General features: G+C 39.9%; 3 protein-coding genes and 1 long non-coding RNA gene across 17 annotated transcripts; 3 read left to right on the forward strand and 1 right to left on the reverse strand.

The window, feature by feature from the left end:
* The first annotated feature begins 4,242 nt into the window (after positions 1-4,242).
* On the forward strand, positions 4,243-46,355 carry ZMYM6 (zinc finger MYM-type containing 6). 9 transcript variants are annotated; one of them, XM_060622167.3, is made up of 16 exons: positions 4,243-4,385; positions 5,504-5,670; positions 14,202-14,286; positions 15,134-15,383; positions 18,331-18,499; positions 20,280-20,471; positions 23,339-23,489; positions 23,912-24,027; positions 25,096-25,371; positions 25,544-25,694; positions 26,279-26,451; positions 27,756-27,903; positions 29,343-29,483; positions 29,929-29,969; positions 42,019-42,163; positions 43,900-46,355. In XM_060622167.3, the coding sequence occupies exons 2-16, from the start codon at positions 5,578-5,580 to the stop codon at positions 45,729-45,731; spliced, it is 3,963 nt and encodes a 1,320-aa protein (XP_060478150.1). In that variant the 5' UTR covers positions 4,243-4,385; positions 5,504-5,577; the 3' UTR covers positions 45,732-46,355. The 9 variants fall into 9 exon arrangements, with proteins under 9 accessions (XP_060478150.1, XP_081652564.1, XP_060478152.1 ...); XM_081796438.1 differs by lacking the exon at positions 4,243-4,385 and adding an exon at positions 4,472-4,684; XM_060622169.3 differs by lacking the exon at positions 4,243-4,385 and adding an exon at positions 4,472-4,672.
* Positions 46,356-46,677: 322 nt separating this feature from the next.
* On the reverse strand, positions 46,678-47,357 carry LOC144617275 (uncharacterized). Its single transcript, XR_013557657.2, has 2 exons — positions 47,268-47,357; positions 46,678-46,953 (listed from the first exon to the last, which is right to left on the reverse strand). It is a non-coding gene; the product is annotated as an uncharacterized LOC144617275 (long non-coding RNA).
* Positions 47,278-50,443, forward strand: TMEM35B (transmembrane protein 35B). 6 transcript variants are annotated; one of them, XR_014138115.1, is made up of 5 exons: positions 47,278-47,385; positions 48,795-48,975; positions 49,078-49,132; positions 49,430-49,611; positions 49,889-49,997. XR_014138115.1 is itself a non-coding variant. In XM_081796442.1 (4 exons), exons 1-3 carry the CDS (start codon positions 47,278-47,280, stop codon positions 49,125-49,127), a joined length of 339 nt encoding a protein of 112 aa, XP_081652568.1. In that variant the 3' UTR covers positions 49,128-49,132; positions 49,889-50,001. The 6 variants fall into 6 exon arrangements, 3 of the variants coding, with proteins under 3 accessions (XP_081652568.1, XP_081652567.1, XP_060477223.3); XM_081796442.1 differs by lacking the exon at positions 49,430-49,611 and having other exon boundaries at positions 49,889-50,001; XM_081796441.1 differs by lacking the exon at positions 48,795-48,975.
* A 4,060-nt stretch (positions 50,444-54,503) lies between these two features.
* Positions 54,504-55,511, forward strand: LOC132670825 (platelet-activating factor receptor-like). Its single transcript, XM_060621239.3, has one exon. It carries the CDS (start codon positions 54,504-54,506, stop codon positions 55,509-55,511), a length of 1,008 nt encoding a protein of 335 aa, XP_060477222.2.
* The last annotated feature ends 847 nt before the right edge of the window (positions 55,512-56,358 follow it).

Below are 56,358 nucleotides of genomic sequence, written 5' to 3' on the forward strand. Positions count from 1 at the left end.
TTTTTTTTTTTTTTTTTTTTTTTTTTTTTTGAGACAGAGAGAGAGAGCATGAGAGAGTGTTCATTTGCTCACTTAACCGACTGAGCCACCCAGGCACCCCTAAGCATCCAACTCTGGATTTTAGTTCAGGTCACGATCTCACAGTTCATGGGATCAAGCCTGGTGTCAGGCTCTGCACTAACAGTGCGGAGCCTGCTTGGGATTCTCTCTCACCCTCTGTCTCTGCTCCTCCCCTGCTCATGCTCTTTCTCCCTCTTAAAATAAATAAACATTTTTTTTAAAAGATAAAATTTAACTCATCCATTTCTATGTCTCTAGTGCTTAGCACCAGCTCTGGCTCAATAATAATTGATAGCTTTAGTCATGGTGATTGAGAAAAGGAAAGGAAGTACCCAGGAGCTGAATTATGTAAGTGGGAATGAGGACAGAAGAGGGAGAAGGAGAATGCCTTCCTAGGGCCTAGCCAGGGTTTATGATCAGAACTTTCCTGAAGGCAGGGCTGTCCACTGTGAAAGGAGTTGCTAGGGGGGAGTTAACTCCCTGTCTTGAAAGGTGTGCAAACAGAGACTGAAGATCGCCGTTGCAGTGCTGCAGCAAGGATTCAAACACTGCACAAGCTCAGACCATATAACCACTAAAGGGCCTTCCATCTCTGAACTTTGAGATCGTGGTAGGACATAGGGCTGGTCCCAGAGAGGTACAGCACTCCAAAAGCTGCCTGTCTGTCTAGGCATGGTCAAGGTTGCCTGGAGGCCACTTGGAATAATGTCACAGCCTAATGAACCCCAACTCCTATTGCTTTCTTATACATGCACACCCATATTTACAGTAATTTAAATCACATACAACTTACATAAACTCCTGCCTGTATATAGATGTTGCTATGAATGTTTATCTTCATATATTCTTTTTTTTTAACTCTTTTTTTTTTAAGTTTATTTATTTCAAGAGAGGGATCAAGAGTCAGCAGTTTAACCAATTGAGCCACCCAGGCACCCTATCTTCATATGTTCTTCACCGATAAGCATGTTAAAACCTAACTTCACCAAATAAACACTCATCGACCCATGTTTATACACATTTCCTCCACTACCCCCAGGCCCAGGTAAGCTATGGGGCTTCCTCCTCTTGGGACTGGCCAGCCAGTCCTGAGAAGGGGAGAGGTGGAGAAGGCTTGGTCTGCCTATGATGGATAGAACTGATCATAAAGAAAAGGGTTCACTCTGTGCCCCCCAAATCACATCCATTTTTCTGAGACAAAACTCTATTCTGGTTGTGTCAGATTGTTATTGGACAATGCCCTGTGTTTCTTAGAAGCACTTCTGTCTAGATGAGAGGGTCTGTGAGGCATTGTCTTACAGCAGCACTCTTGAGTTGATCTTGACTTTGAGGCCACATTTACCTGCAATATCCTATATGTGATTTTTCTTCTGTGAGGTTATTTCTTGTTTTGATGATATTTTGTTAGCTGGAGAGACTGTCCTGGGCCCTTCATATTTTGTCTAATTTCTGCTTGAAAACAAAAGTTCATTTTTTAGCTTATCTTTTGCAAAATCTTATCACAGGTAACTAAAATAAATCAATAGGCACTTTTAATATTCTGCCTGGAAATCTCCTAACCAGATCCACAAGTTCACTAACTACATTTTCTATCTTCCATGTTCTTACAGGTGGCAGTGCTGCAAAACATTTTGCTGCTGCATTACACTGGTTACTGTTTCTCTAGCCTCCAATAACAATTTCCTCACTGCTCTTCCAGCCTCCACTAACAGACTCCTTGTTGTCTTTCCAGACTTCTGCTGGCTGCCTGGTCCCAAAGTCAATGTCATGTTTTAGATTTTAATTATAGCAGTACTCCGTTTCTAGATATCAATTCTGTAACAGTTACCTGTTGCTAAATAACAAAGCACCCCAAACTAACTGGCTTATAATAAGAACCATTTATTCATTCATGATAAATAAATACATTATCATCATCATCATCAAAAATCTGGGCTTAGCTGGGTAATTCTTCTGCTTATTTTGCCTGGGCTCACTCATGCGGCTGTAGTCATCTATCAACCTGGAGGATCTAAAGTGGTTCCACTCACATTATGTGGCATTAGTGTCGGCTATGGGGCTACTCTCTGCACATGATTTTTCAGCATTCAGTAGTTTAACCCATCTAACCTTGACATGTGGTGAGAATGTTGCAAGAAAGTGAAAGCAGAAGCTGCAAAGATTATTGAGACCTACACTTGGGAATTCACATGATATCACTTCTGTCACATTCTGTCAGTCAAAATAATTCACAAAGCCAACTACAAAACAAGGGGCAGGGCCACAGACTCCCTCTCTTGATGAAAGAAGTTGCAAAGAATTTGCCATATTTAATGCCCCACAGGTAAATGCAAAAATTCTAAAGCAAAATTAATATTTAATGACTTTATATTGAAAACAACACAGCAGGAAAAAGATACAGATGTCCAATATTACCATTTCCATAAGGCAAGAAAGTGAGATAAAAATTATATGCTTAGAATGGAGGAAATACATTTGTCATTATTTTCTATATAGTTAGAAACAGAAAAAAAAATTGAAATATGGATAAACTATAGAATTAATAAATGAACTCAGCAAAGGTGCTGGCTTCAAAACCAACATACAAAAAACAATTGTATTTCTATACTTACACTGGAAATAAAAACAATTAAAAAATGAAATTTTACCATTTAAAATACCATAAAATATCAAAGGTCTAGAATAAATCTAAAAAAGATGTGTGATCTCTATACTTAAAAACTATAAAATATTATTAGGAGAAATTACAGAAATAAATGGGGAGATATAATATTTTCATGGGTTGGAAGAGTCAACCATATCTTAGTTTCCAGGCCTGCTGTAAGAAAGTGCTACAAACATAAATTTATTGTCTTACAGTTTGGAGACTTGAAGTCCAAAATCAAGGTATCAGCAGAGCCTTGTTCCTTCTGAAATCTGTATGGGAGAATCCTTCCTTGTCTCTTCTAGCTTCTGGTGTTTACCTTTAATCCTTGACATTCCTCAGCTTGCAGCTGCAGTACTTCAGTCTCTGCCTCAATTGTCACCTGTTGTTCTTTCCTCAAATGTCTGTCTCTATGTCTCCTCTTCTTATAAGGACACAAATTATGTTGGATTAAGGGTCCACCCTATGCCAATATGACCTCCTCTTAACTAATTATATCTGGGAGAAGATAATTTGTAATACATATTTTCAAGAAAGGACTCATTGAGAATATATACCCATGATAAAATGGCATACAATCCAATACAAAAATGGGTAAGAGTCTTGAACAGGCACTTCATAAAAGAGGATATCCAGATATCCAAAAGAGGGCTCAACCTCATTAGAAAGCTGAGAAATCCAAATTAAAATTACAATGAGGGGCTCCTGGCTGGTTCAGTTGGTGGAGACAGTGACTCTTGATCTCGGGTTTGTGAGTTTGAGCCCTATATTGGGTGTAAAGATGATTTAAAAATAAAATATAATAATAAAAATAAAATATCACAAAGAGATACCACTATACCCCCACAAAAATGGTTAAAATTAAAAAGATGTACAATAGTAGCTATTGGCAAGGATGTGGGGCAACTGTAACTCTCCATTTAAGTTTTACGTGTATGTAACAAGCAAGTTCACTGCTAGGCATAAACCTAGCAAACTTGCAACAAAAGACAGGAATGTTCACAGCAGCAACATTCCTAATAACCAAGAACTGGAAACATCTCAAATGTACATAAATAGTAGATAAATTGTAGCATGTTCATAAAATGGAATACTATACAGCAGTCACAAATCAAAAAACAATTTTGAATGGAAAATACCACTTGGCTTCGAGCAAGTTAATTAATCTATTCATTTACATCTCCCAGATAAAAATTTGTACCTCTTGCAGGTGTGGTGAGGATTAAGTGGAATGATGCCGGACAAGTGTTTAGCAAGCACTTGACTTAATAAATGTCAGCCATTATTTATTTTTATATTCTCTTAACAGGCCATCTTTCTGGAAACCGGCATTAAAGAATAGTGCAGGATTTCTAATGCCCCCAACTTCCTGCCCCAAACTCTTACTTCTACCTTCTCACGCTTGGGTCTTGGTCTCTTTAAGAAGTCAACCATAATTGAGCAAAGGGGAATCCTGGGAAGACCCACTCGGCTCAGGTCCGGGGCATGACGGGAAACGGGGGGGGGGGGGGGGCGGAGACCAGGGCTGCGCACGCACGGTTGGCTGGGTGTTGCGTTGTGATGGATCAAGCGGAAGAATTTCAGTAAGAGGAAATCATCCTGGTCTTTGGGCGCAAGCCATTGGGTCCTAGGCGGCCTTACCCACCCCGGTACTCCCCGGGAGCCGGGAGGTGGCCAGAAGGTGAGCGCGGCGGGTGGCGGCGGCCAGGGCTGCGCGGGGCGGGGCGGCGGGCGCGCCACGTGATGAGGCGGGCACCGGGTGGGGGCGGCGCCGGACGGGTTGCGCGGCTGACGCCGTGCGGATTTCGCTGCAGGGACGCGGTGACAGAGATTTGCGGGTCGCGTTCTCTCTCCCTCCGATACAACGTTGCCGCGTTTGTATTCGGTGACGGGCGTGGAGATTATTGGTGGGGACGAGACTTTCGGAGCGAATACCCTACTCCAAAGAGGGATGAGCACCCTTAGATGGTTGTAACTGTGGCAAGTGGTCGAAAGTTCTCATGTGTTCTTCCCCGCAGGCTTTCCCACCAGTTGCCCATTTCCATGCCTGGCTTGACTCTGGATAAAGACAACTTTGGGGGGCTTCCTTTTTGGTTCGGGTTTAGAACGTTTACCCTTAGGGGAACGGAAATCTGCTGAATGGCTAATAGAATTTCTTGTTTACAGGAAAGCATTTAAGAAGCAAAGCTTAGGGGGGCTTATTCGTGGGAATGGTTCCCAGGGAGATCCTGGAAGGTGCAGGTGGTCCACTTTAAACAAGGGTGTACTGTTGTTCACTTGTGATGGCATTTGGAGCTCTGGTCTATCTTTAGGCCAAGAAATGGGGCCCTTATGGAGGCCTCCAGCAGCGGCTGAGTTAGAAGTGGGGGTGGGGAGCTTGGTGTGTCTCCACTTTGAGAAATAAAAGCAGAGGTGGGCCTCCAAGTACTAATTCTCTTGGAGTCAGAAACTGTTTTCCGAGTCCTTTCCTCTGAGCGGTTGGTAATTTCTTCCCATATTTTGGGTTGCTGCTCTGGTTCCCTTTGTAACTTTCAGCATTTGAGAGACCAGAGCGTTTGGCTTTAAAGTTATTAGGGAGGTTGGGAGCTGTGGCCGGGAAACTTTCCTTATGTGGTGAGAACTACTAAAGGAGCAGAAGGAAGGAGAAGGGGAGACTAGAGTTAGTTATGGCCCCAGAAGAATTGTTTTTCAAAGGCTCAACTCTAAAGCCTTGAGCGCAACACAAAGCTTTTAATATAAACATGAAGGAAAAAATGAGAAGAATAAACCTGAATACCAATCCTTTATGTTGTATTTTAGGAGTCCAGCTATCCTTTCCCAAGAAGAAATCTACTAGCTTTAGACTGGGGAATTCCTTTACGTAAACAATTAGAATGAAAGAACCTTTGGATGGTGAATGTGGCAAGGCAATGGCACCACAGCAGGGGCTTCTGGACAAAATTAAAGAAGAACCTGACAATGCTCAAGTAAGCATTTCATTTTATTAAATAAAAAAATTTTTAAAATTCTTTTCTATCTGGTGAATTCAGATTTTTAGTTAGTCAGTTTCTGGCTTGTATGTTAAAACAACCCAAGCTGATTTTTCTCCCCATTAGATGGGTAAATCGGTTTTTCTGCTCTGTAAATGAGACCTTAGTAACTGTTTATTTCTTTTTGTAAAAGGAAAGTAATATGTATTACTGTTTTTCTATACTTGGTACCTTTTTTTTTTTTTTTTTTTTTTTTAATTCTCTTGTATCTGACAGTAGTTTCCTTTTATTCTGTAAGTATTTGTGGTCTGTTCTGTATCAGGGGATCGAGGAGTCCGTTTAGTCCTTTCCCTCATTGAGCTTATACATTAGTGGGGGAGATAGACATTGCACAAGTAATTAATCAAATAATATATATAATTACACACTATGACAAGTGCTTTTCAAGAAAAGCCTAAAATGGGGAGTCTGACCTACGTGTGGTTGGGGGCAGAGGCTGGCTAGGGAAGGCTTCCTTGCGGGAAGGATGTGTAAGCTGAATTATGAAGAATGAATGGACTAGGCAAATGCATGGAGAGTGTTCCAGACAGAGGGATCTGCATATAGGAAAGCCCTGAGTTGGAAAGATGCATGGTTCTTTTGAAAAACTGCAAGACCAGTGGGCCTGGAACAGAAAAGGTATGAAAATGGTGATGATGATAATGTTGATCATAACACCAACACTGATAATAGATGGTATGCATATATCAATGTGTAGTGTATATTATGTGTGACTTCATAAATATTAACTTATTATTATTGATATATGTGCTTAGACTGTGGCAGACATCGTTCTCACAACCATGTTATTACTCCCATTTTACAGATGAGGAAACCGAAGTACAAAGAGGTCAAGCAATTTACCAGGGATCACACCTCATAAATGGCAGACTAGATTCAAATTCAGGTAGTCAGTCTTCAAAGCCTGTGTTATTCTGCCTCTAGGATGAGGCTCATGCTGAGAGCAGTGGGAAGACATTGCAGGATTTTAAGTGGGAGAATGAGATAAACATGTTCAGAAAAATCATCTAGCTATCCTTAGGAACCTGGATTGGAAACCCGGATTGGGGATCAATATGGAGACATTGGTTAGTTGTTTTGGCAAAAAATGATTTTTTTTCTTCTTGGACAGTTCTTTTGCTTGAGACTCTAGTTATTACATAAGCAAATTAATAATATTAAAAATATAAATAATATAATAAAATAATAAATGATGGTAATATTTTATTTCTCATACCATCTTAAAGGCAGTATTATTTCAGGACAGGGACGCCAAAAAGCTTTGTTTCATTCGTCAACTCTATGTCTTCCTGTGCTGTGCTGAGAAGGCTTATGAGGTGTGTCTGTGGGGTGTGGGGTGGGGGATGGTGGCATCCATGACATTTATTTTCCTCCCAGATGGTAAATTCTTACTCTTCTTCTTCCAAAGCCGTTGCTTTGTTTGCCAAGTTTTGTGGATTCTACCTTTGAAGAATTTTTTTATTGTCTCTTCCTTTTCTTCCCTATTTCTTATTTCTCATTTGAACTGCATTTCCTACTCATCCTTTTTCCTGTAGTCACAGCCTCCCTCAAAACACTGTATAATGATGCTGTTGTGTCTCTACAGATCTGATGACACCATTCCCTTTAAAGACCCTGTCTCGTGTGATACAGTGTGAACTTTTTAGTGTCACATCCAAACTATCCACGTTTCAGCCTTTGTTTCTGTCTTCAGTATCATTGGTTATCCTTCCCACCTTTTCGAATCTACTCAGTCTGCAAATTATCTGCATTTTACTCAAAAGCATATCCTGTTGAGTTTTGTTTTCTCCCTTTGCACATGCCATTTCTTCTGCCCGTGGTATTCTAAACTAGGCAGCTTTGCCTAGATTTTCTCCTCTTTTAAGACATAGTTTAATAGTCACTGGGGTAGAATTAGTAATTCTCTTTTTTTCTATTGTATATTGCTTTCACTTTTGCTGTAGCATCTATACATCAATGAATTTTGTTTACATACACTCTGGTCTTATTTGACCTGAATCCTCAATTCCTGGGCAAATGACTGGCACAAAGTACATGCTCAAAAATTGGAATAAAAGAGCCTCTGTTTCACAGATGAGGAAACTGAGCCTGAAGGAATAAGTGACTTCACCAAGGTCTTGTAGCAAGTTGGGATACAAAACCAGTTTTTTAAAATTCCAGATCCAATTTTTCTTTCATTATGCCTTGTCTGTGGTACATAAATTTAACAAATATTGTGCTATGAATTGAGTGTTCTTTCTGAATATCAAAATTATGATAATGAAAATTCCCCTAACAGTTTACATTTTAAGTGTAAGTGGATACGAACCAACTCAGTTCTCTTTGGTTTATATTAAGGCTACTCAAGGTGAATAGGCTGTAATTTTTTTTCATAATTGATAGTGTGGGCTATGATAGAAAAGCCAATTAAACAAATCATGTGTAGTGTTTTCCATCATGCATTCGAATTTCGGAAAATAGGAGGCAAGAAATAGAAAATGTTTAATATTTTCTGATATTAAAATATTCTGATAATATTTCTGATAATATAGCCTCCCCCCTCCCCCATCTGAAAGTAGTGTTCCTATGAAAACTTTTGTAAGCTGAAATGGTGTAAAATGAATTGATTACCATTGGTTTATATGGAAAAATTTTTGAGTATTCCTAGACCCCACAAACTAACCACTCTTAGGCTTTTCTGATACCTTAGGACACATCTTACTCCCAGGTGCACAAAATAAATGAAGAGAAAGCACCAATGCTTACATAGTTCAGAGCTACAGCAGCATCAAGTTGATGCTGAGATGCTGAGTGTGGTTCTTGGGAAAGGAGCTCGGTCGTGCCACTCTCGCTTCTCACGCTGCACACTGCTCTGTAACTGTTCTCTGCAAAACAAAGCTGAAGGCTGTTTTTCGCTTTTTGCCTTTTCTCTTAAAAGTGAAAATCTTCAGATTTCTTTTGGTTGGCAAATGCAGGAACTGACCTAGGTCTTTTGTGAAAGCAAAGTGGAGTTACATGAACTTTTGAAAGGTGGGGAATACCTCTACTAAGAGTCTGTTCTGGATGTTAAAGTCACAGTCGAGCTGTCATTCATTCACAGAGTTTTTATTCTTGCTAACTGTGATTCATAGTACTTGTTTAACATTGTTATAAGTGGTGTACATATATTACTCCATTTGATGAGCAGGACCCAGGAATTAAATACTATTACTATCCCTGCTTTACACATAAAGAAGCTGAGACAGGTAGTCACTTGTTAAATGTCACACAACTAGTAAATGGTTGAGCTAGAATGTAAACCCAAGCAGTCTGGTTCAAGATTCCCAACCCCTTAACCATGATACTGTAGGCTAAGTTGTGTTAGTTATTTAGTTTTCAGAAGATGAAAAGACAGGGCCTCTGCTCTCAAGGAAATTAATAGTGTAAGGAGGAATAAAGATACAGGAAAAAGGGGTAATTATTTATTGAGCGTGCCTCATCAGAAGCTGTGTTAAGCATGCTGTATGCATTCTCACTTAAATTCTACAACCATATGAGGGGCAGATCTTTACTCCATTTTACACATGAGGAAACTGAGAAAAGGAGAAGTTAAGTAATTTGCCAAATTCAAAGGCAGCATCAGAAGTGGAATAGGAACTGGCTTCAAACTTGTATTCTTTCTTTTTTTTTTTTTTTTTCCAAACTTGTATTCTTTCTGTTGCTTTGTGCCACCTCTGTACAGATACAGAATCACAGTCTTATGTAATTACTCTAAAAAAATTGTGTAAGGTACATTGGGAGAATAGAGGAAGGAGCCCTGAAGTCTGTCTGGAGAGGAAAGAACAGCTTCATGGGGTAGGTAGCACTTGAGTTGTAACAATTAAGGTTTTCAGGCATAGAAAATAGCATGTGTCAAGTCATGGAGAGGAGAGCGAATGTGGTATGTTTAGTGGTTGAGTGTTCAACAATAAAGAAGAGAAGAAAAGAGAATGAATTTGAGATATTTAGGTAGGGTTGATCAGACCTAGAGATAGCATATGAGGTATGTGGGTCAAGGAGGAGTCCCAGAGTACTTAGAAGTGTCTGTCCTCGGTAAGTTGAGTTTTTGATGATACAGTTTACTGAGGGGCTAGGAACAGGATTGGGGGGAAGTAATAAGTACCGTTTGGGATCTGTTGTGTTTATTTTTAATGGTTTTTTTCTTTTTCTTTCTTTCTTTCTTTCTTTCTTTCTTTTTTTTTTTTTTTTTTTTTAGAGAGAGAGAGATGCGAGCATGAGCAGGGGAGGGATGGGGCAGAGAGAGAGGGAGACACAGAATCCAAAGCAGGCTCCAGGCTCTGAGCTGTCAGCGCAGAGCCCGATATGGGGCTAGAACTCATGAACTGCAAGATCATGACCTAAGCTGAAGTGGACGTTTAACCGACTGAGCCACCCAGGTGCCCTGGGATCTGTTGTGTTTAAAGGGCTGGTGGGACATTCAACTGGTAATTTGCACTGGGAGGCATTTGCATATATGGGTATGGTATTTAGAGAGTTGCACTTTATCTTAGCCAAAAGGCCAAGAAGTGATGGTATTTAGAAATTTGGTGTAGTGTTTCCAGAGAAAATATAGAATGCCCAGTTAAATTTGACTCTCAAGTTAACAGTAATTATTTTTTACTGTAAGTATGTTGCATGCAATACTTGGGACATACTTATACTAAAAACTATTTGTTGTTTATACGAAATTCAAATTTAACCAAGCTTTTATATTTTTATTTGCTAAATCTGGTAACCTCATATAGGTGATAATTGAAGTTACGAATATGGATGAGATTGTTCAGGGAAAAAATGTAGAGAGAGGAGAGTAGAGCTCACGTCAGAAAGCTAGGAAATGGATTAATTTAGGGCTTCAGAGTGGCTTCAAAGTAGTTCCTGCAATCAGCAGCCTCAGCATTACCTGGATACTTGTTAGAAATGTATATTCTTGGACCCTGGTGTAGACCTTCTGAGTCAGAAACTGGGGTTGAAGCCCAACAGTCTATGTCTTAACAAGACCTCTAGGGGCTTCTGATACCCCTAGGGTTGAATATAAGAACATAAATGAAGGGTAGAAAGACATAGTAATAAATTGAAGTAAGAACCAGAAGACAATGAATGGAATCATTGGCAGTGTCAAATGTATCTGAGAAGCCATGTAAGATAAAACCTAAAAGTGTTCATTGGGTTAAGCAACTGTGAGGTGATTGGTTAATCTTAAAACAGTTTCAATTGAGGGTGCCTGGCTGGCTCAGTCAGTAGAGCATGTGACACTTATTCTCAGGGTCGTGAGTTCTAGCCCCAGATGGGGGTAGAGATTACTTAAGTAAATAAATAAACTTAAACAAACAAACAAAAAACAGCCAACAGTTTCAGTTGAAGCAGTAGCCTGATAGCATTAGGTTCAGGAGGGAATCAAATTAAGGAAGGGGCACCTGGGTGGCTCAGTCAGTTAAGTGTCTGACTTCGGCATAGGTTATGTCTCATGGGTTTGTGAGTTTGAGCCCCACATCTGGCTTCTCTGCTGTCAGCGCAGAGCTGGCTTCAGATCTTCTGTCCCCACCTCTCTCTGCCCCTTCTTCTCAAAAATAAATAAGCATTTAAAAGAAAAATAAAGAAGTAGAGAAAGAATGAGGCACTTTTTCACTGACTGATTGGAAGGGGAGAGAAGAGGGTAGTAAGTAGTTCCTTAAGAAATAGGTTCCTTATAACCTGAGAGGAGAAAACCAGCATGGAGGTGGTGAGAGGCTGAAGGTACATGATACTATGGAGTGCTTAAAGATGGGAGAGGGAGCAGGATCCCAAACGCAAGCCTGTTTTTAGTCAGTCGTGTAAGAAGGTTGCTTTTTCCTGGAAGATAGGAGGACAGTTTGTTGATCAATTTGTAGGCATGGTGGTGGGGGGGAATCAGAGTGTTGAGGGAGTTCTTTGTTTCTGTTTTTCTTGGTGAAATTTAAACATCAGGGAGCTGGACATTTGCATGGTTGTGACTTAACAGTGATGGTTTGGAACAGTTACTTTGTGAAGTAAAAGGAAATAATCGGGGGAAATTTAACAGGCATGTTAGAAAAATATTAGAGATTGAGTTGATGATAAGGCAAATTAATTTTATATTGATTCTTAAGTGTTCTTTTTGGTAATTTGAAGGAGGGTGTATATAGGTACTTTTAACTTCCTCTCTTTTTTATGCAAGTGCCAATAAATAAACATCATTATTTTAGTATATGTAAGACTATCCACTTGGACTCATTCATTCAAGAAATATTTATTTATTTGTCTATTGATTGATTTAGTTTTTCAGAGAAAGAGTGGGGAGAGGGGCAAGGGGAGAGAGAGAGAGAATCTTAAGTAGGCTCCATGCTCAGCACGGAGCCTGATGCAGGACTTGATCCCACAACCCTGGGATCATGACCTAAGCTGAAATCAAGAGTTGGACACTCAACCAACTGAGCCACTCAGGTGCCCCTCAACAAATATTTATTTATTTATTTATTTATTTATTTATTTATTTATTATAGTTTTTAAAATTTTTAAATTTTTTAATGTTTATTCTTAGAGACAGAGTGTGAGCTGTGGAAGGGCAGGGAGAGAGAGACAGACAGACAGACAGACAGACAGACACACACACACACACACACACACACACACACACACACACACAGAATCCGAAGTAGGCTCTAGGCTCCGAGCTACCAGCACAGAGCCCGAACCGGGCTCGAACCCACGAACCGTGTGATCATGACCTGAGCCGAAGTCGGATGCTCAACTGACTGGGCCACCCAGGTGCCCCTCAACAAATATTTATTAAATGCTATAATTGCGAAAGTAATAAAAGCTAGCATTTTTGTGTATAAATCATGCTTCAGTTTTGGCTTATCTGTAAGGGATCATGCTACATACTTCATCTGTATTAAATCATTGATCCCTCCATCATGGCCCTGTGGGTTAGATAATATATTTTGTAGATAAGGAAATTGAAACTAGAAAAGATTAAAAAATGTGTTTGAGTCAAGATCACATCTGCTTCTGCTTCTGTCAGAACCCAGAGCCTTCTCTGTTAGGTTATGTTAACTGTGCCACATGTTGAGTGTGCAGAGGCAGAAAAACAGATATGGTGCCTGTTCTTGATGGCCATGGTCCTTTCAGTCTTGCACATTTGGGGTAAAGAAGGATGCTAGACAAACAAATTATCACTCAAATAAATAAGAAGTGACATATTGTGACAGGTGCTATGAGTGAAAGGAGTTGGGAGCTTAATTTCTGGTGGGGGCTGGGGTTTGAATTCATTATAGTAATTTTTTTATATTTGTCCATCTATGAGGAAGATAGCATGGCTTTTGAAACAGATAGACCTGGGTACTTAGTATCTTTGTGACCTTGGACAAAGTGCTGAACCATCTCTAAGCTTCACTTTCCTCACCTATAAAGAAGATACTGTAGTTCCTACTCATAGGCAGCAGCTCATTTGGCACCACAATGTACACTATGGGAAGTGGTAAATTAATGCAGTGGTTCCTAGTCTTTGGCATGTAATAGTCCAAAGCAGTTCCAAAAGTAGCTTTGGGAGCTGACATACCCATCATTTATTTTGCTAAGTATTGGGATGTTAAAATACAACTACTATTTATTATCACCATTGTTTCAGAAAAGTAAGACTTTTTTTTTTTTAACTTTTTAATGTTTATTTTTGAGAGAAACAGAACACAGTGGGGGAGGGGCAGAGAGCGAGAGGGAGACACAGTCTGAAGTAGGCTCTGAGTTGTCAACACAGAGCCTGATGTGGGGCTCAAACCCACAAGCTGTGAGATTGTGACCTGAGCTGAAGTCGGACGTTTATCTGACTGAGCCACCCAGGTGCCCCTTAAGTTTTTATTTTGAAATATGTAAGGCTGTTTTTACAACAACATAATGTAGGATGGTTGTGATCTCAATAAAGAAATCTTTTTTAAAATTGATATATGTATTTTTAGAATTTTGTCTTGTAAAAAAATAAAACTTTGTTTTATGATATTTCATCTTAAAGCATTTTAAAGAATACATAATTAGAATAAATCTGATTTAGGCTGTGATGATGTTATGTATAACAAACAGATTGCATTGTGTCTTTATGCCATTAACAGATATGACAGTTTGTAGATCTGTAATTGGATCCAAACTCTACATCATTCAGATTTAATGTTATTTATCATTTTCTTATAAACACAGACTAAAGTAAGGGTAGTGCTGAACATTGAAGTAGCTGTATATGACTCCTATATATTACATTTGAAAAGTAGTAATAACTGTCATGAAAGATTTTCCGATTCTGAAAGGTCCTTTTTGTAAAGCTTAAATCTGTTCTAACAACTTGTAAATTTTGATTTTTGAGGTATTTGTGAAGGTGATTATGATTAGAATGTAGAAGAGATATGACAGACTTATTTTTTTCTTGAATTTCTAGTTTATTTAAATACTAACACTGTACTCATTTCTCTCTTTTCTTTTTCTTTAAGGAGTATGGACATGCCCCAAAGCCAAAAACTCAAGAAAGTGAACTGAAAATTAGTGCTGTGTTTTCAGTCAGTGACAGTCCTCTTGGTAAGAAATAGAACTGAATATGGGGCACCTGGCTGACTCAGTCAGTAGAGCATGGAACTCTTGATCTCAGGGTTGTAAGTTCGAGTCCCACAATGGGTGTAGAGATTACTTAAAAATAAAATCTAAAAAAGGAAAAAAAAGGAAAGAAATAGGACCAAGTAAGTTAATTATGATTAATATTGTTATATTCTAACTAGTAGAACTGAGGGAGAGCACGTCCTCATGGAAGTCTTTTTTTCCTTAAGATAAAGCAGTACTTTTTAAACTGGGTAGGTGGTGTTGACTAGCATTTTAAAAAGTGGAATTGAGGGGTACCTGGCTGTCTCAGTCAGTAGACCATGCGGCTCTTGATCTCAGGGTTATGAGTTCAAGCCCCACATTGGGTGTAGAGATTACTTAAAATCTTAAAAAAAAAATACATATATATATATATATATATATACACCCCCCCCCCACACACACACATACACACATACATGTATGTATGTGGGGGGGGGGGAGGGAGAGAGAATAGAATAAGATTGTATTAGAATGTGATGCATGTAGTAAGGAAACATTATTTTGCAAAACTGTTTCAGTTATTAAATTTTACACATATAAACATACACAGAAATGTATGTATGTGTCTCCTGGGTTATAATGTAAAATATAGTTGTTACTATGGGTTATAAAAAAGTTTGAACCCACACCTCCCCCCCCCCCCCAAAAAAAAAAAAAGTTTGAAACTCCCTGTTTTAGAGTGTTTAATTGGATTTGGAGACTGAGAATTTGTCTTAAAAAATGGAGAATGTATATGTGTTTGTGTTGATACTAAAACTGTTTTTCCCCCCTTATTTTGTATTTATAGCCCAACAGTTGACTCCAGGCTTTCAGTTTTCTCTTGCGTCATCTGGCCCAAATGTATTGCTTCCTTCGGCTCCAGCCGTAGCTATTCAGGTTTTTTGTTCTGGTTGTAAAAAAATGCTTTATAAAGGGCAAACTGCATATCATAAGACAGGATCTACTCAGCTCTTTTGCTCCACGCGGTGCATCACTGGATATCCTTCACCTGTCTGCGTACCAACTCCTCCCAGGAAAACCTGCACAAACTGCTCAAAGTATAAAATTCTTAATTACATCCCTTTTTACTTTACTTTTTTAGCGTGTATCTAGTTTAGTTCAAATATGCTCTTGCTACTTTAAATCTCTTGAGCACGTTTCTATGGAAATAGCTTTTTAGCTGAGAAATTTGCAAATTCTTTGTAATGTTAAACAAGAGACTTGGTGTTAAAAGTATCATCTTAACTAGTTTTCTGTCTCTTTAAGTTTAAATTTTACTGTGGAAAGAAATAACAAACCATTTGTGGGAATTGCAGGGCTGCTCATATATCCTGTGACTATAGACAACAGCCATTCACAATTATTTATTATCTTGAAAGTTATTGAAGTATATAGCATATTATAACATAGGTCTTATAATAGTATATAAAAGTTAGTTAACTCTTTAGAAGATTAAAAAAAAATCTCTAAATGGCCACAAAATAATGTGTTTATTTCTTAAAAAAAGTTCTTTGAAGTTATTGCTTTATAGTCACACATAGATGCAGAGAGAGGAAGAAATAGTAACAAAGCCACATAAACTTCTTTCTCTACCTTAGTATGTTTGAAAAATTTGGCATGTTCTGCCTCTTCCCGTGGTAACATAGTTCTAAGAATGTATTGTGTTGTCCGAAGTGTTAATGTAGAGTGAAAAAAGTTAAGAGCTTATGGTGTAGATCATGCTCTATCCCTTACTAACTATATGATGTTGGGGCTAGATGTTTAATTTTTTTTAAGCCTCAGTTTCTTCATTGGTAAATAGTATCTACTTCCTCAGATTTTAATGAGACAATGTTAGCCTAGGGCTTAGCACATTATGTATCTTAACATATTATTTCTAGGCCCCTATTTTGTCTTTGGAGATCTACGACAGTTTCTTTATCTGTTTGGGGTGTTGCCCTTAAGTATCTAACAGTAGATCATGTTAAAATGAAAATCTCCAACTAAAAGGACAGAGGAATTTAAAAATATTTTACATAAATATTCAAATTTAGTTTTGTTCTAAAATGCCATTCTAATACCTTACTTAAACTCTTCTATAGCATTCTCATGAAACTGATCTAGAAGGGTAAGTTTAGTTTTCTGTTTTTAGATACTCCGTTTCAACATATCAAATATCAAAATAAAGTGAACTAAATTTTAAAGAACACAGCACAAGTTATACATCTAAATGCATATTTTTTAAAAATAGTTACTCTTGTCAGAGATGTTCTACCACAGCACTGCTCCTTTTCAAAAATTTTTTTGCTCTCTTGATTTGGCATTACGTTCAGAGCCTATGAAACTTTCCTTTAGACCAAGATAGGTGACAAATCTATCTTTAAACCATGGGTTTGATTTTTACAAATTGTCAGAAGTTGCTTGATGCCTTATCAGTTGACTACTGTAGACGATTAAACTGAGTCATACTGTTAAGCATGATATTTGACTATAACTTTGAAAAGTTGTTCTTAGAGTTATTGTAAATAAAGGATAAAGTAGAAGAATGTTGGAGCCATGTTTTTTGGAAGATGTATGGTTTTTCTAAGATTAAAGTTAAGGTGTAAGATTCATTTGGATGCATAAGGTTTAGAATGCATTTATATTCATGTGCACAGATTTCCATTAAAAAGTCATTCACTTTGGTTTACATATATGTATATTATACCACTGGCAGATTCACATTATTAAATAACATTCTTTATTGCTTTGTTTTTAGTAGAAAAATCACTATTCAAAATTAATAACTTCATCCGTGTGTAAGCATATCCACTTGGTTTCCAAGATTCACTGTCCTATTTTTAAGGTTAGGTGAGTTTTAGAAAATTAAAGTACTTTGTTGTTATTGTTATTCGTAAATAGTTTACTGTGAAACAGTTTTGTATAATAAAGGCACAGGATGGGAGGCAGAAGAGTGGAATGATGAACCACTGAATGTAGAATCAGACTGCCTAGAATTTGTATTCTGGCTTCATTGCTTACCAGCTTGTGACTTTGACAAGTTATTTAACCTTTCCGATTTGGTCTCCTCATCTGTAAAATGGCAATTATAATAATACTTATCTCACAGAATTTTTGTGAAGATTAAGTTGGATAATTTGAGTAAAGAGAATGATGTCTGGTACATAGCAATTACTCAGTACACATTACTGTATATAATATTATTGCCATTATATTCTTCGTGGCTTATACTAGTGCTTCTGATTACTGACCATTTCCTTTAGTTTTTTTATACTTGTCAGAAAATGGCAATACTCAGCTTTGTTTTTACCGTTAGTGCGTATTGCATCAATGGGCTCTTACAAAATAACTTGAGGAATCTTACAGAATGACTCAGTTATTTGTGTTCTTTCTGTCTTATTCTTATTTCCATCTGTCCTCTGCTACCAAACCTTAATAGTTCTTTTGTCCTCTGTTTCTTTGATCTCTTCAGTTATAGTTCAGTTTTATATATCATGCTTATTTTTTATATTAATCTTTGGTAGTTCATCTGTTTCCCAAATCTTGCATTTAAATTAAAAAACAAACAGACATGTCATTCTTTGTCTCTGCTGTTCCTACTCTTAGCAGCTGCTGGCTAGTAAGAGGACAAGGGTTTTGTGGTCAGGACTTGAGGGATGGCCACTTCTTCCATTGGCTCCAGTGGATGAAACTTGGTTGGAGCTGGAAGCCTCACGGCTTTTGTCATGAACATCTGGCTGAATATATTTTAAATATAATTTTCCCTCAACACATCTGTAAATTAGGTATCATAAACCCATTTTCTACATGAGGAAATTGAGAGAGTAATTACCTCACTCCTTGTCACTCAGCTAACTAACAGAACTAATCATCAAGCCCAGGTTTTCAGATGTCTTATCCCTGGCCAGCCATTTTCTAGCATGCAATAGCTGCCCTTAGTAAACATAGTTATTTTAGCTCACAAAGAGGAAGAAATTACAATTATGAAGAACATATTTCATTTTGCCTTTTGTTATTTATTTTTAGAGACATTTTAAATCCAAAGGATGTGATCACGACCCGTTTTGAAAATTCTAGCAAAGATTTCTGCAGCCAATCATGCCTTTCTTCTTATGAGCTAAAGAAGAAGCCTGTTGTTACCATATATACTAACAGCATTTCAACCAAGTGCAGCATGTGTCAGAAGAATGCTGATGTAAGTTACATTGTATCTTTCCTGGGATTCTGCTCAGAGATCAGAGATTTTTTTTCATTTAATATTTATTTACCATTCAATTTATAGCATTGTAGGGGAGAAATATATTGGGGAAAAAAATTTTCTCATTCTAAAAATTCTGAATTGAGTCAGGGATAGCAAAACACAAGGAATAGCAAAACGCACACATATGCGTACAAACACAAAAGAGTACTGTCTTGAAGTTAAAAAATACCAATTTAGGTATTTAGAAATGATAGGGTCTAGGAAGAAAGGGTGAGGACACATTAAAAGTAATTTATGCCAACTGTTTCTTTCCTGCGATAGCATTTATCTTCAGTTTGATACCCAACTGCACTCATATTGGAAACTTAGTGGAAACCACCTGGTGATTCTACTTTGAAGTTACAACCCATGTGTGACTAAGATGTTCTGAATATAAGCCTATTCATAAGTCCGATAAACTTTAGGAACTCTTTATATCTCTTCTTTTATATAAATTCTATCTCTACCTTGATGTACTTTGGTTGATCAAGAAAACAAAAGGCTAAGCAACAGATAGCTAACTTCTTTAAATGAGACAAAAAAAATGTTTTTACAATTACCACTATAAATAAGAAGTCTTTCTTTCAAATACCAAATCAGTTTCCTCAGCTGTACAACTATAATTTGATGGTTTTTACTCTTAGTACTTCACTTAAGTGATTTATAAATTTATCTACACAATAATAATAATTAAGTACCTTTCCTATTTTTTTCAGGATAAAAAACATTAAATGATGTGTTGAAGACACTACTAAAAATACTTCACATTTCAGTGATGGCCTCTGCATTAAAAATCTGTAGGAATTTTTCCAATTAACTTTCAGATATTTGCACAACCTCTCTGTTAAAAAAACAAAACAAAAAAACCATCTTTGAAATAATTTACATGAATGCTTTACATATCAAATATGGATTCACCAATCCCTGTTACCACAGTCATCAGTTTTAACAACTCTAAGTATGTTCTGTATTAGTTTTCTTGTTTATAAGGTATCAATAATAAGGAAACATTTTTAATATTACAGAATATTAATTATATCAGTTTCCCATCAACACGCTAGTCATTTAGTGATGATTATATTGGCCATTTCCATTGGTTGGCAGGAGGCTCTTCCATTAAAGGCTCCCATGGTTTCCACTCTAAAGTTTTCTTGCCAGACTTGGTTCATTTCAGCCTGAAAAATCACCTCTACTAGTTGGCCATCCTGCAGTTGGTCTTCTAATTTCTTAACATCTGGTTCCCCTTTAACCATACTCAACTTTTCATTTGTAATCTGTTCTGTATACTTTCTATATGCTGCATTTTTAGGCATTTGCTCAAGAACATCAAGAATGTTTTTTTTTTAATTTTTTTTGATGTTTATTTTTGACAGAGAGAGAGAGAAAGAGAGAGGGCATGCATGAGTGGGGGAGGGGCAGACAGAGAGAGGGAGACACAGAATCCGAAGCAGGCTCCAGGCTGAGCTGTCAGCACAGAGCCTGACGCGGGGCCCGAACTCACGGACTGCGAGATCGTGACTTGAGCCGAAGTCCGGTGCTCAACCGACTGAGCCACCCACGCGCCCCAAGAACATCAAGAATCTTTGTGTACAATATTCCTAGCCTCTTGTGTGGACTCTGACAGCCAATCCCACAAGGCTGGTGGTCTCCTTCAGCAAACCTGCCATGACCAGAGATCAGAGATTTTTAATTGGCTTTACTTATTTTGGATGTGTGTGTGTGTTTTATTTCCTAGATCCGATTTGAAGTTAAATATCAAAATGTGGTACATGGTCTTTGTAGTGATGCCTGTTTCTCAAAATTTCACTCCGCCAACAACCTCACCATGAACTGTTGTGAGAACTGTGGGGGCTACTGCTACAGCAGCTCTGGACCTTGCCGGTCCCAGAAGGTGTTTAGTTCAACAAGCGTCACAGCATATAAGCAGGTATAAAGGCCCGTCCGTCACTCCTTCCAGGATGGCTGTGCAGGGATGAGGTTAAAATAAACGAGTGGGCTCTTCCCATCAATTGATTTTGGGGTATGATTTCCCCTGCAGAAAAATGGGATAGGTCCTGGTGGTGTGTTGACTATAGTGAAATGATACACTAATGTACTTTCATGATTTTCTGTGAGTCAGAAATGTTTTATGATATATTGGTAAGTGGAGAAAGCTCCATATTATTTTAAATAAACTGTGGCCAACAGGCATAAGATATTAAAAATCAGTAGATCTAAAGCATATCTTCCTCTTTTTCCTTTTAGGAAAAAACAATACGTATTTAAAAAAAATTTTTTTTAATGTTTATTTATTTTGAGAGAGAGAGAGAGCCAGGGAGGGGAAGAGAGACAGGGAGAGAGAGAGAGAGAGAGAGAGAGAGAGAGAGAGAGTCCTAAGCAGGCTCTGCACTGTCAGTGCATAGCCCCATGTGGAGCTTGATCATCCCATGAACCATGAGATCATGCCCTGAGCGGAAACCAAGAGTTGGACGCTCAACCAACCGAGCCACCCAGGCACCCCTAGAAAATATTTTTTTTTAAATGTGTTTTGGGATGAATTGTAATTATTTTGGCAACATGCTTTATTCGACTACTTTACCTAATTTTTATTTGTTGTAATGAATAATAGATTCATTTGGTTACTAAATAGATATTTATGTTAATTATTACTGAATGAAGTCTTTAAAAAGTTATTTTTCTAAAAAAGCATAAATGATTAAATTTTTTCAGTTAGCAAGTTTGATTTATTTTTAATTCTTCCAAGTAGTTGGTGTTGGACATTGATCTGTGAGAAGTATCCCTTTTCAAGGAGTTACCACTTTTGGCATTTTGGTTACTGTTTTCACAAGAATAAAATCCGTGTTTTTTTTATATATGTGATCCAAAAATCTGTTGTTTCTAATTTTGTTGCTGGTATTATACTCTGTCAACTGTATAAGTGATATTCCTCTTTCCCCAGGAAGATTATATAGTGAAACTTCACAATTTATATTTTCTTGTCTTTTTTGGCAAAGATTTTTATTTATTTATTAATTTAATAAATTTAATAAATTTAATTTTTAAAAATTTACATCCAAATTAGCATATAGTGCAACAGTGATTTCAGGAGTAGATTCCTTAATGCCCCTTACCCATTTAGCCCATCCCCCTTCCCACAACCCCTCCAGTACCCTCTGTGTGTTCTTTATATTTATGAGTCTCTTAGGCTTTGTCCCCCTCCCTGTTTTTATATTATTTTGTTTCCCTTTCCTTATGTTCATCTGTTTTGTCTCTTAAAGTCTTCATGAGTGAAGTCATATGATATTTGTCTTTCTCTGACTGGCTAATTTCACTTAGCATAATACCCTCCGGTTCCAGCCACGTAGTTGCAAATGGCAAGATTTCATTCTTTTTGATTGCCGAGTTATACTCCATTGTGTGTGATATATATATATATATATCAATCACATCTTCTTTATCCATTCATCCATTGATGGACATTTAGGCTCTTTCCATACTTTGGCTATTGTCGATAGTGCTGCTATAAACATTGGGGTGCATGTGTCCCTCAGAAACAGCACACCTGTGTCCCGTGGATAAATGCCTAGTAGTGCAATTGCTGGGTCGTAGGGTAGTTCTATTTTTAGTTTTTTGAGGAACCTCCATCCTGTTTTCCAGAGTGGCTGCACCAGCTTGCAGTCCCAACAATTTGTATTTTCCTACTGTTTAATTCCCCATATAATTTCTTGTTGAGAGACTATGTTGTGTCAATGACAGTATAGTGTAATGGTTAGCCTGGATCTTTGGAGCGAGATGAAATGTTTAATCTCCCACTTTTCTGTTTATTTGTTAATTGAATTAAAATTAATTAATTAATTAATTTATTTTTTTATAAATTTTTTTTTTTTAACATTTATTTATTTTTGAGACAGAGAGAGATAGAGCATGAACAGGGGAGGGGCAGAGAGAGAGGGAGACACAGAATCCGAAACAGGCTCCAGGCTCTGAGCTGTCAGCACAGAGCCCGACGCGGGGCTCGAACTCACGGACTGCGAGATCATGACCTGAGCCGAAGTCAGCCGCTTAACCGACTGAGCCACCCAGGCGCCCCGAATTAAAATTAATTTAAACTTCTTGTTAATATAATTTTTAAAAGTATTTCAATATGTTGTTTGAAGGATTCCATGATACAGTATATATAAGTTAAATACAGAGTATTTAGTATAGGGCCTGGCTCCTGGTAAGCACTGAATTAAGTAATAATATTGGTAATTTGTATAAATGGTAGCCATCGTAATTATTGTTTCTTAAAATATGAGTAAAGTTACAGATACATTTTAGTGTAAAACTCAGCTTAAAAAACAGGTAGTTCTGTAAGATCTCCTAATTTACATTAAGCATCATTTCTGTTTCCTCCTGCTAAAGAGTCTTATTGATTATGTAACCTTAAAGGTGGTAGACAGTCTTATAGATTGATGTCCAAGACTATTGAGGATGGCCCTTTGGTTCATGGATTACCTGTTCATCTTAGATTATTTTTAATGAGAAAAGTGTATAACAAATACCAAATTCATTACCTTTAATGTGTTTTGTTGTTAATGTATGTGAGTGTAGTTACTCATTTTCTTCAGTTTACATTTCATTGTTGTCTGAAAGAACTTATTTTTCTCACATCCCAACTTCCCGAAAAATCTATAGTTAGAGTGGCCTCATAGTCCTCTGAGCTCAGATATTTTAATCAAAGGCAATCTTTATAGTTAGTTTTTCTTTTTTCTTTTCTTAAACAACGTGTGTGTTTGTGCTAGGTATCTAAATGTTATTTTATTTTCTTGGTAGAATTCAGCCCAAACTCCTCCATACGCCTTGGGGAAATCATTGAGGCCTTCAGCAGAAATGATTGAGACTACCAATGACTCAGGAAAAACCGAACTTTTCTGCTCTATTAATTGCTTATCTGCTTATAGAGTTAAGACAGTTATTTCTTCAGGTAATGTTTACATTTGATAAATTTATAGATTTAGTAACTATTAAAGAACAATGTAGCTGCTTTTGTTTCATTTTGTTACAAGTTGAATTTATCTGTGTGGTTAAATAAAGACCCAAAGTTTAGTTTCAAAGAACTGATTTGTAAGTGAAAATAGTTTTTCACTGGTTTGGTTGAGGCATTTATTTTGTAGTTCCATATGTGAAAAGAAAGAAATAAAAACCACACTTGTAAGTTCCAAGTTAGTTTTTGTGTAAGTGAAATTTAACTGAGATTAGTTAGAGTTAGCTTTACAGATTATTGTAAGGTTGCTTGATTTTGGTTTTGTATATTACTGAATATTTTTTAATCCCCCTAATACCCTTTTGGATCATGTGTTCATCTATGTAGCTTATTCATTGGTTTTTTTTGTTGTTGTTGCCAAGGTGTCCAGGTTTCATGTCATAGTTGTAAAACCTCAGCAATCCCTCAGTATCACCTAGCCATGTCCAATGGAACTATCTATAGCTTCTGCAGCTCCAGTTGTGTGGTGGCTTTCCAGGTATGATCTGAGGTAGTATTTTACCCCTAAGTGCTCTTAGGCATTGGGGAATGGCAATATGTGAACTGCTGAAGGTCCATATTTACAAAAGAGTAAATTCAAGTTAGAAAGAAAAAAATTCTGTTCAACTCTGGTCCCAGAAGTCATTTCTGCAAAATGTCTAAGCCAGGTATTGAGCCTCAGTGCCCTCTTCCTAAATTCAAGGTCCTTACCTAAACTGCCCTTCCCTCCTACTTTTGCCCTTGGCGCTATCCTTTTCAAAAGGATGGAAGCTAAGATAAGGTTCAGGTAGGTGGCACGGTGATGTGCTCATGTGTCCCTCTCATCATGGGCCAGATATGTATTGACTCCTGGCATGGAATCATAAGCCTCTGTTTTCTTGTCCCATTTGCTCCTCACTCTCTGAGAGATACACAGAGAAGGTAGAGTTTAGTGATCCCCTGGGGTGGCAAGGTGCCTGATGCAATGTCCCTGGCACCAGGAAGAAAGGGACTACTGGTGGTCACTGTACTCTTTTTTTTTTTTTTTTTTAATGTTTATTTATTTTTGACAGAGAGAGCATGAGTGGGGTAGGGGTAGAGAGAGAGGGGGAGCCATAGAATCCAAGGCAGGCTCCAGGCTCTGAGCTGTCAGTACAGAGCCCGACGTGGGGCCCGAACTCACAGACTGCAAGATCATGACCTGAGCCGAAGTCGGACGCTCAACTGACTGAGCCACCCAGGCGCCCCTCCACTGTACTCTTAATAGCCATCAGAGGCTGGGTGGTGATGGGAGTGCAGATGGAGGGGTATTTTGGGGGAAAAGAAGGGGCCTGCTCTAGTTTATTAGAGCTCTATATTAGAGGTGTTTGGAAAGCCTGAATTCAAGTTCTTAAACCTTTTTATGTTGCATTTCTCAGTCCTAATATTCTGGAAGTATGCCATTTAAACTCTTTCTGTGAACTACTTTATAAAATGTTAAAAAATATTTATAAAATGTTACAGGTAGTAGTTTATTAAAATGAGAAAATGAAAATTACTGAGTTGTTTCTCAGTTGCTAAAATCTTTGCCTTATTTGTGTTCGTTCAGAATGTATTTAACAAGCCAAAAGGAACAAACTCTTCAGCGGTGTCCCTGTCTCAGGGTCAAGTGGTTGTAAGCCCACCGGCTGGGTCATCAGTATCAGCTGGAGGAGGTAACACCTCTGCTGGTTCCCCTGCCTCCATCAGTGGTTCTCCTGCAGCCAGTTTCCGGCCTCTTGCGGCCCCATCCCAGCAAGTTGCTTTAACCCGGACACTTGTTAAACTCAAGTGTCAGCACTGTAACCATCTGTTTGCCACAAAACCAGAACTTCTGTTCTACAAGGTAAAGAGAAATTATGAAAGGGATTGAATTGTAAACATATCCATTAGCAGCATTTATCTTTTCATCTTTGACAGTCACTTCATTTGCTTTGAAATGAGAATGATTTCTTAAAGATAAAGCAACTGTTAATTAGGTCTTAATGACTTTTTTTTTTTTTTTTTAATCTCTGCAGGGTAGAATGTTTCTTTTTTGTGGCAAGACTTGTTCTGATGAATACAAAAAGAAAAATAAAGTTATGGCAATGTGTGATTACTGTAAACTGCAGAAAATTATAAAGGAGACTGTCCGATTCTCAGGGGTTGATAAGCCATTCTGTAGTGAAGGTAAAGAAAGCAAGCGGTTCAGCTTTGTCCACAGAGCTCGTGGTTGGTACAAAGTAGTTCATGCTGAGTTGGGCTATTCTACAATTAATTTTCAAGTAATTTTGTTTTATGAGGTATAATTTGAGGTTTTTTCTTTCTTGAGTTTATACTTAATTCATTTTATTTTTCATGCTTACTTCACTTTAAAGTCTTTTTAAATATTATAATAATCTCAAAGAAAAACTTGAGACAAATTTAAATATTATATTTGTGATTATGATTTGCCAAATTGTAGTGATTTTTAAAATTACAGTCATCTAAATAAATTGCTTAAAACTAAAAAAAAAAACTTTTGAAAGGTAATTGGGTCAATGGTATTAGGTTAGAGTGTAAAAAATCTCTTCATAAGTTTATCAGTGACTTGAGAGATCTTCCTGTTCTTGCACCCACTTGTAAAGAGGATACTTAAGCAATTACTGCTTCTTGGCTTAAGAAGCAAGCAAGAAACTAGCTTAGTTGGTGTCTGAGACTGTGGAAACTCACTTTACCTCCTTCAAGTTAATGTAAGTTTGATGTTTCTTCCTTTCAACCCTTCTGGTTCTCAGTTTGCAAATTCCTCTCTGCCCGTGACTTTGGAGAGCGCTGGGGGAATTACTGTAAGATGTGCAGTTACTGCTCACAGACATCCCCTAATTTGGTAGAAAATCGATTGGAAGGAAAGCTAGAAGAGTTCTGTTGTGAAGATTGCATGTCCAAATTTACAGTTTTGTTTTATCAGGTAAATGTAATACACCTTTTTGGTTTTCTGAAGTTAGTACAAATTATTTTCTTAAATACGTTCAGATCATGTGAAGTAAAATTTAGTGTTTAGAACTGGGTAAAATAAATTATGGGCTCCCAAAGCAAAATTCAGTTGAATATAAACATGAAATTTTGGTGGTAAAGAGCATATGATTTCTGGAGGCTTTGTTGTTGTTAGAGGGTATATTCCTTTTATTTTTCTTTTGCTTTCTCTTGAGGCACACGAACCTTATTTATCACTGAGTTCTTTCAAGTTGCCTTTAAGTTGCCTTTATAGTTATGTTGCCTTTAAGTGGCTGTCTCATTCAGAAGGTTACTCTGATGAATTTGAAGTCAGACCTTGTTCTTGCTTCATAGGTCAAATGACTGTGACTGACCTCCTTACCCACTTATTTTTTAAAAAATTATTTTTTTGGAAGGCTAACAATGAAAGCTACAATTAATTGAACCACTAATACAGGTCCAGTGCTTCATAAGTGTTATTGCATTTAATCCTCACTATAATCCTTAGAGGTAGGTGTGTTATTACCGGCTTATAAATAAGGAAAAGGAATAAGATCCAGGGAGGTTCAGTAGTGTATTCTTCAAGAAGCTGGTAGGTGATAGCTGGATAGCACCTATAACACGCCAGTGAAATCATCTGTTTGTCTCCCTACCCGCTAAAATACAATATTTTTGTTTGGGAGGTATGTCTTTATCATAATTATATGGCGCCTATCTCAGTGCTCAAGACAAAGAGTACCTAATTAAATAGTTGTTGAATGAATCAATGTCTTTACAACTCCAAAGTGCATATTCTTTCTACTACATGATGTCACTGCTTAACCTTTTAAAAATAGAGCCTATCTTTAGATTCCTTCATCAGTAATTTTGAAAATGGGAGATCAGTTTTTATATTCTGTAGATGGACATATGTATGTAAAGCAAATAAATATATATTTTAATATTTATTTATTTATTTTGAGAGAGAGTGTGCACAAGAGCAGGGGTGGGGCAGGGGGAGAAGGAGAGAGACAATCCCAAGCAGGCTTTGCACTGTCAGCAAGGAGCCCAACTCAGGGCTCCATCTCATGAACCGTGGACACTTTTCCGACTGAGCCACCCAGGCGCCCCAAGTATATGCATTTTTAACCAGAATATTTTAAGGTAGGAACCTTACATTTTGTGATTTCACCTGATTTACATATCCTGTTTTCATAGTGCCTTCTGGTTTTATGATTAATGTTATCTTTTCATTATTTTATGGTTTTAAGCCTATCCTGTCTTACATTTTTTTCTCAGATGGCCAAGTGTGATGGCTGTAAACGACAGGGTAAGCTAAGTGAGTCCATAAAATGGCGAGGAAACATCAAACATTTCTGTAACTTATTTTGTGTCTTGGAGTTTTGTCATCGACAAATTATGAATGACCCTCTTTCACAAAATAAAGGTAAAAATTAAACTTGGCTAATGGGATCTTTATGTCAGTGCTAGGATATACTGTTAGTACACACAGTTGTAAATAGCATCAAAATTTTATTGAATTCAAATCGCCTGGATGTCCTTAAATTTTCCTGTAAGAATTAAAAAAAAAATTTTTTTAATGCTTATTTATTTTTGAGAGAGACAGAGCATGAGCAGGGGAGGGTCAGAGAGAGAGGGAGACACAGAATCCGAAGCAGGCTCCAGTCTCCGAGCTGTCAGCACAGAGCCTGATACAGGGCTCAAACCCACAAACCATGAGATTTTGACCTGAGCCGAAGTCGGATGCTTAAATGACTGAGCCACCCAGATGTCCTTCTTGTAAGAATTCTTAAAAATTGCCCTTCAGGGAAAATCAATCCTGATGCTTTTTGCTATCATAATCAAACACACCAAGGAATCAATAAATGTATTTTATAGGAAAATTAGATTTGATTGCTTTTGGTTGATGTTATCTGTACATAAATAATTTCCACTAAGGGGCATATGTTATTCAGTTAATAAACTAGAAAAAAATAGAAAATCAGGGCAAACAGAAGGAGAGAATAGAAGTATGTTAATACAGTTGCTATGACTGGTGTAAGATTTGATCAAGAGTTTGATTGTAGCCAAGGAAAAAAGAACCAACACATTAATTATATCAGAAAAAATAAAGTAGACCAGTTTTTCATAGGTAGCAAAAATGTTTTTGGCTAAGAATAAAATAATTTTGCAAGTAGGAAAGCTAATATGGTCAAAATATCCAGATGAATAGTTACATGTGTGGCATGTTCTTAAAGTAGCTCCCTGAAGTAGTACTTCTCTGAATTAGGGTAAAAACATTTGATATTATGCTGTCTGATCAAAGCCTGGAGTGCTGTTGAATTGACAGAATCCATGTGCTTTGTCCTTACAGTCTGGCCCTTGTCTACCTTTGCAATTTTATTGATCATCATCTTAATCACATATGCCATGTGCCAATCTTTTATGTCATCATCCATTCCCTAAGACCAGTCAGGTCAGTGGTAGAATTTTTATTTTATAATATGTGTTGACAAACCAGCGGATGGGTAGCAAACTCACCAACTTCTTTATAAAAACTGTCATGTTAAATTTTTATTTGAAGCAAGCTTAGGTGGAGGAGTTTTAATATTCACTAATAGGAAAGGCCAGTTAATTCTAAAGCTAATACCTATATTTTTAAATAGCATTTGAAGTTTATAATTTTAGAAAATCAGGCTGTTTTTAAGTCCTAATGAATGTTAATCTGACCAGAGTCACTCTTTTTATAGAGTTACATTATAGAGAGTTAGATATTTGCACTGTTTCTTGGAAACTTAGTTGTCGAACAGGGTTTTGTATGTGTGTGTGTGTGTGTGTGTGTAACCCTTTTGTTTATACTAGGTCTTACCTTTTTGTTTTAATCAGTAAATATTTATAAGGCGCAAACTACTTCAATGGAGCTCCCTTCTACAAGGAAAAATACAACACCAGTTATAACCAGTGTGGTGTCATTGGCAAAAATACCTCCTGCCCAGCCCACAGGGAACACTAATAGTGTTTTAAAAGGTATGACTTGATGTAAAGGCATTTAATTAGACTATAGAGTTAAGTGTGTTGTCTAAGTAGCTCTTGTTAGTAATATTTACTTTTCTATTTCTGTGAGGAAACATGCCCCTTTTTCTCAGAGGGAAGTGGGTAGCAGGCAGATTGGCATGGATAGGGAAGGAAGAGGCGTGTACAATTTATTATTATTCTTTTAAACCTAAGTGATTTTAATATAGTTGCCTTTATCACCGGAGATTCTACTGTAGTAGGATGAAATTGGGGCCCAAGAATCCTTACCTTTCTCAGGCATCCCAGGTGATATTGATGCCCACTTGTCTTGGACCATTCTTTGAGAAATTCTGGACTAGACTCTGGCCCACCTTAGTGAGAGGAAAATAACTTGTTGGTCTCAGTGTTTACATCTGTATATTTTGGGGATAATAATGTGTGTGTTCATTTATAACAGGTGCAGTTAGTAAAGAGGCAACACAAAAAGTCATTGAAGATGTAAGTTTTATCGTTAATATTTTTCCTCATAATGCCACTTGGGTTTACTTTCATTTTGGATGTAGCGTTCTAATATGTATCTGAATGCATTTCGCTTAGTCTTCAAAAAAAAGTAGAGCATTATGCACTGATTTTGTTTCAGAATCTTAAAGTTACATTAATAAGAATGCATTTCTGATTTATTTTGTTGTGTTCTGGCTCCTGAATTTCTTTCTTTCTTTTTTTAAAAATTTTTTAAAATTTAAAAGTGAGAGAGAAAGAGCAGGAGCAGGGGAGAGGGCAGAAGGAGAGAGGGAAAGAATGTTAAGGAGGCTCCACACTCAGCGCAGAGCCCAGTGCAGGGCTTGATCCCATGAGCCTGGGATCATGACCTGAGCCGAAATCAAGAGACGCTCAACGAACTGAGCCACCTGGGCTCCCTGGCTCCTTAATTTCTTTAAATTCTTGTTAATTCCATCTGGCTGCTTATTTTTCTCTTTTACTACATTCAAGTATTTTTCTTTTAGACTGGAAAGTCTCTTGAAAAAGTTCAGTGTAGTGTTATTTTATGCATCTTCAAATTATGTGAAGCTGAAAATAGTGCAAAGTAAAAATACATTTAAGTTCCCACTTTATGTTTCCAATTTGAAGTATTGTGAAACTTTTTAAAATTAAAAAAAAATATTTTGAGGAAACACATAATTTCAAATCTGACTAGTTGAAAGGATTGCAAATTACCTCATTATTTTCCTATATCTTGTGTTAGCAGGAAACAAAATTCCCATCATCTTTTATCAATATCACATGAACCTAATGTATTGGATCTTGGGTTAATGTTTTTGGTGACTGTTTTTGGTAGCTGTCTTAACATTTGCTTTTGGTATAATTAAAGATATTTTTGTATGTCATATAACAGTGTCATTCAAGTTCATTAAGTAGTGGTGCTAGTGCTAAAAAACTGTACCCCAAATTCAGTATCTTTGGAACAGAAGTTAGATGTGATAAAACTCTGTGATAAAGGCCAGACCAGGATGTGATCCCCATGCTGTTCATTTAGGAGAGTGCAGCCTGCAGAATATTGAGATAATGCTCAAAAAAACAAAAGCAGCATCAAAGAAGATACATCGTTTAGTTCACACACACACTCTCACACACACACACACACACACACACACACACACACACACACACACACACACACACAATCTTATAACCAGGCAAGAATAATGGAGTAAATGGAAAAAGTCCTGGCAACGCAGCTGCAAGATCAGTGCTGCTGTAATGCCCCCCTAAGTTCAAGCCATTGCCTGTGCTAAGGCCTGAAGTAATTTTAATGATTTGAAAGGAGTTGAAAGTGAGACAAAAAAGTTCACTACAAGTCATGGCTGGCCTTCTAATTTTAAAGTTTTAAGAGTATAAAAATGAGCAGGCAAGCTATAGCTGCTAACCGAAGCTATCAAAACATTTCAGCTTTACCATAATCTAAAGAGGCTTTATCTTGAAAGACGACAGCCTCACACCTGATAAACAATCTGCGAAAGTGACAAAGAAGGTGAATTTGTGCAAGGTTGGTGAAGGGGATGTTGAAATTTCGCTTGGGTGGTTCTCCATGGAGTAATACAGGAAGACTTGCTAGAATTAGAAAAACAAAGGCAGCTGGAAGAGGGTCCCGGCACTTACTGGGCCTTCAGCACAGCAGCCAGCAGCGAAGTAACTGGCATATGCTTTTGACCATATTCCAGCAACAATTGCTATTATTAAAGAAAGTGATCCAAATGTGGATTGCTGTTTCATGGTGGCAAGGTGAAAGATGGACAGTGTGTCTGCATATCAAGAAATCCCCAGAGGCAAAGAAAATGAGAGCAAAAACCAGCCACATCAGATTCATTCTTTAGTAGAAATCTTCCAGGGACTCAGACCAGCCTTCCCCATGCTGTGGCGAGATAGCTTGTCCTAATTTGATACCTTTTAATTCTCCCTTTACTTGTGTTGTTAGAAGATGATAATGATAACTTTTACTCAATTATTTTCAGGCAGGATACTCAGTAGTTAATGCAATATCATTAAGTTAACTTTGTACTTATATTTGTATATTGTATATTATACATTAAGTTATATTTTAAAATTACATGATTAATAAATTGCTATAACAGAATGAATAATTCTCTTCTTAAGCACATAACTGTATAATTAATAAGGGTATTAATAGACTAGGTTTTATACTAATGTTATTAGTATATATTATAAAAATATTCTATATTGGTTGCAAATTTATGTATCCTGAGAATGCATCCTTTTTCTATATATGGGACAGTTAGTTTTGAATTATTCTGCGTTTTCAAGAATACATCCCTCATTTAAATAGGACTGCCCTATGTATTTTTTCTCTATGTGGAGTACCTCTATAATTCACCAGTCATTTAAACTGTATTATAGAATAGCTCTGATTAATGTTTTCAGTTTAGTCAATACAAAGTATATGTAGTACTCTTAAAATTTAAAAAAACTGAAAGTTTTAGAATCTTTTCTTTGTTTCTCTCAGACTTTAGTTTGACTCCTTCAAGTTATTTAAATAGTCTTAAATTTTAGGGGAAGGTGAGATATAGAAAAGGACAAAGAAGAAAATCTGCACAAGTCAGGGCTCCTGTGTGGCTCAGTCAATTGAGCGTCCAGCTCTTGATTTCGGCTCAGGTCATGATCCCATGCGTCATGGGTTGAGCCTTGCATCAGCCTCCATGCTGACAGTGTGGGCCTTGCTTGGGATTCTCTCTCTCTCTTTCTCTCTCACCCCATCCGTGCTGTCACACACTCTCTCAAGATAAACTTAAAAAAAATGTGCACAAGTCAGCAGACTTTCTAGGTAGTAATGTTTTGACTAAACTTGCCATACAGACTGTTGCAACTCCTCATCTCTGCTGTTGTGCAGAAGTAACCATAGACAATCCATAAATGAGTAAGTGGCTGCATTCCAATAAAATTTTATTTACAAAACCAGGTGGTAGGCTGGGCTTGGTCCACTCCAAACTTTGCTAACTCCTGCTCTACTGTATTCTCACCATTGAGAATTAACCATTGTTAGATTGGGCTTACTTGCTTAGTTTTAGTCTATCTTTTTTTTTCTTTTTCTTTTAAAACTTATGTTTTTTTTCTTAAATTGAAGTATAATTGACATACAGTATCCTATTAGTTTCAGGAGTACATCAGTACATCAGTGATTTGATATTTTTATACATTGTAAAATGATTCCCACAGTAAGTTGTAGTTACCATCTGTCACCATACAAAGTTATTACATTTTTATTGATTTTGTTCCTTGTGTTGTACATTACATCCCCATGGTTTATTTTTCTTATAACTGGAAGTTTGTACCTCCTAATCCCCTTCACCTGTTTTGCCTGTCCCTCCTTCCCCCTCCCCCCCTCCCCCAAATCTCTCCCTTTCTCTGATAACCAGAAATTCTATCTAGGAATCTGTTTCTGTTTTGTTTGCTCATTTGTTTTGTTTTTTAGATTCCACATACAAGTGAAATCATATGGTGTTTGTCTTTTTGCGTTTGACTTATTTTAGTGCACATAATACACTCTGGGTCCATCTATGTTGTTGCAAATTTCATTCTTTTTTATGGCTGAGTTATATTCCAGTGTGTGTGTGTGTGTGTGTGTGTGTGTGCGCACACGTGTGCGCACGTGTGTGCATCATACTTCTTTATCCATCCATCAGTGAATACCTAGGTTGCTTCCGTATCTTGACTATTGTAAATAATGCTGCAGTGAACATCGGGGTGTATGTATCTCTCCACTTTGGTGTTTTGGTTTTCTTTGGATGCATTCCTAGAAGTTGAATTGCTGGATCATATGGGAATTCTATTTTTAACTTTTTGAGGAAACTCCATACTGTTTTCATACTATTTTCTACAGTGGCTGCACCAATATACATTCTCACTAGCAGTGCATGAGGGTTTTTTTCTATATCCATGCCAACACTTGTCATTTTTTTGTCTTTTTTATAATATCTAATCTGACAGGTTTGAGGTGATGAATCATTGTGGTTTTTGATTTGCATTTCCCTGATGATTAGTGATGTGATCATCTTTTCATATACCTGTTGACCATCTATATGTCTTCTTTGAAAAAATGCTTATTCAAGTTCTCTGCCCATTTTTTAATTGGGTTATTTTTTTTATATTAAGTTGTATAAGTTCTTCCTATATTTTGGATATTCCCTTATCAGATGCATGAATTGCAAATATCTTCTCGCATTCAGTAGATTGCCTTTTCACTTTGTTGATCATTTCGTTCTCTATGTAGAAGTTTTTTAGTTTGATGTAATTCCATTTATTTATTTTAGCTTTTGTTGCCCTTGCCTGAGGAGATTGGTCCAAAAAAATGTTGCTGATACTTATGTCAGATAGCTAATTGCCGGGGTACCTGGGTGGCTCAGTGGGTTAAGCATGCAACTCTTGGTTTTGGCTCAGGTCATGATCTCACAGTTTTGTGGGTTCGAGCCCCGAGTTGAGCTCTGCACTGGCAGCGTGAAGCCTGCTTGGGATTCTCTCTCTGCCCCTCCCCCACTCATGCTGTCTCTGTCTCTCAAAATAAATTAATTAGTTTAAAAAATGAAAAATAGTTAATTACCTATGTTTTCTTCAAGGCGTTTTATAGTTTCAACTCTTACTCAACATGTGGTGTAAGATAGTGGTCCAGTTTCATTCTTTTACAGGTAGTTGTTGGGTTTTTCCCTTATTGAAGAGATTGTCTTTTACCCACTGTATATTTTTGTCTCCTTTGTCATAGATTGACCATATATGAATGGGTTTATTTCTTGGTTCTCTGTTCTATTCCATTGATCTCCATGTCTGTTTTCCAGCCAGTACCATACTGTTGTGGTTACTATTGCTTTGTAGTTTGAAATCAGGGAGTGCGTGATACTTCAGTTTTGTTTTTCTTTCTCAAGATTTCTTTGGCTATTCAGGGTCTTTGTGGTTCCATACAAATTTTAAGATTCTGTGTTCTAGTTCTATGAGAAATGTTGTTGGTATTTTGATGGGAATTGAATTGAATCTATAGATTCCTTTGGGTAGTGTGGACATTTTAACAATATTAATTCTTCTAGTCTATGAGCATGGTATTGCTTTCCATTTATTTGTATCTCCTTCAGTTTCTTTCATCAGTGTCTTATAGTTTTCAGAGTACAGATCTTTCATCTCTGGTTAAATTTATTTGTAGGTATTTTGTTCTTTTTGATGCAATTGTGAGTGGGATTGTTTTTTAAGTTTCTCTTTCTAATAGTTCTTCATTAGTGTGTAGAAATGCAACTGATTTCTGTCTGTTAATTTTGTATTCTGTGGCTTTACTGAATTCATTTCTTATTAGTTCATTGACTGCTGGATAGTGTTGTATGAAAGTAATGCATTTTATTTATCCATTGCTTTGTTGATGAACATTAGGTTGCTTCCAGGTCTTGACTATTAAAACAATCTCTGCTACAATCAACATCTTTGTATACATCTCCTTGTGCACGTGTGCTGGTGGTGTTTGTCTGGTGTAGATATGGAAGAGTAGAATTTTGAATTCAAAGAGTATTTGCATTTTTGTTTTCAAAATGTCTGTTTCAGTTTTTATTCCTACCAGGAGATTATGATTATACTCATTTCCCACAGCCTTGCTATCATTTAATGTTGTCAGATTTAAACATTTTTTGTCAGTCTATTAGTAATACCTTATTTTATTTTGCATATCACTGATAACTAGCAATTTTGCTTATATGTCTGTATTTTTGAACATTTGAATTTTCTTTTCATTTCCTGTTCTTAATTTTTCCCCATTTTTGTGTGGAATTACCTTTTCCTTATTGATTTATAGAATCTCGTTATATATTCTGGATTTGCCCCACCTCTTTCTGCTCATTTTCACTGACACAAAAAACATGCAGTAATACTTAATATCTATGAAAAATATTTTAACACCAGAGCCCTCCAGCTATTGTCCTATTTCTCTACTCCATTTTAGAAAAACTCTAAGGGTGGCCTCAACTTACTGCCTTACTCCCTTATCTGTTATCTTTCCTTAGGGCACTTAAGTCAGGCTTTGCACCATGCCATTGAAACTGCTCTTGTCAGGGTGCCTGGGTGGCTCAGCTGGTTAAGACTTTGGCTGAGGTCATGATATTGCGGTTCATGCGTTGGAGACCTGCGTTGGGCTCTGTGCTGACAGCTCAGGGCTGGAGCCTTCTTCAGATTCTGTGTCTCCCCCCTCTCTCTGCTCCTTCCCTACTGTGCTCTGTCTCTCTCTCAAAAATAAACAAACACTGGTGGCGGGGGGGGGGGGGGGGGGGGGGGGGGGGCGGGGCAGAAATTGCTCTTGTCAAGGCCACCATGAACCTTTAGTTTTGCAAGTCCAGTGGTCAATTTTCAGTTCTCATTTAACCTATCCTTTCAGTAACATTTGATACAGTTGCTCTCCCTTTCTTCTTCAAATACCTTCTTCAACTTCTAGGTCAACATACTTGTCTTTTTTCTCAATCTTCCTGGGGACTCAGTACAGTCCTGTGGTTTTTAAACACCCCCTAGATGGTGGCTTATTCCCAGATTTATTTCTCTTGCCATGACCTCTGAGCTCCAGATTCATATATCCAGTTGCCTACTTGACATATACACTTAGATGATTAATGGCCATCTCAAATAATATGTCTAAATCAGAACCCTTTTATTCCACCCCAGACTTCCTCTCTAGTGTTCCTTACTTCTTAACATTCCTGCTGCTACCTTCTTTGTCTGAGGCACCATCGTCTTTTCTCTGATTCATTGCAGTGACCTCCTACCTGTCTTCCTGCTTGCATTCTTGCCCTTTGCATTTTTTTTCTCCACATTGTTAGCAGAATGATTTTAAATCAGATTGTGTCACTCCACTGCTTAAAAATCTTCAATGAAATTCTGTAAAAGAAGAATAAAGAAGGGGGAAGAGGAAGAGCTAGTTTCCAAAATTATAGTAGAACTGTAAATTTTATGAAGCTAGAAAGATAAAACAATTGATACTGAAGCCATGAACTCAATAGAAGTCCAGAAATAGACCTAAATATGTATGTAGATTTAGAAATAATAAAGATAGCACTTCAGATCAGTAGGGGAAACTTATTCAATAAACAGCATTGTGACAACTGAGCATACATATGGAAAAAAATAAATTGGATTTCTACCTTACAAGTTACACCAAAATGAAGTCCACATGGAGAAAAGATTTAAATGTAAAAAAATAATAAAGTAGTAGGGAAGAATACAGGAAAGAATTTTAATAAACAAGTGGAGAAAGTCTTTCTTTTTTTTTTTAATTTTTTTAACGTTTATTTTATTTTTGAGACAGAGACAGATCATGAATGGGGGAGGGGCAGAGAGAGAGGGAGACACAGAATCGGAAACAGGCTCCGGGCTCTGAGCCATCAGCCCAGAGCCCGACGCGGGGCTCAAACTCACGGACCCTGAGATTGCGACCTGAGCTGAAGTCGGACACTTAACCGACTGAGCCACCCAGGCGCCCCAAGTCTTTCTAAATATGTCACAAAACTCAGAAGCCATAAAGAGTTGTTATGGAAATTCAGCTACATTTCAAAGTCAGAAGACATGAAAAAAAATTAAAAGGTTGCAATTCATGTCATAAAAAGCCAGTTTTTCCATATGTAAAGAGCTTCTATAAATCAATAAAAAGACCCAGCACCCAGTAGAAAAATGGGCAACAAAATCTGATCCATCAGACTAGTAAATAAAAATTATTCTTAAAAAAAATTTTTTTAATGTTTATTTATATTTGAGAGAGAGAAAGAGACAGAGGGCAAATGGGGGAGGGACAGAGAGAGGGAGGCCGAATCTGAAGCAGGCTCCAGGCTCTGAGCTGTCAGCACAGAGCCTGACGTGGAACTTGAACTCACGAACCATGAGATCATGACCTGAGCCGAAGTCAGATGCTTAACCAACTGAGCCACCCAGGTGCCCTGGAAATAAAAATTATTTTTAAACATATGCAAAGATATTCAACTTTAAAATTAGAGAAATTCCAACTTTATCAGATTGGCAACAATAAAAATAATGGATAACACTGTTAAGGCATTTTTACATGTTGACAATTGCAGTTGGTAAAACTGCTACAGAGAGCAATTTAGTAAAACTTGTTAAAATTTAAAATGTAAATACCATATTACCAAGGAACTCCATTTTTAGGAATTTATCCTTCAGATATATTTTGCACATTTATAAATTGAAGTATGTACGGGGATGATTTCAGCATTGTTTGTAGTAGCAAAGGCTTGAAAACAGCCACATTGTTTGATCAATAGTCAGGGCCATTGTGAGTTCATTCTCAGTTACTGTGTGAACTAGAAAAAAAAAAAAAAAAATAGGCCTACATGGGTAGAACCTGAAATATACCCCTCTCCTAGCTCATACTTAGTCATGTGGTCTGGTGAGTGGAATTCCCTGCCCAAGCATATACAGCAGCTCTTTGGGGACTATAGTTAAAATAAGTACACTATATCCATTACAGTAGAATACTCTGCACTTAAAAAGAATGTGGTAACTATATATGTACAGACATAGAGTAGTATACAATAAATGAAAAAGGCCAAATGGTATAGCAAACTGCCATTTGTGTTTTAAACACACATACACACACACACACACACACACACCACCACCACCACCACCACATACCTATACATATGTATAGAAAGCCCTGGAAGGCAGCCAATGAATAGATAATAGTGGTTGCCTCTAAGGAGAACTGAACGACTAAGGCAGAATTTAAGAGGGAAATTAGTATATTTTTATGTTTGATATTAAAGTCTTTGAATTTTATGTCACATGTTACATTACTCATTCAAAAAATTATGCATATAAGTTTTTAAAGCATTTTTTTAAATGTTTATTTATTTTTTAGAGAAAGAGTGTGAGCAGGGGAGAGGCAGAGAGGGAGACAGAGGTTCTGAAGCAGGCTCCTGTGCTGACAGCAGAGAGCCTGATGTGGGGCTCGAACTCCTGAACTGTGAGATCATGACCTGTGCCGTCAGGTGCTTAACCAACTGAGCCACCCAGGTGTCCCCCCCACCCCCTTCTTTTTTAACTTTATAGAATTTTTTTTTAAAGCTAAAGGAAAACAGGGCACAAGATAGGAGTAGATAGTTCACAGAAGAGGAAACACTAATAATGCTTAAGCATGCAAAATACCTAACCACACTACTGTTAGATAATTTTTCATTTATTGAGAAATAACAAAAAGTTTCATAAATACCATATTAACTGGAGTGTTGGGAAACGGGCTCACATACATTGCTGAAGGTCATATAATATGACATAGAGTGCTTCTGTGGAAAGCAGTGTGACTGTACCAACATAATTAAAGTCTTCTGACCCACCAAACCACAACTTAGAATACCTTATTCTATAAATATACTAGCATGTGTAGAATTAATTTATATGTAGGGGTATTTATTAAAGCATTGTTTGGGGCGCCTGGGTGGCTCAGTCAGTTAAGTGTCCAACTTCAGCTCAGGTCATGATCTCATGGTTCGTGGGTTCGAGCCCCGTATCAAGCTCTGTGCTGAACACTTGCTCAGAGCCTGGAGCCTGCTTCAGATTCTGTGTTTTCTTCTTTTTCTGTCCCTCTGCTTGCGCTATGTCTCACTCTGTCTCTCAAAAATAAATAAATGTAATAAAAAAAAAGCCTTGTTTGTAATAGCAAATGTTTTTAACATTCAGTTTTCAGTAGCAGAGACTCTTCAGATTACCTATGATACATTCAATGTATAAAGCTGTTATTAGGGTGGCTTTATACAAAGTTATGTAAATATACCTCTAAGATAGCTCGCTAATAGGTACAGTACAAGGTGCTAGAGCCTTGCTAATAATATGCCACCAATTTGTAGTCAGAAGCAACTTATTTAATTACATAGACCACCTTTAGAAGGATGTGTAAGAAACTAGGAGGGCACCTGAGTAGCTCAGTCAGTTAAGTGTCTGACTCTTGATCTTGGCTCAGGTCATGATCTCATAGTGTGTGGGTTTGAGCCCTGCATCAAGCTTCACACTGACAGTGTGGAGCCTGCTTGGGATTCTCTCTCTCTCTGCCTCTCTCTGCGCCTCTCCTGCTCACACATGTGCTTTCTGTCTCTCAAATTAATAAACTTCAAAAACAAAACTGGGAACCTTGTATTCAAGGTTGAGTCTGGACAGGGGGTAGATGGGTGGAAAACTTACTTTTCATGTAAATACTTTTATACCTTTTGTATTATTACAGAATTCAAAATTATTACATCCATTGCTTATTTAAAAAGTAAATTTAAATATAATCTGCAGTGCATTCCATCATATTTAAAATACAATCCTAATTTCTTACTGTTTTTGAATCTAAGACCTTCAAGATCCTATACAATTTGGCTTCTGCCAGCCTCTTCAAACATTTCATTCTAGCCCCTGCTTACTTTATTTCAACCTTGTTCTTGTTGATGTTCCTAAAGCATGCTAGACTTTCCCATTTCAGGGCTTTTGCATCTGTAATCCCACTGCCTGGAGTCCTCTGACTTCAGGCCTTTGTGTGGTTTGTTCTTTTGAGTTGAGTATTCAGAAGATCTCTGCTCAAATATTTACTCTAAAAATACACTTTCTCCACACCATCACTCTCCATTCCCTTACCCTGCTTTCTTTCATAGCACTCGTCACTACCTGGAATTATACAATATATATTTGCTTTACTTGTTTATCTTCTGTGTCTCCCTGTGGGATGTAAAGCCCATAAAGGCAGGACTTTCTTTCTCTTTTTTTTTTTGCTGTATCCCCAGGGCTTAGAACAGTGCCTGAGTTACAGTAAACATTCCGTAAATACTTGTTGAGTGAAAAACATGTTTTATTTATGAAAAAAATTTTTTTAAATTTTTATTTATTTTTTGAGAGGGAGAGAGAGAGAGCGAGCAGGGAAGGGGCAGAGAGAGAGAGAGGGAGACACAGAATCTGAAGCAGGCTCCAGGCTCGGAGCTACCAATGTAGAGCCTGATGTGGGGCTTGAACTCATGAACTGTGAGATCATGACCTGAGCTGAAGTCGGACACTTAACCACTTAACCGACTGAGCCACCCAGGCACTCCAGCAAACATCTTTTAAATACATTTTCTCTCTCTCTTTCTCCCTTTAGGATGTTTTACTCTTATTTTTGAGAGAGAGAGAGTGAGAGCAGGGGAGGGCAGAGAGAGAGGGAGACACAGAATCGGAAGCAGGCTCCAGGCTCTGAGCTGTCAGCACAGAGCCTGATGTGGGGCTCAAACCCACAAACTGTGAGATCATGACCCGAGCTGAAGTCGGATGCTTAACAGACTGAGCCACCCAGGTGCCCCTTAAATACATTCTCTAACTCTGTTGCTTACTCTTCAGCTTTGTTTTATAAAGACCTTTATTTACAAAAAAAAAAAAAAATTCAAGATAGTCAAATGTATTAGTCGTTTCTATTTTGTCTATAATTCTTGTGTTTCTTTTAAGAATACCTCCTCTTTGTTCTGGTCATTTGAAAGTTCTCCAGTGATTTAATTTATTTTATTTTTTGTTTTGTTTTATTTATTTTTTAAATACTTTATTTTTAAGTTATCTCTCGTCCCAGCGTGGGGCTTGAACTCACAACCCCGAGATCAAGAGTCTCTGCTGACTGAGCCAGCTAGCCACTCCCTCTCCAGTGATGTTAAAGTTTCATTTTTTTCATGTTGAGGTCTTAAATCAATACGGAATATATTTTGCATAAAGTCTGAGTTGGATCTAATTTTTCTGAATAGCCAATTGTCTTAATCAGTAAAGATTGTTTTTATTGTGTTGATTGTCCTTACTATAGGCAGAGTATTTTTAAAAAATTAATGAATGGAACTGACACTAATTAGAAGATTTAGGAATTAGTGTATATTTTCCAAAGTAGCTTCTTTATTGCAACTACTCTTTCACAGGAATTCTGTTTCTTTTACTATGTGCCAACTTTCAATTGATAGCGATTCTGGTCCGTGTTAAGGTACTAAAAAACATGTTTTTGGTTTCTGAATTTGCTTTTAACTAGGGAAGCACACAGATAGATGCCACAAAACTTCTATCTTCCCAGTCTTCCAAGCTTTTAAAGAACAAAGCAGTATTGTGCAAGCCTGTCACACAGACCAAGGCCACCTCTTGCAAACCACATACACAACACAAGGAATGTCAGACAGGTATGTACCCTTGTGCTCTGCTTATGTGGAAAGTTAACTCTGTTTTGTTTTTGTTTTTTTTAAGAAAGGCAAAGAAAATCATATACCATTTCTTAAACGGGAAAACATTCATCCTTGCATCACATCCTTTGAACATCTGATTTATTCCTTTTATAATTATTGTCATTAACACCCATAACTACTAAATTGAATCCATCTGCACACACAGCATTATGTGGACAGACATCTCTGTGCACTGCTGTTTTTCAAATGTACAAACTATTATAACTATTAAGATACAAATTTCTTTAAAAGCGTTAATGATTTAACTGTAGTTCTTCTTTCTTTTTAAAAACAATGTGAATTAATTTGTCATTTACTAAAAATATAACTGTGTGTCTGAGGTGTTGGTGATCAGGAAAATGACTTGAATGCATATTTGGAAAGGCTGTAAACTATTGCTGCCCCAACCCATGTTAGCTGCCACTACCCTCATGTTTTCGATTACTTACATAGCCTACTCTGCCCAAAGCATTTTTTGATTTTTGTTTTTAATGATAGTTTTACTACACAGAATATATGTAGTTTATTTAAAAGTGTAATCTGTCAACAAGTAATCCTGAGTTTTTATGTAGGGTGCATTTCTTTTAGTAGGAGTCAAGGAGAATCCTGTTTTCCTTCCAAAGTAAATTTGATTGTTGTATATTCCTGTTAAAATGATATACTCTGTGTACATGAATTTATATTCTATATACATTCACATGTGGAAGGTAGTAAAAGATCTGTGGACATCTATATGTGTGGGTATGTGTGTGCTTATACATTTTTTAAAAATTTCTAGGTTAAATACTGGATTGTTTAAGATGTACTGTTGTGAACTACTTTTTCCTTTGACATTGCTCATCAGAAATATTCCATGTCAATATAAATTTAAATATACATTGAGATTCTCAATGGATGCATAGATTCCAATGTATGTACCTATCCATCCCCCTAACATTGACACTTGGATCGCTTTTAGTTGCTTAATATTGTAAACAGTATTGAGTTAAGTTGTGTAAATGAATCTTTGTTCACTTGTCTAATTAGGTCTTTAGAATAAATCCTAAGTAGTAGAATTTCAGATTCAAAAGCTATCATAGATTTTTAAGGCTTTTTGATATGTGTTGCAAAACTGAAAAATTACATCAGTGTTTGAGAACACCCATTTCTCTTTACCCTCATTGACATTGGGTATTAAAACTACTAATTAACCCTTTTTTTTCCTTCAACTGTAATTTGGAGAAATTTCAAAGTTCAGAATGATTGAAAATATGGCACAATGAACATTAATATATTCTACAGCTAGATTCACCAAATGTTAACTTTTTAAACATTTGTTTTCTTTTTTCTGAAATTTAAAAAAGTAAATTAATTTATTCTTAACTGGATGCATCCTGTGGACTTCAGCCCTAATTCCAGCAATCTGTTGAATATATATATATATATATATATATATATATATATATATATATAGCATTGTTAGTTCACGTCCCGCAGCCTATAGTTTTGCTCTAGTCAGTGGCCAAGTTTTGGGCAAGGAGAAATTCTGTTTTTAATGGCACCATGAAAGTTCTGTGGTTTCTGTTTCAACTTTAGTGTATTCTTTTGACAAATATAAATACTAAAAAAAGATATTTTAAATGTGTGGGGGAAAACATAAAGACTATTGCTTATTTCTTCTTGAAAAATAACAGTGATTCAAATATTTCATTCAGATTTACCTATGCCTAATGAGAAAAATGATGCGGAACTTGATTCTCCACCTGCAAAGAAAAAAAGAATAGGTTTTTTCCAGACTTATGATGCGGAATATTTAAAAGTTGGTTTTATTATCTGTCCAGGATCAAAAGAAAGTTCACCAAGGCCACAATGTGTCATTTGTGGAGAAATCTTATCCACTGAAAACATGAAGCCAGCAAATCTTTCTCATCATCTGAAGACAAAACATTCAGAATTAGAAAACAAACCAGTAGATTTTTTTGAACAAAAATCTCTTGAAATGGAATGTCAGAATAGTTCTTTAAAAAAGTGTTTACTAGTTGAAAAGTCACTTGTGAAAGCTTCTTATTTAATTGCTTTCCAAATTGCTGCCAGCAAGAAGCCATTCTCCATTGCCGAAGAATTAATTAAACCATATTTAGTGGAAATGTGTTCAGAAGTTTTGGGTTCAAGTGCTGGAGACAAAATGAAAACCATTCCTCTTTCTAATAACACGATTGGACACAGGATTGATGAGTTGTCTGCAGACATTGAAGATCAGCTGATTCAAAAAGTCAGAAAGTCAAAGTGGTTTGCCCTTCAGGTAGATGAATCATCAGAAATCTCAAATATCACCCTTCTTTTGTGCTATATTCGTTTCATTGATTATGATTGCAGTGATATCAAAGAAGAATTACTATGTTGCATTGAAATGCCTTCTCAAATAACTGGTTTTGAAATATTTGAACTAATAAATAAATATATTGATAGTAAGTCTCTGAATTGGAAACACTGTGTTGGTCTCTGTACAGATGGGGCTGCAAGCATGACTGGCAGGTGTTCTGGTTTAAGGGCAAAAATTCAAGAAATCGCCACGAATACAGTGGCATTTACACACTGTTTTATTCACCGTGAGCATTTAGCAGCAGAAAAGTTGTCTCCATGCTTACATAAAATTCTTTTGCAGTCAGCACAAATTTTAAGTTTTATAAAGAGCAATGCATCAAATTCACGAATGTTAACGATTTTGTGTGAAGAAATGGGGCCTGAGCATGTGAATCTACCCCTTCATGCTGAAGTACGTTGGATTTCGAGAGGGAGAATTTTAACAAGATTATTTGAATTACGACATGAAATTGAAATTTTTTTAAACCAGAAGCATTCAGATTTGGCCAAGTATTTTCTTGATGAGGAATGGGTTGCAAAGCTGGCCTATTTATCAGATATTTTTTCACTTATAAATGAACTCAACTTAAGTCTCCGAGGAACTATGACTACCCTCTTCAATTTGTATAATAAAATGGATATACTTAAGGAAAAGTTAAAAATGTGGTTGAAGCGCACACAAGAGAATGATTATGACATGTTCCCTTCATTTTCCGAATTCGTAAACTCATCAGACTTAAATATGAGAGGCATTGCAAGCATTATTTTTGAGCACCTGGAAGGACTTTGTCAAATGTTCAATGACTGTTACCCACCAGAAGAAGACTTGCGTTCAGGAAATTTGTGGATAATTAATCCTTTTATGAATCCCAAAGATAGTAATCTCATGGACTTCGAAGAAGAAAAACTAGTACAGCTATCTTCAGATTTGGAATTACAGTCAGTATTTAAATCAATGTCTGTGACTCAGTTTTGGATAAATGCAAAGACAAATTACCCAGAACTCCATGAAAAGGCAATGAAGTTTTTATTGCCCTTTTCAACTGTTTATTTATGTGATGCTACATTTTCCGCTTTGACTGAGTCAAGACAAAGAAATCTGTTGGTTTCTGGTCCTGCTCTAAGACTTGCAGTCACATCTTTAATTCCAAGGATAGAAAAATTAGTAAAGGAGAAAGAATAGTAAGATGGGTATTGCTAATGATCAAAGTCTATAATTTTGTGTTAAATTTTGTATAAATATCCTAAAATATAATTTCCTAATGTGGATATGTGTTTTCAGTGATATGTTTTAATAATTTTTCTTTTTGTTGAGGAATAATTGTGCATTTATACCTAGTTATATATTATAATTTTAATAGTCCAAGGCAGAGAATTTAGCTATTTGATTGATTGATTGGATCATCTGGATTAGGGACAAAAATGGTCACAAAAAGCCTGTTTGTAATGTATCAGCACACCTGGATGTTAATCTCCTTGGCCTTTAGAAGCACATGGGACATTGCAGTCTTCAGCCAGGCAGCCACCCACCCCAGCAGGTTGTGGGTAGGTAGAAAACAAAGATCTAAGCAGCTTGGCTGATCAGAAATAGAAGCTGCAGGAGAGTAGGGGTTTCTGTGGCGCTCTAGACCAGGGCTTGGCAAACTTTTCCCATAAAAGGCCAGATAGTGAATACTTTAGGTTTGGCAGGCCATGTGGTGGCAACTAGTCAATTTTGGGTTTGCAGCACAAAAGCAGCTGTAGGCAATACACAGACAAATGAGTGTGGCTGTGTTTCAATAAAACTTTATGAACATTGAACTAAGAATTTCATATAATTTTCATGTGTCATGAAAGCTGCCTTAAAATTTTTTTTATCATTAAAAAATGTAAAACATTGTTAGCTGGGGAAGAAGAAGGGGGAACCAGTGGAAAAAAACCGCTGACTAAATTTGGCCCACAGTTTGTCCATCAAGGTCTAGACTGATTTCCAGGTTATAGCAGATGGACCACGAGTGGCCTGTAGGGTTTTGTTAGTGGAAGTCTCTCTTACCTATGCTGCCAAGTGTCTGAATTTTCAAACACTTTTCATATTTTAATTTCAACTGAGAGGAATTGGAGGAAAAATATATTTTACACAAAGAAAACAATTTATAATTACTTGTTACCGATTTATTATTAATGATTTCATAATTTACTAATTTACAAATAACGTTTGAGCTCTTAAAGGTGCCAGACTTTGTGCTAGGCCTGTTCCTAAGGAGAACAGGCTTAATCGCTTTTACAGATGCAAATAGTGAGGCCCGAGGAGGTTAGGTGGCAGCTCAGATCCCAAAGCTAGGGTGGCTCAGGCTGGAAGGAAACCCCGGTCTTCTGCGAGGCACGTGTAGATGGTTACTCCTGGAGTCTGACTCTACTCAGCCATACTGGTTGGGAGACAAGAGACGCCCCTTGAATTCAAAGGGGCTCGTGCGGTCAGTTGAGCCACTGGGCTTCAGCGCCCCCATCTGAGAGATGGGGATGCCCCTCCCGAAGGCCGTCTCCCCTCGCAACAGGTGGGGGCCAGAAAAGAGGGTGGCAACAACCTCGGGGTGGGGGGCGGGGAGCGGGAGGTTCTGGCGCCGGTCTTCTGCTGGCCCTGGGGAGGGAGGAACCGAGCGGGCGGCAGGGGGAGGGTTTCGGCGGGGCCTCTCCTCTCCTCCCCTTCCTTTCCTTTCCCTTTCCTTCCCTCCCGGAGGACCTGAGCGGCCATGGCGCTCGGGCTCGCCGCTCTGCGCGTCCTGCTGGGTGGCTTCTTCGCGCTCACGGGGGCGGCCAAGCTCTCGGGGCAGATCTCGGCACCAGCGTCCGAGCAGATGGTGAGCAGCGGGATGTGGGCGGCCACGCGGCGGCGGGTACTGAGGACGCGGCCGTTACCCGCCCCCCCCGCGGTGACCGGCCCGCCTGCCCGCGCCGGTGCCCCGCGGACCCGCCTGCCTTCCGGCGAGACAGTGCTAGACTGAGACGTAGGCGCTCTCCCGGGGTGCTCCTCCGAGTCCTCTGGCTCTTGCCTAGACGGAAGGGGCACATCTTCCAGCTGAGCACTGGGAGCCCCGGGCAAACCTAGGGCTGGAGGAGGAATGCGCCGGGACCCCGGGGGGAAGAAGATGGAATGGAAGGGGGACCCAGAACCCTCCCTGCCCCTTTCTCCTCCTCCTCCTGTTTGCGTTCTTGGGAGGTTCATGAGGATGGGTTTATGAGTTACTGCTTGGTGGGCTAGGAAACTCGCCCTGAAGGTGAAGTGTGTCTGCTAAAGGTTACACGGCAGGTCAGGAAGCAGGAGTCAATCTAGAGGCTCCCCTAACTCAGAATCCAAAGAACCCTTCCCGGGCAGCTTGAGAGGGAAGTCTACAAGTTCTTCCACCTTCCGGCTAGGTCCAGAGTCGGGAAAGCTTTCGTGCCCTTATGCTCACCAATTCCCCAGCCCTTCAAATAAGCCTGACTTGGAGACCCCTGCCAGCCTCCGTCTCCCAGGCCTGGGTTCTGCCCTTCCTCCCTGGTTTAGGGTGGTGGATTGTTTGCCGAAGTACATACCTCCCCAGAGCCAGCCGGCTTAGAGTTTCTTCCTTGCTGCTGACAGTAGGGGAGGTAGAGCTGAAGTGGGGGTGGGGGGCGATGCAGGAAAAGGTAGTCAGCCTGAGGCTGAAGTTGTCACGGAGCCTAACTCAGCACAATGAGTCTCTTTGAGCCTCCTTAACTAATCTTGTGTCTACTGCAATGGGATCCAGGCCCAGCATACCATATTCATAGTGGAATCCGTTGAATGAGCAACCTCAACCGTCTACCTTCCATCCTCACCCCCACCTCCCAATATTCCCAGCATAGTGTCATCAGGGGAAAGCAGGTCAGGCAGAAAGAAAGAGAAGCTGTGACATTCCTAAAGTTGGCAAGCCTAGCTTCCTGGTCTTGGAATTTGGGGCTGGGTTGTAATCTGGTGAGAGTCTGTTGAGAAAATCAGTCCATCTCTGCACCACACCATCCAGCCCTTCTTGGAGGGTAAAGCCTGTTTCCTGATTCCAAAGCTCAGCTCCCCCCGCCCCTCCCCAGGGAGGCCCTCCCCTCTCCAGACTGACCTCAACCCTGGACCTGACCTAGAATAGTAGCTCCTTTGTTGGGGGGGGGTGGGGTGGGGAGGGGTTGAGGGCGCAGGCCCAGAATGTCCCTGTGGAGTGCCCAGGCAGTGGATCCTTGTTGAGTGTGGCTGACAGACATTCCCTGCTGCCCCTAGAAAGCCCTGTTTGTGCAGTTTGCTGAGGTGTTCCCGTTGAAGGTGTTCGGCTATCAGCCAGATCCCATGGGCTATCAAGAGGCTGTGGGCTGGCTGGAACTGCTGGCTGGGCTGCTGCTGGTCCTGGGCCCACCGATGCTGCAAGAGATCAGTAACTTGCTTTTGACCCTGCTCATGATGGGTAAGGGGGTGCAACTGGGCTGGGGAAATTGGGGCTTCTGGCAGAGGATCATGGAAGATCTGGCTGTTCCCTTTACTGTTGCCTCCTTTCCTTTTTTTCTAGAACCAGGAGCCCTCCCTGCTGTACTCTATTTTCCATGGCCTTTGGACTAGGACAGGTGCTTTTAAAACTTAATATACTAGAACGTGATTCTTTGTCAGACATACTTCCTACCTCATCAGTTCAGCTGGCTGCAGGGTATTCCCATTGTATGGATGTATATAATCTCAAAGTCCCTACTGCTCTCTCCTAAACCCTACCCTAGAGAGGAGGGGATGGAGTTGCAGCTGCCGGTGGGGTTATGTGTCTGGCAGGTGGGAATAGAGAGCAAGGAAGCCAGGGCCCCCAGAAAAGCAGAGAATTTCCCTGTGACAGGCAGTTGTAGAGCACCCCCTCGTAGCAGCTCTGCCCACAGGACCTGCTGATGTACCAAGACAGCTGCTGCTTCAAAGATCAGACGTCTTCAGACTCTTCTGGATCCCCTGGCCTTGTGTCACCATTGCTGCCACCACTGCCACCCCTCCCCCCCGGACTTGCTTTCCATCTCTGGGGCTTCCCTCATTTTCAGATCTTTCTCATACCTCCACCTTCCCTCCGGTAGGATTAAGAAAGGGAGAAGGATTAGAAGTTGTTCCCAGATGCCCACCTACCTACCTCCCTGCGCTATTTGGCTAGATTGCTCCTGTTTCTTTCTCACCCTCTGAGAGGGGCTACATTAGTTTAAGAGGCTTCTGATTCCTGGTTCTGTTTGGGAGGCCAGAGAGATGAGAGCAGCTAGCTCAGGCTCTGTGTGGGTGTGGTTAGGAGGTGTTGAATGGGAAGGCTTCAGCTGGAGAGGGGCAGGGGGCCTCAGGGACCTCACTTTCCATTCCAGGAGCTATCTTCACTCTGGCATCTCTGAAAGAGTCACCGAACACCTACATCCCAGCAATCATCTGCCTGGGGCTCCTGCTGCTGCTGGATATCTGCCAGCTCTGAGTCCAAACTAAGAAGGTGGTCAGACCCACTAGGAAGAAGACTCTTGGCAAGTGCGTTCACGGAGTCCTGGGAGTCCTTTTTTCTCTTCATGCCACATCACTATCACAGCAGGAGCATGGTGGAACGCAGAGTCAGCCACCTTCTTACCAGTGCATCCAGGGCTGTTCAGTGTTGAAGTAGACATCTTCTCTACCTGACCCTGCTTTCTCTCTGAGACATTCACTGCTCTCTTTTGAGGAGCACGTGTTGCACATACTGTCATTCCTCATGTAATGTGGAAATAGAAAACAGAAAAGCAATTTAAATCCCCTCAAAATTTAATGCACCAAAAATAACCACTATCCACTCCTTTTTAATAACTGTACCTCAACTCTTACTATGCCTTTGTACAGATGTTTTTAATGAAAATGAGGCAATATAAATTACTTTATTAAATGTCTTTTAAAACTAACATACTGTAACACCATTCATTCCGTGTCTGTTTTACCTCATTGATGTTAATGGCTGTATAGTATTCCGTTGTGAGGATGTACTGTAATATATTTATCCAAGCCCCCACTAAGGAACATTTAGATTGTCCCTAGTTTTTTGCTATTGTAAACTTCACAGTAAATCACCTTTGCATACTTACTGTCTTTCCCTCGAAGTGAGGGTGCTGCTTCAAAAGACCCGCACATTTAAAGCATTGGTATTACATACTTAAAATTTACATCTTGGCTATGGCAGAGTCTAAGTACCTGCCTCTGCCCGTGTGCTTCCCAGTCGCGTGAGATATCCCCTCCCATTCTTTTACTTTGTGCACTTTAGATCTGCGGAGCTAACAAAGATGGGCATTGGATTATTGTTTTACAGGATCTGAAACTGCAGCCTTTGGTGGCGAGGTAGGTACTTAGTGCAGTGCTCCTTGGATATCTACATGGAAGCAGAGGACAGCCAACTCAAGGGATGCTGCATGGTAAAGCAATGCTGGAAGCCGGGGATGAATCCCAGAGGTCCCAGGGAATCAGAAGGGTGTGTGTGTGTATGGACAATTACTGAGGGAAAGTGGCCACGTTAGAGTCCCTACTATCACATCACCAACTGTCTTCACCTCAGTGGGGGCCTTTTGGAAAGTGATATGCCTCCCATAATGGAAGAGAGGAAAAGAGCTTATTTATGCAATTGCCATAGCCACCAGTCGACAGATTACTTTGGGGTTAGGGACAATGGCTTTTGGGAGCCCATAGGAATGAAAGTTGTCTGTGTACATTCGTCCATTTCATCTTTACTACACAGTGGTAATTTCTGCCCTGACACTGACTAGCTGGGAACCTCAAGCAAGTTGGCACCCTTAGGTCTTTTCCTCTTGTGTCTGAAAGCACAGTGATGCAATCTCTATTGTGTGTGTGTGTGTATGTGTATGTATGACACACACTGGTACATCTAAAAGTAGTATATGTAAATAGACGTAAAAAATGGAGTAGTATATTACAGCACCTGGGTGGCTTAGTCGGTTAATGTCCGACTTTGGCTCAGGTCATGATCTCGTGGTTTGTGAGTTCAAACCCCATGTCAGGCTCTGTGCTAACAGCTCAGAGCCTGGAGCCTGCCTCAGAATCTGTGTCTCCCCCTTCTTTGCCCCTCCCGTGCTCATGCTCTGTCTCTGTCTCTCAATAATAAATAAATGTTAAAAAAAATTTTTTTTAACGCAGTAGTATACATTCACTACATAGAATGTCGAAACAATCAGGAATCCTTTTCTTTGACAGAGGTCCAGCGATAACATACTTTCAGTTTCTGTGTTGGGTAATTTGGCTGCTTTGCAATGACCTCAAAGACTGATGTTCTTTCAACTTCCTGCTCTGCTGCTTTCAACTTATTGGCTCCTGCCCTCAGCATTGCAAAATAGTTGCAGTGGCTCCAGACGGCACATTTGCACATAACATCCAAAGGTGAAAAGGGACAGGAAAACTCTCTTGGAAGACCCCCAGATTTCCCCTCACATCCCATTGGCCAGAATTAGTCCCATCTCTATACCTAGACCACCCATTCGTAAGGAGAAAGAAATTCCTATGATGGACTTAGACTAGTTAAGATTTAGCCACCCTGGTCAGCAAAGAAAGGGAAGAGGTGGGCAATGGTACCCACCACTTACTAGCTTCTTTGCAAAATATGGGTAATAATGGTAAATACTTCATAGAGTTGCTGTGAGGATTTAGTGAGAAAGTGCTTACAGTAGTGCCTGGCACATAATAAGTGCTCAGTAAATGCTATCATTAAATAGCTTTTGTTATTAAATAGTTTGTTCTATAGATGGGAAGATGTGGTCAGAAAGCTTAAGTGCCCATGTGTCAGATCTGAGATTCATTAGGGCCTGATGAACTCCAGAACCCACACTTTGCACTGCACCGGCTGTCAAAAGTTGAAAGTGGGCATGCATAGCACCCCTGCTCCCTTCAACAGGGTAGAGGAGATGATCTGCCCAATGTGATTAAATCTGCCTTGTTTCCAGAATTCCCCCTCTGCATGAACATTTTGAAGGCCATAAACATAGGACCTGGAGCCCCTAGGATCCTGGCCTCTTACCATCTCTACTCCTTCCGGGATGCGACAGTCAGCCTGTCTCCAGCCTGGACTTTGAGTGAAACCTCTCACAGCTGGCATTAGACTGAGGGCTCCTGTTTACCACGGCTTGGCCTGTAAGCTGATTAGCAGCTACAGGGCCCCCAGCTCGGCTGTAGGGCCCACCTAGCAGCTGTGGGAAAGGCAGGGTGCTGGAGGAGTGGGTTGGCCAGCTGGTGTGGAGCAGTTGGGATTGACAGCAGCAGGAGTATCTTGAGTTCCAGCAGTGCCTCCTTGGCCCAAGGAGAAGCCAGGCTTCAGGATATGTGCCCCCCTCAAACCGCACCCTGAACCTTGGTCAGGTCAGTACCATGACATTCAGCTGCAAGGCTTTACTTTTACTTTTCTATCTCCCTCTCTGTTCCCCCTTGCCCTCAAAGATGCTCCCTTCCCTTGCGGCCCTGGCCGCACCCCACAAACCCAGCTTATAGCTGCCACAGGTGGGCCCCAGCCCCTCCAGCTGTTGGCCCATTCTTCACGTGGCATCCTGGGATTAGTGGGTTGATGGGAGGGTCTGAGATGTGGGGGTGGGAGTGGATTCTGCTCTGTCTCAGCTCCTTAAAGCCAGGCCCCCTACGGCCCTAGAGATTGCTGCAGCAGCTTTAACAGCAAGAGGTAAGACAGGAACGACCTGGAGGGATGGCAGGGAGAGGTTCCGGGTGGGGCAGTTGGGGGCTAGAGCCAACAGTGGACAGAGTGGAGAGGGAGGGGAGAAGACATTCCACTCAGGGTCCCAGAAAGGATTGCAGCCTGAGGGGTGCAGAGGCAGAAATACAAATTTTGGTATTGGAGGAACTGAGTTTTGGGACACCCTAGGGGGGTGACTGTGCCAAAAATAGGAACAGGACATGGGCTTCTGCACTTACCCCCCTGGGGAGAGAAGAGGAATACACCCAGATGTCTCTGTGTTGTTTTGTTTGCTTGGGGTGCCTGTGTGGGTGGTATACACATTCATCTGTGTGCTGCCTGGAGGGAAAGGAGCTAATGGTTCTGGTGTGTCTCCCCAGTGTCAGCCACAGCGCTCAGAGTTTTACTTATGTTTTCTCATAGTTCTCCCAACAACACTGTGAGGTAGGTATCTTAATCTCCGTTTTACAGCAGAGAAAGATTGGCTCAGTGAAGCGGAGTAATTTGTCCAAGGTCACATGGCAAATAAATGTGTGTATCTAGAACCTGCCTGATTCCTGGGCCTGTGCTCTGTTTTGCTTTGCTGGCCAAAATTTTGAGCAGACCCAGGATTTATTTGTGGTCAAAAGGTGAGGGGAAGGAACCAGACTGGAAAGCCTGAGAGTTTTGAACCGTTTTTCAGCCCTGCCCCCCCGGGCTACAGGCAAGCGGGGAGTGGACCTTCATTAAGGCAAGTCCAAGGTCACTATGCATGGGAGTGTCCTCAGGGTCACTACATCATAAGCCTGTTCGTCCATAGTATGTGGAGGAGGGAGGACTGCGCTTTTTCTGGGAAGGACTCTATATTCTGGTTTCTCCAGAACTCCCTGTTGGCTCAGCCTTGCTCGGGCTTAAGCACGTGCCGGTGCCTCCACATATCTGAACCATACTCCATCTGTGAGGGGCGTCACTTCCACCCTCTCAGTCACCAAGGTTGGAAATTTCCAAGCTATCTGAGACTCCTGTGTCTTCCTCGTTTCCTGCAGCTTGTCAGCAAGCCCGTTGTACTTCAAGGGATTCTGGAGTCCACCCCCTGTGCTCCATCCTCAGGGGTGCTGGCTCAGCTCAGTCCTCATTCTCTCCCACAGGAACTTCCCTGCTCCTTAGTGTCCCCTCCCAGCAGGGGCTGAGTTAGAGGAGACAGGGTGGCGGGGGGGTGGGGGGGGTGGGGGGGGTGGTACGGAGGCCTTCTGTGGCTAGCCTCCACAGTGACCTCTCTTCCTCTCCCCGGTGCAAGGTCCGAGATGAACGGCAGTGTTGGGGACCCGGGTGTCGGCGGCTGCAGCCCCTGGGACGACCCTGCTCGCTTCATCGTGGTGCCCACTGCCTACGCCCTGGCGCTGGGCCTGGGGCTGCCGGCCAACGTGGCCGCCCTGGCAGTGTTCGTCCGCAGCGGCAGGCACCTGGGCCAGGCCCTGCGGCTCTACCTTCTCAACCTGGCCCTGGCCGACGTGCTCTTCACGCTCACGCTGCCGTTGTGGCTCACCTACTACCTGGGCCCGGCCCACTGGCCCTTCCCGGAGGCCGCCTGCCGCGCGGCCGGCGCGGCCTACTACGTGGCCACCTACGCGGCCGTGGCCTTCGCCGCGCTCATCAGCGTGTGCCGCTGCGGCTCGGTGCGCGGGCCCCGGCCCAGGGCGGGCGGCCGCCTCGCGCTGCGCCGCCGGGGCCCCGCGCGCGCCGCCTGCGCCGCCGCCTGGCTGGCCGGCCTGGCCTGCGCCGCGCCCTCGTTGGCCGCGCCGCACGCGCTGCGCCCGGGCCCGGGCGGTGCCGCTCGCTGCCTGGAGCACGGCTGGGCGCGCGCCGGCCTGGCCTACGCCACCGTGGCCTTCTTCGCCGCCGCCTTCCTGCTGGTGCTCGCGGCCTACGTGAGCCTGGCGCGGGCGCTCGCGGCCCCCTCGGGCCCCGGCCCGGCCCCCGCCGGCCCGCACCGGCGCGCGGCCAGGACCATGGTGCTGGGGCTCCTGCTGGTCTTCGCCCTCTGCCTGGCGCCCTACCACCTGCTGCTGGCTCCCTGGGTGGCCGGGCGGGAGGGAGCCGCGGGCAGCGACGGCGGCGGGTGCCGCGCCGCCTCCACGCTCGACGTCCTGCACACCCTCAGCCTGGCGCTGCTGAGCCTCAACAGCTGCCTGGACCCGCTCATCTACTGCTTCTCGGTGCGCCGCTTCCGCCAGGACTGCTGGACGCTGGGCTGCCGCCTTGGGGTGAGGGCGCCCGGTGCACACGCGGCCTCCCTGGCCTCCTCCCCCTGAGGCCCGGGCTTCCCCCGCCTGCCTCACCACTGCCACCCTGCGCTTGGCGCACTGGGTGAAGGAAGCCCTCGGAAGGACTCGATTCCCATTGGCTGCCTTGCTGTAGAGTGCGGGGCTCGCTGGTTACAAGGGGGAATGAACAGCCTTTGTTGCCTGAATGTTCTCTAGACGTTGCATTGTTTTGGATTATGCCGTGATCTGGCTCCCGTGTCCGTCTCAGCATCCTGTTATCCCCATCTCATCCTCTACCGCCTCCGCCCCTCTCCGTGGGTTCACTCACCATCTCAGTCCCTGGAACAGACCAATTTCCTTCCCTTCGAGGCCTTTGCGCCTGGCTTGGCCAGGAATGATATCCCTCTCTCTCCTTCACTAAGTTAATTCCTCTTCATCCTCACCTCTTTAAAAGTAACTCTTTATAGAGAAGCCCTTCTTGACCAGCAACGTGTGCGCGCACACACACGCGCGCGCGCGCACACACACACACACACAATTGTGTTAAATCTGATTGTCCCTTTGTAGCTATTTTCACAATTGTAATCAAGCAATTAATTAGGAAATTCATCTTTTCTTTTCTCTTGCCAGAATGTATTTACGTTGATCCATAGGAAGGTGCCATTTTTGTAGATCCAAAAAGGTTGAATATTGGCAATTGTATTTTCATCCAATTCAACTTAATAAATTCTGTGTTTACCTTATTCATTGCTGTATCCCCTGTGCTTGCTACTGTGTCTTGAACACAGTAAGACCTCAGTATATAAGATGAATGAATGAACCCTGGGTATTCTTAAAATGCTCAGACATTCCATATAGGTAGATTTTCCTCAAGTTTTTCTGGGATTCTCCAAGC

The sequence above is a fragment of the Panthera onca genome, chromosome C1, assembly GCF_046562875.1.
Source record: "Panthera onca isolate mPanOnc1 chromosome C1, mPanOnc1 haplotype 2, whole genome shotgun sequence".
NCBI lineage: Eukaryota > Metazoa > Chordata > Mammalia > Carnivora > Felidae > Panthera > Panthera onca.

Excerpts from the sequence above, each read along its gene's own strand:
- TMEM35B (XM_060621240.3), top strand. The coding sequence starts at position 47,278 with ATGGCGCTCGGGCTCGCCGCTCTGCGCGTCCTGCTGGGTGGCTTCTTC. Across the intron at positions 47,386-48,794 it reads CACCAGCGTCCGAGCAGATG|AAAGCCCTGTTTGTGCAGTT; the intron begins GTGAGCAGCGGG and ends TGCTGCCCCTAG. Across the intron at positions 48,976-49,888 it reads TTTGACCCTGCTCATGATGG|GAGCTATCTTCACTCTGGCA; the intron begins GTAAGGGGGTGC and ends TTTCCATTCCAG.
- ZMYM6 (XM_060622167.3), top strand. The coding sequence starts at position 5,578 with ATGAAAGAACCTTTGGATGGTGAATGTGGCAAGGCAATGGCACCACAG. Across the intron at positions 25,372-25,543 it reads CAGAACTTCTGTTCTACAAG|GGTAGAATGTTTCTTTTTTG; the intron begins GTAAAGAGAAAT and ends TAATCTCTGCAG. Across the intron at positions 42,164-43,899 it reads ACACAAGGAATGTCAGACAG|ATTTACCTATGCCTAATGAG; the intron begins GTATGTACCCTT and ends TATTTCATTCAG.
- LOC132670825 (XM_060621239.3), top strand. The coding sequence starts at position 54,504 with ATGAACGGCAGTGTTGGGGACCCGGGTGTCGGCGGCTGCAGCCCCTGG.